We start from the raw sequence: 72,089 nt of genomic DNA, 5'->3' as shown, positions 1-72,089 counted from the left end.
AACTTATGCATTAAATTCCTGATGATTTTTTAAATTTATATAAAAAACATTAAAGCAAGAGTTGCGAAATTCTGCTTAGAATTTTCAGCATATAAAGGTGACGAAAAAGGTGGTGTTCCCTTGAAAGTTTAGGGAAATAAAACACTAATCTTCGTCCCATGAACTGCTAATGTAAATAATTACAACAATAACTAATTAACAAATATTTGAAATAATTATATAAATACTACTTATCTAGCTGTTTTAAGATAAAAATATTTATCAAATCTGTATAATCCAATTGTCGGACTATTTTTTTCTCAATCAACAACATTGCTAGCTCATTTAGTCTATTCTATGACATTGTCAATCGAAGATAATTCTTGATTAATTTCAACTTGGAGAACCTTCTTTTTGATGCAATTGTTGCTAGTATTGTTAACAAAATCTTATAGGCAATGTAAGTATTGGGGAATAAACCATTTAGTTTTGCTAGATATTGTTACATATCAATTGCTCTTTTTTCATTTGTTAAATAGCATCTCACGACTATCAACTCCGAACACAACTCATTACCATTAAAGTTTGAATGTCCATCATGACTCAAAAATTATTGAAGCTCCATACAAGACTTCATCAAGCTAGTTAAAGGCTCACTCTTTAAATGCAAAAATCTCTTGATATTGTTTAAAATTCAACTTGAATAGAAGATCGAGTTTGATCAATTATAAATAGAAAAGATTCTTCACAATTGTGTGTTACATTATCATTGTCAATTTCATCAAATTGTTTCTTTTATCGAATGATGTATTTTTCTCGAAATTTAGGTTTAATCCTGATTTCACTTGTCATTTGTATAACTTCACTCATGGGACTAGCAAACCCCTCTTCTTTAAACTCATCAAGAAATTGATTAAGTCCTTGTAAGAGGTTGATCACAATATCAATATTCATATCTTCAAATTGAATAAACTTACAGTATTTATTGCTCTTAACAAGTTATACCCAATTACCATTCCAAGCAAGAACTCAAAACTCTCAAAATCATATAGTGCTAAGGTCTTAGCATCACTCTTTGTTTTAAAATCTTCAAAAAATTCTGCCAAGTAAAGGATCTCTTATATGTACAATTTGCTCTTTTATGGCTTTTATACTTTCAACATGGCTTTCCTAACGGGTATGTGATAATGACTGAACGGTCAAACCAAACATCTTATCTTTAAAAATGTTCCATCTCTTTGTATGGGAAGAAAACAATGTATAGATGTGTTGCACCTCTCTAAAGGACTTAGTTTAAGGACAAAAGGACAACATTCCACCATATCAACCAAAGCCAAATTAAGACTATGACAACCACATGATGAATAAAAAGCTCTAGGATTTATTTCAAATAATCTTTTTTGTACACCTTTGTATCTTCCACTCATGTTAGATCCGTTGTTATACCCCTGCCCTCTTATGTCATCAATGTCAAGCCCAATTCTAGTTAATACATTTAAAAGTTCACTTGATAACCCAAGACTTGATGTGTCTTCCACCTTCAAAAACTCAACCCAATATTCTTCTACTTTTGGTGTGTTTGTTGAATCATCCAAGCATCATAGCACTAGAGACATTTGTTCTTGATGACTCGCATCTGGAGTACAATCAAGTATTGCTGCAAAATATTTTGCTTGTTTAACTTTTGTAATGATTGCATTTTTCACTTCATTTGGCAAAGTCTCTATCTATTCATTCCAAATTTTGGGACTAAAATATGTATATTGAGATTCCCTTGCTTCACAACATTGAACATGCTCCTCCATCACTAGATCAAACACAACAATCATTTCTATCATTTGAAAAAATAGCTCATTGTTCTCAACATAAAATTTCTTATCATCTTTGATAACATCCATTTTTATAGTTTATTTTGGCCCAATACTTGATGCTTTGATCCTCTCATTGTGTAACTATTGAGTATTAATACATTTTATGAGTAGGGACTTATTTTAGATTATATTGATTATTCCTACAGATTTTTAGGTTAAATTTAACATTCTTAATGTGTCTTTGTAGGATACCTAAAGGGTCATAAAATTGGGCCAAGTTCAAGAGGGTCATGTGGGCAGCTTGGGTACGTGGTGTTGGGGAGAAAAGGGCTTGGCAACGTAGAGGAGGCATTCTCTTCTCTCGGATCTAAGATAGGAGCCGCCACCCTCATCGACCTTCATCCATCTCCATTCTCGCACCATCTTCCACAGCCGTCTGAGTGGGAGAGATTGTCTTCCTTCGACGACATCGCTTGGAGGAGAAGAGGAATTCCTTTCTCCACCCACATTATTTACGGGGATTGTATCGAAGTTGGGGATTCCTTCCTTCGCCGCACCTTCGTTGAGCTTCGCTTCACATTCACCTCCGGCCAAAGACAGAAGGAAATTCACATTATTTTTTATTTCTGAGCATAGATTCAATTTTGTGTGTTAACTGTTTATTTAATTCTCTCTTACAGTATTTTGGATATTGTTTGTCATTAGTTTTCACTTTATTGGTTGTTGATGCATTTAGTTACTTTATTGATGCAATTTGTTCTTAGTACTTTCGTATTAGCAATTCTGTTACAATGCTTAGTGTTCTTTTCATTATTTAGATTCTGAATTTAGTACAACCCCCTCCCCCCGTCCAATCAAAAATCTAAATTATATCCCCAATTACCGTACACCGACTACAATCGTTGAGAGACGACTCGAGTACCTTATACTATTTTAGTTGAGGGGATTCAGTATTAAACTAAGTTGATGTGCTCATTTTAGACAACAAATCTGAGTCAAATCAATCTCCTCGAAAGGCCAAAGTATTTTTGGCAAGTATTTTCACAATGGAGATTATTCTTGTTAATACTTGCCTCAAATGTTATTTTACTTTGTTGATTTGAAGTTGCATATTGTAATCAATTGTTTGATTTTTTTTTTCAATCTTTTTTCTAATTCAATCCAAGCAATCATGCAATCTATATGGTCTCTACTAGCTTCATGATGCTTAAGGCTTTTATGTATATTATGCAGTCTTTGTATCCATCATTATTCAAATTCCCTATTCTACTCATCATTTGTTCTTAAACAACTTGCAACAGAAGCAAAATATTCTATCCAATGAAATAGAATATACAAGTTATCTTCTATCTAATGTTTGTCCATTCGTCATTATCCATATATAATGTGATGAATCAAAGTGTCTATTGTTACTATCCTTAGGAAATAAAAAACCATCCACTCTTGTTGGACCCATTTCTACTATAAGTAATCCTTTAATTTTTGACCGTTGTTATTCTAATTTCAAGATCCTCCAAATTCAGAATTGAATTTAATTTTTCATGTTGAGAGTCTTCTTATAAGTTCTCATTCGACTCAACCAAATTGGCAATCTTAACCAATTCTTCATTTTCACAATAACTTTGTTCCTCAATCACCAAATTATCTCCTAATTTCTCTCTTTCTATTAAGTTACTTCTAATAAAATGTTTGTTAATATCATCAACTTGACTTTAGCTAATGTCTCATCCTTTGTTTCATTTTTCTCTTTTGAGCTCCAAATAGATATTTATGAGGCATTTTAAATGTTCTTTTGTTATACCTACAAGTTATTAGGCGTGAATATATAATTTAATAATTCATAATACAATTAATTTAAATCTTAATTTTTATCTTCAATCCTAATTTTTGAAAATTAGGGTTTTATCTAAATTTAAGGGTTTTCGATTTTATACCTCAAATTCTCAAAATTTCAACTCCTACACAAAATTTATTAACATCTAATTAAAAAATTGAATCATAATCAAACAACAATTAGGTTGGATATTATTTACCTCAAATTTGATCAAATGGACCAATAATTCAAACAACAAAGTGACTGAAATCGAAGCCCAACGAAAGGGCAGTTTCGTCACTGGTCACTGATAGGAGGGGAGTAAATTGACGATGATGATGTGCAAGTAGAATGGCAAGGGCAATGACTTAATTGATTGATGGTGTCGTGGTCACTAGCCAACAGCCTACAAAAATCAACACAAAAATAAACAGAAAGAATAAGATCACAATTTATGAGTGAAACTCCAGAAGAAAAAAAAACAATCAACAAAGAATCGGAAACCTTACCGAGGGGGTTTAAATCCAACCCGTGGCGACTACAGCAGAGGGCGGAAGCGAGGGTGGAGAGATCAAACGATAGAGTTGGGTGTACACTCGTCGAAGACTATGTAGATATGTTTTTATCTCAAACCTGTGTAAGTTTTGACCATCTCTTTCATCATAGGCCACCAACAATATAAGTATAATTTTAAAAAATAGGCCCCTTCCTAGGTCGGGCCTGAGTCGACTGCCTGCCTAGCTGCCTTTCGTCCTCATTCTACTATGGCTTGCTTGACTTGTCGGATATATCCAATTGATCCGTTCGAATCATCTTACCAACTCCATGTTGAGTTTTGGGAGCTTGACCTTTTGTTTCAATTAACAATGACCAAATGACTTGCCTTGGCCATTATTAATTGAAAACAAATCACGCCAAGATTCTTAAGAAGTTTTTTTTAATGCCTAAAGTAACTTATTTTTTAAATTAAGATAGTACTTTTACAAACTTATACTGTTATTTCTACTTTATACTCAAGATAATTTAGGAATATCATGGTGAAAATGATTCTTTTCAACTAAATTAAAACTTGATTTTTTTTTTAATAAATAAGGGCCATCAAGAAAATTGAAAAGGAAATGTAAGAAGGTGTGATGTGGGGAATTGGCGTAGAGTCTGAAGCACAATTGGAAGCTGAATATAAATCTTATAAATAACACTTTGTCAAACAATCTCAAAATAAATAAGGCACAAAATAAAAAAAGGATATATAATACACTTTCTTTCAAAATATATAAAAACAATGCTCAACTCATAATTTAATTCTCAAAATACCTCATTAAACTCTACCTTAGAATAATTTTAATCAAAACTACCTTATAATATGAACTGTCTTAACTAACGTGAAGGATTTACATGGTATCCGCCTCCTTGAGGCGACTAATCCAAGGATCTTCACTCAGCTCACTCTTCTACTATATCTTCTCCTTCTCGGGCAAACCCCGAAGGCGGAGAAACATTCTTACAACAGATTGCAAGTTGTATACAAACAACCAAACAATACAAGGAAGAAGAAGAGTAAAGATGTTACACAAAAGTGATGAGAATACTTCTTCTTCTTTAAGAGGTTGCTCCAAGCTTTGTAGATGAACATCAGCAGGTTTCTTGATCACTAGAGCACAAGCACTTGGAGCATAAACAGTGTTGAGTTATTCCTTCATGAGTAGCTCTTCACCATTTAAACAAGTTCATTTTTTATATCATCAATCGACTAGTTTTACCATGTCAGTCGACTGATTTAGTCAAACCCAGAAAACGGTCACTGAACTGCTGAAATCACGCCTGCTTTTTGTCGGAATTCAAATTTCAATCGACTGGTTTTATTTCAGTCGACTAATGTGAAGATCCAGTTAAGTAGTTTTACCTTCTGTTCGCTCCCAGTCGACTAAAGTATAAACCCAGTCGACTGAAATGTAGAACCAGTCAACTGGATTTTAAAACTACGTGACTGACACCAGGATTAAGTGGCTGAAATGAAATCTTTCCCGTTTCTTTCCTCGCTTGATCAAGAGTTTGGTCGTCGACCTTCTTGATCTTCATTTGCCTTACCATATAAGGACTTTCTCACGCCAAGAGCTCGCCTCTTGGACTTCCCTCGGCTTGATCAAGAATTTGATCGTCGACCTCTTGATCTTCATTTGCCTTACCCTGTAAGGACTTTCTCATGCCAAGAGCTCGCCTCTTGGAGTTCCTCGCTTGATCAAGAGTTTGGTCGTCGACCTTCTTGATCTTCATTTGCCTTACCCTGTAAGAACTTTCTCATGCCAAGAGCTCGCCTCTTGGACTTCCCCTTTGCCTCGCGTTGGTCTTCTTATCCGCAAGGACTTTCCTCCATTTGCCTTACCCTTGTAAGGACTTTTCTGTGCCAAGAGCTCGCTCCTCGACCTTCTTGGACTTCCCTTTTGCCTTACGTCCGGTCTTTTCACCCGCAAGGACTTTCCTCCATTTGCCTTACCCTTGTACGGACTTCCCGTGCCAAGAGCTCGCCTTTTCAACCCTCTTGGACTTCCCTTTTACGTTACATCCGAAGTCTCTCACCCAAGGACTTTTCTCCATTTGCCTTACATTGTAAGGACTTTCGCTCACCAAGTGTTTGGTCAACCTTCATCCACTTGGACTTTCCTTCTTGCCAACTTCCATATTGGACTTTCCATCTCGTGCCAAGTGTCTGGTCCTCCATGACCCACTTGGACTTCTCACCATCAAGTATTCAGTCACTTAGACTTACTTTGACATCTTATGAACATATTGATCAAACATCAAAATCCAACTCGAGTCAAACCGAGCTTGGCCAACTTGGTCAACATTGATTTGAGGTTGATTGCACCAATACTATGAACTGTCTTAGTTTGATGAAGCTTCAGACAATGTCCTCCCTGTCGTGGTCAACTGCAGCTTCTTGATTTACCTTCTCACAAATGATCGTGAGATCGACCCCGTGTATAACCGTTGGGGTGACAGAATCCACCTTTTGCTGAAATGAACTGTCTTAGTTAAAGTTGCTCTACCTTAGAGCATTAGTTGGTTAAAATTATGATTAGGAGGATTCAAATATTTTATTATTATTTTTAATAATTTTTATATTTTTTGATAATTTTTGAATTTTTAATATTTTTTTCTTTTATATTTTAAGATTTTGAGTTTGTTAAGAAAAATTTCTTTTTATTTAGTATTTTTCTTTCTTTGGATTTTAAAATTTTAAGTATGTTTAAATGATTATTTAGTTAATATTTTTAGTTTAATAATATATTCAACAATGTCATTCTTTCAATATTTTTTCAAATAAATATATTTTTAAAAAATTATTTTTGACATTCGTACGTTGAACCAACGAAATTAATACTGTCTACAGGATAATCGTTATCTCATCCGACGTTAAATTATTTTAAAATAGTGTGATGCAATTTCTGATCAAAATGTTTCTAAGGTGGAGTACAACAGGGTATTTCAAATATCAAATTATAAGTGTCATGCTATTTTAATAATTTTTAAAGGATAAGTGTTAGTGTTTTGTTTTTTATGATATATAGATAATTAGGTGTGCCTTTTGATTTTATCTCAATACATATATAACAAATATATAATAGTACTATGAAGAAGCTTCCTCGTAAGTTACCTATGCACCATTATGCCTTCAAAAGAAACGTAAGCCATGATACTAATCTTCTTCTAAACTTTCTTAATTCCTCCTTTGCTAATTTGCTTGTAGCCTGTTGCTCCCGATTTACCCTGATTGGTAGGAAACTTGTAGATCGGACCAACCACCCCAGGGATTGTCCATGAAACTGACTAAAATTTATCATTTTTTTTTATAGCCGGTTGCACACAAATAAGACAACAAATTAACTCAGTATCTTTAGTCCCTTTCATTACATATTAATTAATTATGATATGTAACCTATCGTCGGGCATGGTCGCTTGCTTCTATCCATAAATTAAGTCGATCAGCTTCAGTCTCTTGCTCGTGTGTTATTTTGATCCCCCGCCGAACTGAACGTGCAGGTAGATATCGATGGAGAGCCTCTCCATGTTGTTCATGTTTTGTTGTCTGCAGGGGAAGACAAAGAGACTAAAATAGAGGGATTCCTGTTTCTGAAGCAGCTAACAGATCGACCCACAATTAATCCCCTATTAATGAGGCCTCTCGTATGAAGTATCCGACCGTTTCAATCTATAGAATGATTCTTTTTTATCTTAACAATCGATTGATGCTCTATTGTTAGTAATATTTTCACATATGGAGTATTGGTGCTCGACTATTACTAATATTTTGAGATTTGTCTTTCGAGTTGGTTTAATGTGATGCTCGTTGCCTCTACTAATTAGTGACGGATATTTAAATTTCATCACTAAAATTCTGACGGAACAATGTTTCCGTTTGCCATTTTAGCAACGGAATTAAAATGTCGTTGCTAAATATAGCGCTAAATATATATGTCTATCGCTATAAAATAGCGATGGAATATAATTCCGTCGCTAAAGTGACGTCAACGGAATGACCAAAGACGTCAACGACGACAAAAAATATTCGTCGTTATTTGATCGTTAATCTATATTAGCGATGAAATAGTGGTGGAATATTCCGTCGCTAATGTTAGTTATTTTTGTGGTGTTAGTAAACCTAATTTTAAGTGTGAGCCAAGAGGATATGTAAACAATAGCATCCTGATATCGGATAAAATAGTAATTATTCTGGAGACAACAGATTAAAGGAGAATTATAGACAAAATAAGCACGAGAAGTTGAAAAAACAGCTGCGACGACACCGTCTCTAGAATTTTTGCCAAAAAGAAAAATTTTAAAAGTTAGTCAAAAATAACTAAACATGCGTATAAATAAATTCTAAACCAAATCGTTTACAAAAATATCCTAAAAATCTTTAAAATAAAAATTATTAGAAATAATAAAAAATATATATATTTAAAGTTTATGAAAAAATACTAAACAATGTCTGATGAATCTGAAAGTGGATTGATATGGTTCCATCTAGTATCAAATAAAGATTTCTAAAAAACTTTAATTAAAAACCAACTGCGACTCGGTTTTGAAAATAATTCAGATGACTTTTAATTAATTTTGAAAATAGATGATATTATTTTGGGTCATAACTTTCGACTTGCGTATTTTTTCTCAAGGGGTAGCTTAGTTAGTTATTTCTTAGGCACGGATTTAATTCGCGAGGTTGACAGTCGTATAATGCCTTTTTTTTTAAATTTTTTTGATCTATTGCGTACTTAATTTTTTTATTTGTATTTTATTATTATTATTTAATGAAAATCACTATTTACCAGAAAAATATAAATAAAGGAAAGAAAGCTCAAAAAGTACACCACAAGTCGACCATTTAGCCATGAACTTGAGGAAACACCAAACTGACAAACAAGATTCTCCTCTGTTTCAGTTCTCTGTTTCTTCTTCCTCCTCCTCCTCCTCTCTCATTGACTTTCTTCCACCTCCCACCATTTAAAGAGCCCCCACCCACGCTCATCCTTCCCTCTCTGTTCTCTTTTGCACTCCAACTGCCATGGCCTCTCCTCCAAAGCCAGCCGCCGCCGGCGTCCGGCGCCTATCCGAGCTGCTGGCAGAGCAGCAGGAGCCCTTCTCGTTGGATGCCTACCTGCTGCAGAAAGGCTATCCGGAGCGGAGCCTCCCTGCACCTCTCTGTTGGTCCATCCTCAGCGCCGGCCATGGCCTCCACAGGAGGAGCAGCAGATTCCTGCTCCTCAAGCGCAAGCTGGCCGAGCTTCTCCATCCGAAATCCAAAAAGACCTTCCTTCGCTCTGTTTCAGTTTCAGATTCAGCCAGCAAGAATAACGACCACGACCACCTCTGCTCTCCTCCCTCTCTCCGATGGAAAGGCTGGGAGGTGGATCGCAGCCCTGTCTCTGTCCTCGACCTGCCCTCCTCTGAAGAAGACTCCTCCTGTTCCTGCGCGTTCTTCTCCATGACGGACGAAGATGAGACAAAAGATTTGGACGGCTTCGACTCCAAAGAGTTGCTCGAGTTGGCGTCTTCTCCAGACTGCAACTCGGTCACCAAATCAAGAAAACAACTCGACGATCCAGAGAAGCTCGTCCCGGACTACGAGCAGGATGAGATCGCCTCAGCGATCACCAGCATGACATTCCAATCTCACACGAGAGAGATCGGGACTCATGTAGAAGAAGCCATTTTTGAAGACATCAGAGAAGCTATAATCTTAGAGATGATAAGCTTCTGTTAGGGCATTCAAAAATGTTGTGTTTGTGTGTCTGTCTACACATCATTGAAGTCCCAACCACCATGATCATGTACAGTGCAGTTCAGTGCCACAGCAAAGAGATTGGCATGTTGATGATCGAATAAAGTTCTCTGCCATTAGGAACTCAATGCCTGCAGCTGACTATTCTCTGTGGATTAGATGCGACAGAGAGGCCTCATCAATGCAGAAATGCAATTACAGGTCAATTAGCAATAGAAGCTTTGAGGAAAGAAGAAAAAACAGAACAATGATCTAGGGTTTGAAGTTCTGTCACATCATGAACAGGACATGCATGTTCCAGTGAGCAATTTAAGGATTGTTAATTGATCATGTCTGAGTAGTAGAAGACAAAAGCTTCCTATCGAACTACAAAATATATGTGTTTAAAGAGAGAGATGATAGGTAGGATGATTAGGTAGGTTAATGCAGACAAACTCATCGCCAGGAAAAGCCAAATTGTTTAAACAATTGACCTAGTGTATGTTCCTGAACAAGTGAATCAATCATTTGATTTGATAGGGTTGATAAGAAGAATATGTCATCTCTATGCTCTCAATTTACTATAGGTAAATATTTAAAGATCGTCTTGTCTTATTTTTTATCTCAAAATTGATCTTTTCCTGTTATAGTAAATTTTATCAAAATCAAGGTATATTTCAGCATTTCGACAAAAGATGAAATCCATCGTTCAACGGTCTCACACGATCGATCCTACGATCATCTGTGAAGAAGTAAATCGAAAAGCTGTAGTTGGTCACGACAGAGGAAGACATTGCTTCGACTTCATCGAGATTTAACCCTTGCCTATTTCAGCAACTCTGTTTTGTCATAACCAACTTAACTATACTCCAGGGGCGACGTATAAGTATACGATCATGTCAAATAAAATAGCAATGAAAACTTAAAAAAGAAATATAAAATAATAAGATAAGAGAAATTGATAAACGAAGAGAAATCATCGCCTCTAAATTTTACTAAAAAAATTTAATTCAATAATAAAAGATAATGCCTAAATAAATTTTTAAATATACCAAAACCTCTAAATTTTATTAAAAAAATTTAATTCAATAATAAAAGATAATGCCTAAATAAATTTTTAAATATACCAAAACCCTAACTTACAAAAGATGAAAATACTCTTAAACTTTAAAATCAAAAGTTACCAAAAATAATAAAAAAAGATATTGAGAGTTTTTAAAAAGGTACTAAATGATATTTTTTTAATCAAATTCTACTATGTAACAAATATAGATCAAAGAGTTTCGATTTACCACAAACAATACCTCATTTTAATATTCAAATCACAAATTATGATCTATTAAAATTCGACTGTATTAATATTAATTTTAATTAAAAGGGTAATATCATGTTGCTTTGATTAAAATTATTATAAAAAGATTATTTTAGAATGAAAAATAGGATGTGACCCTCTTTTAATATTTTTTAAACATAGAATATTTTTTTAATGATAAAAGAACAAAAGACATATCCTATATTTGATTTTTGCCCATATAAATTATATGTAAATTAATGAGTAAGCATTTAATATAATATAAAGATATGTTATGTAAACCATAATTTAAAAAATCACATTCATAATTTTAATCAAAGCTACATGATATTACCCCTTTAATTAAAATTAATATATTAATACGGAGGAATTTTAATGGATCATAATTTGTAATTTGGATATTAGAATGAGGTATTGTTTGTGGTAAATCGAAACTCTTTGATCTATATTTGTTACATAGTAGAATTCGAATAAAAAATATTATTTAGTATCTTTTTAAAAACTCTCAATATCTTTTTTTATTATTTTTAGTAACTTTCAATTTTAAAGTTTAAGAGTATTTTCATCTTTTGTAAGTTAGGATTTTGGTATATTTAAAAATTTATTTAGGCATTATCTTTTATTATTGAATTAAATTTTTTTAGTAAAATTTAAAGGTTTTGGTATATTTAAAAATTTATTTAGGCATTATCTTTTATTATTGAATTAAATTTTTTTAGTAAAATTTAGAGGCGATGATTTCTCTTCGTTTATCAAATTTTCTTATCTTATTATTTTATATTTCTTTTTTAAGTTTTCATTGCTATTTTATTTGACATGATCGTATACATATACGTCGCCTTCGAATATAGTTGAATTGGTTATAACAAAACAGAGTTGTTGAAATAGATAAGGGTTGAATCTCGATGAAGTCGAAGCAATGTCTTCCTCTGTCATGGCCAACTACAGTTTTTTGATTTACCTCTTGATAGATGATCGTAGGATCGATCGTGTGAGACCGTTGAATGATTAATTTCATCTTTTGTCGAAATGCTGAAATATACATATACACTGATTTTGATAAAATTTACTATAACAGGAAAAAGATCAATTTTGAGATAAAAAATAAGACAAGACGATCTTTAAATATTTACCTATAGTAAATTGAGAGCATAGAGATGACATATTCTTTTTATGAACCCTATCAAATCAAATGATTGATGCACTTGTTCAGGAACATACAGTAGGTCAATTGTTTAAACAATTTGGCTTTTCCTGGCGATGAGTTTGTCTGCATTAACCTACCTAATCATCCTACCTATCATCTCTCTCTTTAAACACATATATTTTGTAGTTCGATAGGAAGCTTTTGTCTTCTACTACTCAGACATGATCAATTAACAATCCTTAAATTGCTCACTGGAACATGCATGTCCTGTTCATGATGTGACAGAACTTCAAATCCTAAATCATTGTTCTGTTTTTTCTTCTTTCCTCAAACCTTCTATTGCTAATTGACCTGTAATGGCATTTCTGCATTGATGAGCCCTCTCTGTCGCATCTAATTCATAGAGAATAGTCAGCTGCAGGCATTGAGTTCCTAATGGCAGAGAACTTTATTCGATCATCAACATGCCAATCTGTTTGCTGTGGCACTGCACTGCACTGTACATGATCATGGTGGTTGGGACTTCAATGATGTGTAGACAGACACACAGACACAACATTTTTGAATGCCCTAACAGAAGCTTATCATCTCTAAGATTACAGCTTCTCTGATGTCTTCAAAAATGGCTTCTTCTACATGAATCCCGATCTCTCTCGTGTGAGATTGGAATGTCATGCTGGTGATCGCTGAGGCGATCTCATCCTGCTCGTAGTCCGGGACGAGCTTCTCTGGCTCATCGAGTTGTTTTCTTGATTTGGTGACCGAGTTGCAGGCTGGAGAAGAAGCCAACTCGAGCAACTCTTTGAAGTCGAAGCCATCCAAATCTTTTGTCTCGTCTTCGTCCGTCATGGAGAAGAACGCGCAGGAACAGGAGGAGTCTTCTTCAGAGGAGGGCAGGTCGAGGACAGAGACAGGGCTGCGCTCCACCTCCCAGCCTTTCCATCGGAGAGAGGGAGGAGAGCAGAGGTGGTCGTGGTCGTTATTCTTGCTGGCTGAATCTGAAACTGAAACAGAGCGAAGGGAGGTCTTTTTGGCTTTGGGATGGAGAAGCTCGGCCAGCTTGCGCTTGAGGAGCCGGAATCTGCTGCTCCTCCTGTGGAGGCCATGGCCGGCGCTGAGGATGGACCAACAGAGAGGTGCAGGGAGGCTCCGCTCCGGATAGCCTTTCTGCAGCAGGTAGGCATCCAACGAGAAGGGCTCCTGCTGCTCTGCCAGCAGGTCGGATAGGCGCCGGACGCCGGCGGCGGCTGGCTTTGGAGGAGAGGCCATGGCAGTTGGAGTGCAAAAGAGAACAGAGAGGGAAGGATGAGCGTGGGTGGGGGCTCTTTAAATGGTGGGAGGTGGAAGAAAGTCAATGAGAGAGGAGGAGGAGGATGAGGAGGAAGAAGAAGAAGAAACAGAGAACTGAAACAGAGGAGAATCTTGTTTGTCAGTTTGGTGTTTTCTCAGTTCATGGCTAAATGGTCGACTTGTGGTGTACTTTTTGAGCTTTCTTTCCTTTATTTATATTTTTCTGATAAATAGTGACTTTCATTAAAAAAAATAATTTCACTGTCCAGTATAATTAGTCCTATAATAAAATAAATAAATTAAATACGTAATAGATTTTTAAAAAAAGTATTCTACGATTGTCAACCTCACGAATTAAATTCGTGTTTAAGAAAAATCTATAACCAACTAAGCTACAACTTGGAAAAAAAATAGTAACTTTCATAATAAAAGAAGAAAGTGATATATATTCATTTATTTATATAACTTTAATTAGAAATTAACCGCGGCTGATACTCTTAGTCAAATGTTATAACCCAAGAGAATATCATCTATTTTCAAAATTAATTAAAAGTCATCTGAATTATTTTCAAAACCGAGGTGCAGTTGATTTTTAATTAAAGTTCGTTTAGAGATATTTAATTTAGTATTTTTTAGAAACTTCAAATATATTTTTTTTATTATTTATAATAATTTTTTATTTTAAAGATTTTTAGGATATTTTTGTAAAAGATTTGGTTTAGAATTTATTTATATACATGTTTAGCTATTTTTGACTAACTTAAAAAAAAATTGGCAAAAATTCTAAAGACAGTGTCGTCGTGGCTTCTATTTGTTTTTTCAACTTCTCTTGTTTATTTTTTCTATAATTCTCCTTTAATCTTCTGTCTCTAAAATAATTACTATTCTATCCGATATTAGGATGATATTGTTTACATATCCTCTTGGCTCACACTTAAAATTAGGTCTACTAACACTACAAAAATAACTGATATTAACGACGGAATATTCCACCACTATTCCGTCGCTAATATGGATTAACGATTGAATAGCGACAGATATTTTTTATCATCGTTTCTTTGGTCATTGACGTCACTTTAGCGACGGGATTACGATTCCGTAGCAATATAGCGACAGAATATATATTTAGCGATGACATGACATTTTAATTCCGTCTCTAAAATGGCAAACAAAAATACTATTCCGTCAGAATTTTAACGACAAAATTTAAATATCCGTCGCTAATTAATAGAGGCAACGAGCATCACATCAAATCAACTCGATGACAAATCTCAAAATATTACTAATAATAGTCGAGCACCAATACTCCATATGTGAAAATATTACTAACAATAGAGCATCCATCCATCGATTGTTAAGATAAAAAAGAATCATTCTATAGATTGAAATGGTCGGATACTTCATATGAGAGGCCTCATTAATAGGGGATTAATTATGGGTCGATCTGTTAGCTGCTTCAGAAACAGGAATCAGTCTATTTTAGTCTCTTTGTCTTCCCCTGCAGACAACAAAACATGAACAACATGGAGAGGCTCTCCATCGATATCTACCTGCACGTTCAGTTCGGCGGGGGATCAAAATAACACACGAGCAAGAGACTGAAGCTGATCGACTTAATTTATGGATAGAAGCAAGCGACCATGCCCGACGATAGGTTACATATCATAATTAATTAATATGTAATGAAAGGGACTAAAGATACTGAGTTAATTTGTTGTCTTATTTGTGTGCAACCGGTTAAAAAAAAAAGATAAATTTTAGTCAGTCTCATGGACTCAATCCCTGGGGTGGTTGGTCCGATCTCATGGAAGTTTCCTACCGACCATCAGGGTAAATCGGGAGCAACAGGCTACAAGCAAATTAGCAAAGGAGGAATTAAGAAAGTTTAGAAGAAGATTAGTATCATGGCTTACGTTTCTTTTGAAGGCATAATGGTGCATAGTTAACTTACGAGGAAGCTTCTTCATAGTACTATTATATATTTGTTATATATGTATTGAGATAAAATCAAAAGGCACACCTAATTATCTATATATCATAAAAAACAAAACACTAACACTTATCCTTTAAAAATTATTAAAATAGCATGACACTTATAATTTGATATTTGAAATACCCTACTGTACTCCACCTTAGAAAAACTTTGATCAAAATTGCATCACACTATTTTAAAATAATTTAACGTCGGATGAGATAACGATTATCCTGTAGAGAGTATTGATTTCGTTGGTTTGACGTACGAATGTCAAAAATAATCTTTTAAAACTTATTTATTTGAAAGAATACCAATATTAAACTAAAAATATTAACTAAATAATTATTTAAATATACTTTAAATCCTAAAATCCAAAGAAAGAAAAATACTAATAAAAAGAAATTTTTTTTAACAGACTCAAAATCTTAAAATATAAAAGATAAAAATTATTAAAAATACTCTAAATACTAAAAATTTAAAAATTATCAAAAAATAGTAATAAAATATTCAGATCCTCTTATATCATAATTTTAATCAACTGTTGCTCCAAGGTAGAGCATCTTTGACTAAGACAGTTCATTTCAGCAAAAGGTGGATTCTGTCACCCCAACGGTTATACACGGTCGTCGATCTCACGATCATTTGTGAGAAGGTAAATCAAGAAGCTGCAGTTGACCACGACAGGGGAGGACATTGTCTCAGCTTCATCAAACTAAGACAGTTCATAGTATTGGTGCAATCAACCTCAAATCAATGTTGACCAAGTTGGCCAAGCTCGGTTTGACTCGAGTTGGATTTTGATGTTTGATCAATATGTTGATAAGATGTCAAGTAAGTCTAAGTTGACTGAATACTTGATGGTGAGAAGTCCAAGTGGGTCATGGAGGACCAGACACTTGGCACGAGATGGAAAGTCCAATATGGAAGTTGGCAAAGGAAAGTCCAAGTGGATCAAGGTTGACCAAACACTTGGTGAGCGAAAGTCCTTACAATGTAAGGCAAATGGAGAAAAGTCCTTGCGGGTGAGAAGATCGGACGTAACGTAAAAGGGAAGTCCAAGAGGGTTGAAAAGGCGAGCTCTTGGCACGGGAAAGTCCGTACAAGGGTAAGACAAATGGAGGAAAGTCCTTGCGGGTGAAAAGACCGGACGTAAGGCAAAAGGGAAGTCCAAGAAGGTCGAGGAGCGAGCTCTTAGCATGAGAAAGTCCTTACAAGGGTAAGGCAAATGGAGGAAAGTCCTCACAGGTGAGAAGACCGAACGTGAGGCAAAAGGGAAGTCCAAGAGGCGAGCTCTTGGCATGAGAAAGTTCTTACAGGGTAAGACAAATGAAGATCAAGAAGGTCGACGACCAAACTCTTGATCAAGCGAGGAAGTCCAAGAGGCGAGCTCTTGACATGAGAAAGTCCTTACAGGGTAAGGCAAATGAAGATCAAAGAAGGTCGACGATCAAATTCTTGATCAAGCGAGGAAGTCCAAGAGGCGAGCTCTTGGCGTGAGAAAGTCCTTATATGGTAAGGCAAATGAAGATCAAGAAGGTCGACGACCAAACTCTTGATCAAGCGAGGAAAGAACTCGGTAAGATTTCATTTCAGCCACTTAATCCTGGTGTCAGTCAACTGGTTTTAAAATCCAGTTGACTGGTTTTACATTTCAGTCGACTGGGTTTATACTTTAGTCGACTGGGAGCGAACAGAAGGTAAAATGACTCAACTGGATCTTCACATTAGTCGACTGAAATAAAACCAGTCGATTGAAATTTGAATTCCGACAAAAAGCAGGCGTGATTTCAGCAGTTCAGTGACCGTTTTCTGGGTTTGACTAAATCAGTCGACTGACATGGTAAAACTAGTCGATTGATGATATAAAAAATGAACTTGTTTAAATGGTGAAGAGCTACTCATGAAGGAATAACTCAACACTGTTTATGCTCCAAGTGCTTGTGCTCTAGTGATCAAGAAACCTGCTGATGTTCATCTACAAAGCTTGGAGCAACCTCTTGAAGAAGAAGAAGTATTCTCATCACTTTTGTGTAATATCTTTACTCTTCTTCTTCCTTGTATTGTTTGGTTGTTTGTATACAACTTGCAATCTGTTGTAAGAATGTTTCTCCGCCTTCGGGGTTTGCCCGAGAAGGAGAAGATATAGTAGAAGAGTGAGCTGAGTGAAGATCCTTGGATTAGTCGCCTCAAGGAGGCGGATACCATGTAAATCCTTCACGTTAGTATTGTTAAGTTGAGAGGGTGTGTAGCGAGAATTCTTCATCGACGAAAGTTCAAGCTTGATCAAGTGAAGTTATTCAACCCTCCTTCTAGCTCATAAGGTCCTAACACATAGTTCTTCACCAAATCAAAAAGTTGCAGTTGACCATGACATGAGAGGATATTGTCTCGGCTTCACCAAATTAAGACAATTCATAGTTCATTATAAGATAGTTTTGATCAAAATTATTCTAAGGTAGAGTTTAATGAGGTATTTTAAGTATTAAATTATGAGTTGAGCATTGTTTTTATATATTTTGAAAGAAAGTGTCTTATATATCCTTTTTTTTATTTTGTGCCTTATTTATTTTGAGATTGTTTGACAAAGTGTTATTTATAAGATTTATATTCAGCTTCCAATTGTGCTTCAGACTCTACGCCAATTCCCCACATCACACCTTCTTACATTTCCTTTTCAATTTTCTTGATGGCCCTTATTTATTAAAAAAAAAACTTTCAAGTTTTATTTTAGTTGAAGAGAATCATTTTCACCATGATATTCCTAAATTATCTTGAGTATAAAGTAGAAATAATTGTATAATTTTGTAAAAGTACTATCTTAATTAAATAAGTTACTTTAGGCATTAAAAAAAAAACTTCTTAAGAATCTTGGCGTGATTTGTTTTCAATTAATAATGGCCAAGGCAAGTCATTTGGTCATTGTTAATTGAAACAAAAGGTCAAGCTCCCAAAACTCAACATGGGGTTGGTAAGATGATTCGAACGGATCGATTGGATATATCCGACAAGTCAAGCAAGCCATAGTAGAATGAGGACGAAAGGCAGCTAGGCAGGCAGTCGACTCAGGCCCGATCTAGGAAGGGGCCTGTTTTTTAAAATTATACTTATATTGTTGGTGGCCTATGACGAAAGAGATGGTCAAAACTTACACGGGCTTGAGATAAAAACATATCTACATAGTCTTCGACGAGTGTACACCCAACTCTATCGTTTGATCTCTCCACCCTTGCTTTCGCCCTCTGCTGTAGTCGCCACGGGTTGGATTTAAACCCCCTCGATAAGGTTTCCGATTCTTTGTTGGTTGTTTTTTTTTCTTCTGGAGTTTCGCTCATAAATTGTGATCTTATTCTTTCTGTTATTTTTGTGTTGATTTTTGTAGGTTGTTGGCTAGTGACCACGACACCATCAATCAATTAAGTCATTGCCCTTCCCATTCTACTTGCACATCATCATCGCCGGTTTACTCCCCTCCTATCAGTGACCAGTGACGAAACTGCCCTTTTGTTGGGCTTCGATTTTAGTCACTTTGTTGTTTGAATTATTGGTCCGTTTGATCAAATTTGAGGTAAATAATATCCAACCTAATTGATGTTTGATTATGATTCAATTTTTTAATTAGATATTAATAAATTTTGTGTAGGAGTTGAAATTTTGAGAATTTGAGGTATAAAATTAATTGAAAACCCTTAAATTTAGATAAAGCCCTAATTTTCAAAAATTAGGATTGAAGATAAAAATTAAGATTTAAATTAATTGTATTATGAATTATTGAATTATATATTCACTTTTAATAACTTGTTGGCATAATAAAAGAACATTTAAAATGCTTCATCAATATCTATTTGGAGCTCAAAAGAGAAAAATGAAATAAAGGAGGAGACATTAGCTCAAAGTTAAGATGGTGATATTAACAAATATTTTATTAGAAGTAACTTAATAGAAAGAGAGAAATTAGGGGATAATTTGGTGATTGAGGAACAAAGTTTTATGAAAATGAAGAATTGGTTAAGACTGTCAATTTGGTTGAGTCGAATGAGAACTTATAAAAAGACTCTCAACATGAAAAATTAAATTCGATTATGAATTTAGAGGATCTTGAAAATTAGAATAACAACTGTCAAAAACTAAAAGATTACTTATAGTAGAAATGGGTCCAACAAGAGTGGATGGTTTTTTATTTCCTAAGGATAGTAACAATAGACACTTTGATTCATCGCATTATATATTGATAATGACAAATGTACAAACATTAGATAGAAGATAACTTGTATATTCTATTTCATTGGATAGAATATTTTGCTTCTGTTGCAAGTTGTTTAAGAACAAATGATGAGTAGAATGGGGAATTTGGATAATGATGGATACAAAGATGGCATAATATGCATAAAAGTCTTAAGCATCATGAAGCTAGTAGAGACCATATAGATTGCACGATTGCTTGGATTGAATTAGAAAAGAGATTGAAAAAAAAATCAAACAATTGATTACAGTATGCAACTTCAAATCAACAAAGAAAAATAGCATTTGAGGCAAGTGCTAACAAGAATAATTTCCATTGTGAAAACACTTGCCAAAAATACTTTGGCCTTTCGAGGAGATTGATTTGACTTAGATTTGTTGTCTAAAATGAGCACATTAACTTAGTTTAATACTGGATCCCATCAACTAAAATAGTATAGGGTACTCGAGTCGTCTCTCAACGATTGTAGTCGGTGTACGGTAATCCTAGCGGTTATTAGGCAATTGGGGATTTAGATTTTTGATTGGACGGGGGGAGGGGGTTATACTAAATTTGGAATCTAAATAATGAAAAGAACACTAAGCATTGTAACAGAATTGCTAATATGAAAGTACTAAAAATAAATTGCATCAACAAAGTAACCAAATGCATCAACAACCAATAAAGTGAAAATTAATGACAAACAACATCCAAAATACTGTAAGAGAGAATTAAATAAACAGTTAACATGCAAAATTGAATCTATGCTCAGAAATAAAAAATAAAGTGAATCTCCTTCTGTCTTTGGCCGGAGGTGAATGTGAAGCGAAGCGAAGCTCAATGGAAGGTGCGGCGAAGGAAGGAATCCCCAACTTCGATACAATCCCCATAGATAATGTGGGTGGAGAAAGGAATTCCTCTTCTCCTCCAAGGGATGTCGTCGAAGGAAGACAATCTCTCCCACTCAGGCAGCTATGGAAGATGGTGCGAGAATGGAGATGGATGAAGGTCGATGAGGGTGGCGTAGTGCAATCATTGATTGATCCATCAAATTGGGATGTAAGTTTTGATGCTCCTAGCTTAAATCCGAGAGAAGAGAATGCCTCCTCTACGTTGCCAAGCCCTTTTAAGTTAAGTATGTGACTCCCCAACACCACCCAATTTTATGGCCCTTTAGGCATCCTACAAAGACACATTAAGAATGTTAAATTCAACCTAAAAATCTGTAGGAATAATCAATATAATCTAAAATAAGTCCCTACTCATAAAATGTGTTAATACTCTCAATAGTTACACAATGAGAAGATCAAAGCATCAAGTATTGGGCCAAAATAAACTATAAAAATGGATGTTATCAAAGATGATAAGAAATTTTATGTTGAGAACAATGAGCTATTTTTACAAATGATAGAAATGATTGTTGTGTTTGATCTAGTGATGGAGGAGCATGTTCAATGTTGTGAAGCAAGGGAATCTCAATATACATATTTTAGTCCCAAAATTTGGAATGAATAGATAGAGACTTTGCCAAATGAAGTGAAAAATGCAATCATTATAAAAGTTAAACAAGCAAAATATTTTGCAGCAATACTTGATTGTACTCCAGATGCGAGTCATCAAGAACAAATGTCTCTAGTGCTATGATGCTTGGATGATTCAACAAACACACCAAAAGTAGAAGAATATTGGGTTGAGTTTTTGAAGGTGGAAGATACATCAAGTCTTGGGTTATCAAGTGAACTTCTAAATGTATTAACTAGAATTGGGCTTGACATTGATGACATAAGAGGGCAGGGGTACAACAACGGATCTAACATGAGTGGAAGATACAAAGGTGTACAAAAAAGATTATTTGAAATAAATCCTAGAGCTTTTTATTCATCATGTGGTTGTCATAGTCTTAATTTGGCTTTGGTTGATATGGTGGAATGTTGTCCTTTTGTCCTAAAACTAAGTCCTTTAGAGAGGTGCAACACATCTATACATTGTTTTCTTCCCATACAAAGAGATGGAACATTTTTAAAGATAAGATGCTTGGTTTGACCGTTCAGTCATTATCACATACCCATTAGGAAAGCCATGTTGAAAGTATAAAAGCCATAAAAGAGCAAATTGTACATATAAGAGATCCTTTATTTGGCAGAATTTTTTGAAGATTTTAAAACAAAGAGTGATGCTAAGACCTTAGCACTATATGATTTTGAGAGTTTTGAGTTCTTGCTTGGAATGGTAATTGGGTATAACTTGTTAAGAGCAATAAATACTGTAAGTTTATTCAATTTGAAGATATGAATATTGATATTGTGATCAACCTCTTATAAGGACTTAAACAATTTCTTGATGAGTTTAAAGAAGAGGGGTTTGCTAGTCCCATGAGTGAAGTTATACAAATGACAAGTGAAATCAGGATTAAACCTAAATTTCGAGAAAAACACATCATTCGATAAAAGAAACAATTTGATGAAATTGACAATGATAATGTAACACACAATTGTGAAGAATCTTTTCTATTTATAATTGATCAAACTCGATCTTCTATTCAAGTTCAATTTTAAACAATATCAAGAGATTTTTGCATTTAAAGAGTGAGCTTTTAACTAGCTTGATGAAGTCTTGTATGGAGCTTCAACAATTTTTGAGTCATGATGGACATTCAAACTTTAATGGTAATGAGTTGTGTTCGGAGTTGATGGTCGTGAGATGTTATTTAACAAATGAAAACAGAGCAATTGATATGTAACATTAATATCTAGCAAAACTAAATGGTTTATTCCCAAATACTGACATTGCCTATAAGATTTTGTTAACAATACTAGCAAAAAATGCATCGGCAGAAAGAAGGTTCTTGAAGTTAAAATTAATCAAGAATTATCTTCGATTGACAATGCCATTAAATTGACTAAATGAGCTAGCAATGTCGTTGATTGAGAAAGAAATAGTCCGACAATTGGATTATACAGATTTGGTTCCATCGAACACAAGTACAACTCTGGTCATTACGGAACAGTTCATCCTCAATTGCTATACCTCTTAACAATCTCTGCTAATTGATCATCTACAAATTAACAGGGGTCATTTAACTTGTGAAGTCCAACAAGTAGACTGAAATTAGCAGTTCATGGGAAGAAGATTACTGTTTTATTTCCCTAAACTTTCAAGGGAACACCACCTTTTTCGTCACCTTTATATGCTGAAAATTCTAAGCAGAATTTCGTAACTCTTGCTTTAATGTTTTTTATATAAATTTAAAAAATCATCAGGAATTTAATGCATAAGTTTTTTTTAAAAAAAAATTGAAATATGAAACTCCTTAGTATAATTATTATTATTTTTCTTAATTTGATTCAATTCGATTTCGTTTATTCTATTTAAATAAGAAAAATCAATTTTTTAACTATAGCTGATAGGCCGAAAGATATTATGAGAATTAGATGTGTGTTTTTTTTAAGAAATTAAATGTGTCCTTGGGGAAAATGCCGATGAACCAATGATTCAAATAGAACGGCGATGGAGTTTGATTGCTTTTTCGTCTGATGCGCATGAAAACTAGAAAGTCAATAGATGGTCAAATGCTCGTGCCGGCATAGCTGTCGGGGGCGGAGGAGAGGTGTTAGGCTACTGGGCTTTAGCTCGGGAGCCCATTTAATTTTTTATGCATTACTAATTCCTCCAGCGTAGATCTACTTGTTGATAATAAATCGGTAAGAGTATTATTCCGATAAATAACTCGTCTGTAGAGTTCATTAATATCCGAACTGTTAGTTTACCCCCAGCTATCTGAATGATTGTTCTCAATTCGGAAAGAAGAACTGGTAATAAGCACAAAACCATCCATTCTGGTTCTACATTTGTTCGACAGCTAATTTCATGCGTCTAACCAAGAAATCTTTTCTTCTTCTAATTTTTCTATCTTCCAACATTTTCAATTCGTCGATTGATCATGGAAAAAGGAGCACAGTCATCTCTTGAATATTCTTCAACTTTCAATGCAAATGTTCCCCACATTTTCTCCTTAAATTATTGATGCATATGATTTTTTAGACTTTCTTCTTTTGAGGGTGTTCCGACCAATAGACTATAGATGGTTCCAACATTGGTTCAAGGCTCACCAACGTACATGTTCCTGTGATGAGGCTGCGAAAGAAGAAGAAGATGCCTGCAAAGTACTCAAAAAGAGGGTTAGAATGGCACTGGGGATGTATCCCGGTAAGCCACTCCGACGCTCAAGTTAGGGTTTGGCACAAGGAGTTTAATGACTTAGAAAAGTTAGGGTTTATGTGTGTGTACCTGTACTCATGGACATGAGTTACCTTTTTATAGTAATTGATCTCCGAGATATTAGTAACTGTTTTGAGAAATATTCTAACATATTTGTTATGTTTTAAAAAGATTCTGTCCATATATATTTGAGAATATGTTCTTATTTCTTCGGGAGAATTGGCTCTGTGTTTTCTGGCTTAGGCGGAACGGTTATATCACCAGATAAGCTCGTGTGTCGAGACCGAGCCATGAGGTCGGTATGTAACGCAGGAAGCATGCGGAGACCACGTCATGAGGTCGATGTGTAACGCAGCAGGCGTGCGGAGACTAAGTCATGGGGTCAACATGTGACGCAGGAGGCGTGCCGAGCCCAAGTCATGAGGTCGGCATGTGACGCAGGATGCGTGTCGAGATTGAGTCATGAGGTCAACATGTGACGTAGGAGGCGTGCCGAGACCGAGTCATGAGGTTGGCATGTAACGCAGGAGACGTGCTGAGATCGAGTTATGAGGCCGGCATGTGACGCAAAAGGCGTGTCGAGACCAAGTCATGAGGTCTGCATGTGACGCAGGAGGCGTTTCGAGACCGCGTCATAAGGTCGGCATGTGACGCAGGAGGCGTACAGAGATTGAGCCATGAGGTCGGCATATGACGTAGGAGGCGTGCTGAGACCAAGTCATAGGGTCAACATGTGACGCAAGAGGCGTACCGAGACCAAGTTATGAGGTCTGCATGTGACGTAGGAGGCGTGCCAAGACCAAGTCATGAGGTTTGCATGTGACGCAGGAGGTGTGCCGAAACCGAGCCATGAAGTTAGCATGTGACGTAGGGAGTGTGTCAAGACCGAAACAGGAGGTCGGCACATGCTTTAGGAAGCATACCGAGATCGGAGTAGGAGGTCGGTACATGTTTTAGAAAGCATATCGAGGCCGGAGTAGGAGGTCGGGATTTTTTTTGTTCATAAAATAACCTTTAACAATTAATAGATACTTATATTTACGTTATTTTCCTCATACCCCTTTTTACCCGACGGTCACATAATCGATAAATAATCCCACCGAATCAGAGGGAAAAAATATAGAGGTTTATTTGATAAATATAAACTAGGAGCGCAAACGAGTCGAATCGAATCGAATAATATAAAAATATTGATATTCGAATTCGAGCTCGAAACATATATATGATATTCGAATTCGATTCCAAGTTCAAAAATATCAATAATTTTGACTCGAGTTTGATTCGAAATATGATTCCAGCTCAAGTTTGATTCGAATTATTCGAACCTTAATTCGAGCAGAATCAAACTTTAGTTCAAAATATCTTTAATTATTCGAGTTCAATTTGAATTATTCAAACCTAAATTTGGTTAAATAAAAGCTCACGAGCGGCTCATGAATAGTTGAACACAATATTATAGATTCGAATTCGACTCGAAAAATTATTGAACATATTCGAGTTCGGCTCGAATTCGATAATTTCGAATATGAATCAAATATTATTCGAACTGGCTCAAAAAGCTCACGAGCTGGCTCGATTCGTTTGCACCCCTAATATAAATTATGTTATTCGAGTCTGTCAGTTAATTATTTGTGTAATTACTTAAGTTATTTTAATATTATATTAAGAGAGAAAGAGGAAAATAATATTTTATCATTTTTTAAGTCAAAAATTGATAATCTTTCATTATTTGAGAGAATCGAGACTAATATATTCATTCATAATGAGGAGCCTTCAAAATCTCAAAGAGTTGGTTAAAACTTCTCTTGAACGAGATCTTAGATTGTGTATTTCGATGTGGTAATATCCTATTAATCATAATGATAAAATTAGATGAACTTATATCAAAATAGTCATATCAACTTAAATTATTTGAGTACCCACAGTCTAAATGACAAAAGCAACATTATATATATTAAAAAGTTTCCATGGTTAGAGTATCTCATTTAAAGGATGTAGTATTTTATTTTCCGTACTATTTTTTTGAATTAATTGAAAACACAACAATCTACATTTGCAGTTGAAGAGTTTAGAAGTGGAAGCATGTCAATGATAAAGTCAAGTGTGCCTTTTTGTTTTACACAGAAAGTTCTAACTCGGTGCATAATAAATCTACAAAATCTATTATTGATTTGATGAATGTGAGAATTTTTTGAACAGATTCAAAAAAATTGATTAAGGCTTGCAACATAATTGAGAGTGTCTATTGGCTTAGTTTGTAAATATGTGTATTGAAAGATCATGATGAATCTTCATATCCCAAAATTATGGTAATTTCATTGAGCTGCTAGAACTTTTGAAAAAATGGAATGCTAGCATTGACGATGTTATATTAAAGAAAGCTCCAAGAAATGCAAAGTATATCTCACTAGAAGTTTAAAAAGATATCTTGCATATTATTGATAACAGAGTTAGAAATAAAATCGATGATGAAATTGGATTTTCTAAATTTTGTATTTTGGTATCTAACAAAGAAAGCATTTTTTTTTTCAAATTGTGCATGTTAATGGCATCACAATTGCAACACTTAAGAAAGAAATATGTGCCTCCTAGGGCATGATATGGTGGTAAGAGGCATAATACTTTTCCTAAGCAACCAAGGTTCAAAATCTCCTCAACGCATGCATATAGCATTGGAACAACTAGTGACGCTTGGGCGGCACGTCAAGAGTCACCTTGCTTCCTGAATTTATTTGATGGGCGGAATATGAGACTGGACCTCCATCCTAGAATTAATCGGTATAAGTTGGATACTTGGTAAACAAATTATGATGCCCTCACTAAATATAATCTAGAAATTCATAATATGCAAGGTCAAGAGTATGATGGTGCTAGCAGCATGTGTGGTGTTTTTAATAGATTGTAACCAGGGTTCAAAATCTCCTCAACGCATGCATATAGCATTTGAACAACTAGTGATGCTTGGGCGCCACGTCAAGAGTCACCTTACTTCCTGAATTTATTTGATGGGCGGAATATGGGACTGGACCTCCATCCTAGAATTAATCGGTATAAGTTGGATACTTGATAAAAAAATTATGATGCCCTCACTAAATATAATCTAGAAATTCATAATATGCAAGGTCAAGAGTATAATGGTGCTAGCAGCATGTGTGGTGTTTTTAATAGATTGTAAGCTTTATTTCTTAAAGATCGGCTCTATGCATATTATGTGCATTATTTTGCCCACCTACTCTAGATAGTGTTAATTGCAGCTGTTGAAAAGATCTCAATATGGCTTTTCTTTTCAAATATGACGATGACTATTGTTAATCTTATTACATTTTCTTCCAAATGCAATATCGAATTACAATCTACTTAAGTTAATGAAATTGCACGTTCTGTTGTTGTTGGTGAACACAAGACTAGACGAGGAGCTAATCAGATTGGGACTTTGCATCGAGTTGGAACTACTCGTTGGTGCTCATATTTTAATTCTTTTTGTAGTTTATAGATATGTACGATGCAACTATTAATGTGCTTGAAAGCATTATCACTGATGATTCCTCTAGTTCGATGCGTGGATAAACGGGTGGCTCTTTAATAGTGATGAAATCTTTTGATTTTTTTTTATTTTACATTTGATGTATAAAATTATTGGGATCATAAATTTTTTTTATCGTGCTTTGCAACAAAAATCTCTTAATATCATAAATGCATTGGATTTGATCTCTACGATTAAAGTACTTCTCCTGACATTGAGAAATGATAATTTGACATTTTTCTTTCGTGTGTCAAATTATTTTGTACAAGACTGAATGTTGATATACTAGAGATGAGTGCTCGTTATAAGAAAAATAGTCGTTCATGTCGGCAAAAGGATACTATCACAATTGAGCATCACTTTCATTATGAGATATTTAATATTGTAATAGATTTTCATTTAAAAGAATTAAACTCTAGATTCAGTGATGAGATAATAGAACTTTTTATGCTTAGCTATGCTTTAAATCTAAAAAATAATTTTAAATAGTTCAACATTGTACTCTCATGAAAAGTATTATCTTGAGTACTTCAATGGATAGGAAATGCATCATTAATTTGAGGTGTCAACTACAACATTATGAGTTTGATGTAGTTTGTCATGATAATTTTTAAAAAATATCCACTATCTCATAATTATGCCGAGAGTTATTTGACATTAAAAAATTATAATATTATAATTTGATCAATAAGTTGATTCATCTACCTTTAATTTTGTCTGTTTCCACGACAACTATAGAGTGCGCATTTTCAAATATGAAGTATATTAAAATAATTTTTTATAATAGAATGGGAGAGAAATTTTTGATAAATTTTATAATTATATATCTATCGTGAGAGTGAGTTTGCTTTAAATATTAATTAGATTCATGAATATTAAACTTTTACGGCTTTAATATAATATGTGTAAGAAATATTTAATTTGATAATTAATTTTAGAGATATATATGTTATTTAAAGTTTATTAATTTTTTATAGGACGATGAAGGTACAAAAATAATATAATAAACAGTAAAGAAATATCGATTTGAATTATATATATTATTTTATTTTTATTAATTTTTTTTTAAAAAGTCGAATGGATTATAATTCAGGACTCCTTCCGTCGTTAATGGCTGCTGCCGCTGACGACCAAGCGCATATGTCAGCGCTAACGTCTGACCCTCCCTCAAAGTTCCCGACGAGCCTCCGACGGCGACGCGTATAAATAAGCGAGGCGTCCTCTGTTTCTATCCCACACCACTCGATCGCCTCATGACGTACCCCAACGGGAGCGCCTCGAGTGCCGGCCGGCACGACCAAGCCAGACAAGCAGCGCCGCTCCGCATCATCCGCATGCCGGCGTCGAAGCCGTGGAGGCGCCCGGAGCGCCCTCCGGCGCTGGTGTTCCGCGTCGACCAAGCCGGCTTCCGCGAGCTAGTTCAGAAGCTCACCGGCGCGCCGCCGCCGCGCCCCATCACGCGGCCAGTAACTGAGTCGGGTTTCGCGGCGGAGCCGCCTCCGATCAATGTGGCGGAGAATACGTATAGCGACACCACGGAGACGTGTGCTTGCCGCCTGCAGAAGTACGTTGGGAAAGGAAGTGGATTTGGAGAGGATCGTCGATCGGCGTGTATGGGCGTCGCCGGCGGGCCCTGCAGATGGAGATTGGATTGATAGAATTGCTGCTTGGCTGTTGGCGGCGCCGTGTACTACGCGCTCCATTTCTTGATTAATTCTGAACAGAATCAATGATGTGAATTAATCGTAGATGTAGATATGTAGACGTAGATAGCTGGTAAGATATAACTGAGTTGGTTACGATGGAACAGACTTGTAAAAATAGACAAAAGTTTGAATGTTAACGAAGCCGAGATAATGTCCTCCTCCGTCGTGGTCAACTGTAACTTCACTTTTAATTTATCTCCTCACATATGGTCATGGGACTGACTAGGGTCGAACTGGGGGCAGATTTCATCTTTTACAGAAATGATTAATATTATAGAAAGATAAATAAAATAAAATATTTTTTTATTTATATGGTTGAAAGAGTATTTCTTTTTTTTATAGAAGTGGATTACGATAAGACAAATTACTGAAATAACAAGAATTAAATTTCGACGAAATCGAGTTAATACTCTCTCTCATCGTGGCAATTCGTTAAGCACAAAGTGCTAATATATATATGATTAACATATCAAAGTGTAAAATAAACATAACAAAAATAAATAAAAATAATAATTACAATACTAATATTAGAATTTATTATTTGGTTATACTACTAGAATCATTTGCATAATATTCAACAACTCCAAATAATTCACATTATTTAACCAAAAAGTTAATTAAGACACTCTTGTCATGATATATCATGGTCCAACTAAAACGCACATGTGCAAATATTTTAATTATATTAGTTCATTGAATATATTTTGGTTGAAAAGTGCAAGTCAAAATGGACGACTAAATTTGCACCGAAAATGATTCGAGTTCATAATGACATTTGCATATACGTCACCGAAATGAATAATTGACTCACAGCAAAAGAAAAAAAATGAAAACAAATAGTGGAAGTCAAATTTTGAATTAAAAATTATATTTTAAAATATAAATTATAGTATATATATATATGTCATGCTAATACATGTATATCATTATCTCACCTATAACTCATTGTTATCCATCTCTTTCCTGCCTCTTTGGTCTATGAAGCTTTTTAGTATATATCTTGAATGAAACTAGTCGACTCTAGAATTTTCAATCGACTGACGAAATTAGTACTTATTGCTTGTTAAATAAAAAATATTTAATGACTCTAGAGATATATATATAAGATTCATTCCAATTATCATTGTTACACTCTTGGCTTTATCTTGAGTTTTTCTATCTGCTCCTAGGGCATAGTTGAATTGGATACAACGGAGCAAGTTGTTGAAGAGATAAAGGTCGAATCTCAACGAAGCCGAGACAATATCCTCCTCCGTTGTGGCCAACTGTAACTTTTCAATTTACCTACTCATAGATGATCGTGGGATCAACCGTGTGAGACCGTTGGAGTGACAGATTCTACCTTAGAGTTTTTCCATTTTCATTTTTTTTAGCCATGCAAGATCATCACTGTTACACTCTTATGCTAAAAGTGCTTGGTAGACTTCAAAGTCTTGAATTCAATCCAAATCATCACTGTTATACTCTTATGCTTCCCTTGTGTTCTCATGATCTTCATTTTTGCATTGTTGGTTTTTCTAGGTCTATTAAAAAGTTTTTTTTGTAAAATGAGTGCTCCGATTCATTCCAAATGGGCATTGTTGCACTCCAGGCTTCCACTTTCTAGTTCTTGAGGCATTGAATGCCATCAAGAACTTTTGCCAAAAGTATTCGATCATCATGTTTGATGCATAGAGAGCTTGAATTTATTCCAAATTAGCATCATTATACTTCCGCTCTTGAGGCATTCATCTAGTCGCTCGGATAGTCCAAGTGCTCGAGGTTGGTCTAGGCGCCCCGACCAGGAAGAATCGATTTGGATAAAGATCAACGGAACCAGATCGGATTGAATCGATATGGGGCATTTGAAATGGGATCCGGGCATCCGGAAGAGTCTTTATAAGACTCTTTGCATGCAAAATCAAGAACAATTAAGATTCTACTATTTTGTGATTCTGCGATGCTGTTGAACGTGAATGAAGCCCTACTTGTGCAATTGGAGAAGTTCTAGGAAGAATATGATGCACTCAGGACTTCCAAATCGACCGACTCAAGTAATTATTTAGTTATTTTGTCTTACTCCTATATTTCACATTTTATATTATATTGATGGTAAGACGGATTTCTTGCTTCCAGAAAGTGTCCAGAAAGGAGATCATTAGTGGATGAGCGCCTTCTGTACATATGCTTTGGATGTGGTAACTCTGAGGGATTAGGAACCAAGAAAAATCGTGGATCTTATGTGTTATATTTAATTCCATTGCAAGTGTTTTTGATAGAATAAATGAGCGAGATCCACCCACCTCTTGCACACACACCGATTTAACTTGAGATCTCCCTATTTTTCATTGGTGAAGAGAGTACAACACTGTCACCTTGTAGCAAAAGGTGGAATCTGCATCCTAATGGTCCCACACGATCGACCCCCATGATCATGTGCGAAGAAGTAAATTAAAAAGTTATAGTTGATCACTACAGGGAGGGTATTTGTTGGGATCGTCCCGGTGCAATACGCGTGTCTACACGTTTCGTAAACGTGCGCAGCAAAAATATAACAAATAATTACAACTAATTATTAAACAACACACGCATACATAGCAGGTAATAACAAGTACAAGACATGGTAGGAAATTAAAATTTTACAGAATAAAATTATTCTACGCGTACAAATAACATTTTCAGAATAAAAAATTATTCTACACGTACCTCTTTGATGACGTTTGAATGATGTTAGTATCAATCGTGCAGTCCTCGTCGGAGTCCCGCCTCTATTGATGATCCACGCCAAACTCCCGTCTAGACGGCTTCGGAAGCCACGAGTCGCGTCATCGTCCTCCATACTAACCGATGTTCGATGACAATCGAATCAAGAGAAAAGCCTAATTCCGAAAATCACGCAACAACATTTGTCGCGATTGTTCCGGGGCTTTCTGACTATCGCCAAGAATCGTATTATCGATGTAGTTATCGGTGGTCAATCATTGACCATAGATTAAGATAAATAATCGGAACCTTTCCGATATTGATGGAATAATTTCTCCCGAAACTTCGTAAGCTCCCGGGAGGTTGACAGACCGGAAAATATATCCGATAATCGGAGACAATTTCCGATGATCGAACCGCGAATTCCAATGTCAAACCCCTAATTCAATCCCTCTGTCTTCACACGGCCGAAAAACATCTTCCCTTTTCTTACATGGCCGAATAGAACAGTGCTTCTCCTTTCCATACGGCTTCTTCTCCGGCAGGTCAGCGGCCACCAACACCGGGAACAGCAAAAGGAGGCCGGCGATCATCCATGCGAAGATGAAGACCACAGCTGTGGCAGAAGCACAAAACAGAGCATACGGTGCTCTGGTTTCTCTCTCGGTCAGCACATGGAGCAAAGCAACTTGAGAGGAAGAAGAAGATGGCCTGCCGGCTAGGGTTTTCTGCGCCAATGACTCTCCGGCGAGCAGCGAGGAGTGGCGATGATCAGCTCACCACAACGCCACGCATGTGCTCTCCGGCGACTCCCTCGTTGGCACGGGAGAAGTGGGCTGTGGCGCAACCCGAGAGGAAGAGAGGAGACGTGGCCTCGCAATCGGCTCCCTTCTCCTTCGGCCGGCGAACAGAGAAAGAGCATCGCGGGATTTTCGGCGCCCTTTTCCTCTCCGGCAGCAGCTAGCAGAGCTCCCTTCCCGTCGATCAGGTAAAGCCCGCGATCCGAACCATGCGTGAGGAAGAAAGAGGGTGGCTGGAAGCTAGGGTTCCGGCGGCTTCACTTTCTCCCATGCTCCCGGCTGAACCGATCGGGGCGGCGTTGCGAGGTTTGGATGAGGAAGAGCGGCGCCGTCGGTCTTCAGGAAGGAGATGATGAACAGGATCCACCCAAAAACCTTAATCGCGATCCCATATAAAGAAGCTACAGTTGCTGCCGAACCGGGTTTAGGAGTAAACCAAAACCCAAAAAAACTGGAAGAAACAAAACCCTAAATCGGGCTGAACCGGTTCAGACCTGTGCTGTAGCAAATCAGATTTACTTTGGTTCGTTTGATTCACTAATCAAACGAATTTTGATTTGACCCAAACTAGTTTTGTTCGTTTCGTCTTCGCAAGACGAACCTCTTCATTGCATCCACTCTGCCAAAATCTCTTCCATCGCGAACTAAATCAAGTTGGTTCAATTCGGTTCAAAATCAAATCATTTGGTTCACTAACCAAACGAGCTCTGATTTGAACGAAATCAGTTTTGTTCATTTCGTCTTTGTAAGACGAGTTCCATCATTTTGTCCATTGTCTGGTCCAACCAGATTTTATCTCTCTCATTCTGGTAATCCAAATCTCAAATTCGTTTTAAGTCCTTTGGAGAACTTGTAGTGCGTGTGACCCAATAGGTTCCCGGTTATGTTGGCTGTCCGTAATTAACCATTAATTACGGAACGATAATGAGTGACACCTAGTAGTACATCATGATCCCCAATTGACCGAAAAATCAACGATTGATTCCAGAACATCTTCTAAACCCTTCAGCAGCTTCGTTTCGTTCCTTTCACCGTCTTATACCCGCTTGGTCCTTTGGACCGTTCCCGAATTAACCATTAATTATGGAACGATAATGAGTGACACCTAGAATCGTGTTCCCCAATTGACCGAAAAATCAATGATTGATTCCAGAACATCTTCTAAACCCTTCAGCAGCTACTTACCGTCTTATATCCGCTTGGTTCAGGACATGGTCTATGTGTCGATCCCCACTAGGCTGACTACGTCACATGCACCTAGCCTAAGCTGCTTTCTTGTCATGTGGATTCAAGTTAATTGTACATGTGTCCAAGAGTACCGTACTCTTACATGTGATGCTTTAGCCAAAGACTTTTAATAACAATTCTGACAAGCGGCCACAGGGTATACGTCTCTTTTTTCAAAGAGTGGTGAATCCTTTATGGGCTATTCAAACACTTTCGGACACTTCGACTTATACCTAATCATCTCAGGTCCACACCTCCTCGGAGATGCTTGCTTAAGATGTCAAAGTATATAAGCCTCCATGACCAAGATGACTTGAATACCACAAGTCAAAGGAAACTCGCACTTAAGCTGCACTGAGATCTTCATTGACACACACACATATATATATATATCGAACCATATGAAGTCTCAAAGCAGGCCACTCCAATGAACTGGTTATCTTTAACCAGCATCCACGTTTAACTCTCAACATCTAATGTCGACAGCAATGAGATCAGCTGCTTGACTGACCAAGGAGTTCAAAACGTGCTAGTCTCGACAGAATCGATGACATACGTGCTCATCAATTTCTCGACTAGGGATAATTCTAATACATTCATAATTACATGTGTAGAGATGCTCACTAGTTGTGATCCAATCACAAATTATCTCACGCTATGAATCGTATTGCGGACATTCAGTACTCGAGTTTAAGATCCACTCAAACACTTGAATATGCACTCAAATAGTGAATTGCTATTTATCGAATAAATAGTATAACCGTAAAGCGATTGCCTTAAGACACTCCTCAAATTAACAATATTGCCTCGGCTTCATCGAATGCAGCAAGTCTATTCCGTAAAAATCAATTCAATCATGCTTTGAGGGCTACAACGCTGTCATTCTAATCCTTAAGGAAAATCGTCTATTATTTTCTTCCCAAGATAATCGAATTACATGAACGACGCTGAGACAACAAATGTTCAACATTCAAGTTCATCATCTTGATTTGATTTGATTTGATTTAATTTAATTTAATTTAATTTGATGATGCTATTAGATCCTGCGTTCATATGGTTAGAATTTCGATATTAAAATTCATGATTAAGAAAACCTCGATCAGCTGGTTGTGAGTCGCTCGTGGTAGCTTGCTACAAGTCATTCGTAGTTGGTGCAACATTTTATACTTTGCTGATAGCCCTGATCTCCATCCCAACTGTTGCTTCTGACTCTGATGTGATGGCAAGACATTGAGCTGTATCCCTCAGTGCATCAACGTGGCGTCACTGCCGTCACATGTTGCTGGCTTACTTTAATCATGTTGAAGCTCGAGTCGCTTGAGCAAGAAAGAAGAAAGAATACCGTGTGGAGCCGCTAAGGTTTGCAGAAGAAAAGAAAGAAGAAAGAAGAAAGAAGAAGATGGCAAGCCCTCTCCTGATTGTCTCACTGATCTTCGTCTGCTTATTTTCCTCTGCTCTCTCATCTTCGGTGGTTACCCATTTGCCTGGATTCCAAGGCCCCCTGCCCTTCTACTTAGAGACAGGGTCCGGATGCGGCTTCCCAAAACCTTAACTTTGCTCTGACCGCCATGAACCTCTGCTTTCGTTGGTGCAGGTACGTGGAGGTGGACGAGGAGAACGGCGGCGAGTTTTTCTACTACTTCATCGAGTCGGAGAACAAGCCGGCGGAGGACCCTCTGCTCCTCTGGCTGACCGGCGGCCCCAGGTGCTCTGCCTTCAGCGGCTTGGTCTTAGAAATAGGTGGGTGAAATTTCCCTGTTTGCTATGATCAACTACTCTCGTTTCATAGTAGAAATCCACTCGCAGGCCCCCTGAAATTTGTGGCAGCCGAGTACAACGGGAGCTTGCCAAGCTTGGTCTACCATCCTTATTCCTGGACCAAGGTAACTTCTACTCGCCCTATTTGTTGAGTAATCGAGGAGGAAATATGATACGGGCTTCTGGTCCTGTCTACACGAAAACACACATGCAGGTATCCAACGTGATCTTTTTAGATTCCCCGTTGGGTTCTGGATTCTCATATTCAAGAAAAGATGAAGGGTATGATGCCAACGACGCGTCTTGGTCTGAACAGACTTATAAATTTCTCATACAGGTGGGGAAAGATCATATATTCCTGGTGTACTTACTGTACATGCCTTGAAGATGCAATCTTTCACTTTTACAGTGGCTTGTTGAGCACCCACAGTTCATCTCCAATCCCCTCTACATTGCTGGGGATTCATATGCTGGAAAAATTGTACCTATGGTGGCCAAAAGAGTGATGGATGGTAACTCTACTCTTAATGGAACTATTGTGAAGTGAGATCCCTTTGCTATGTTAGTTTACATGCCATTTTCATTTACTGTAATCCAGGTATTGATGAAGGGAAAGAACCACTACTTAATCTCAAGGTAAATTGCTTGAACTGATGGGCCACTGGCAATGAAGGGAAAGAAACTAATTTGGATCTTGAAATTGTTGTTATATGATACTATATGAAAGAAAAAGTCTTTACTTATTCGATGGCTTTCAGGGTTACATGATTGGCAACCCAGCCACAGGTGAAAAAGTCGATGAGAATTCTCAAATACCTTATGCTCACAGCATGGGGATCATATCAGATGACTTCTTTGAGGTAATCTAAGTCTCATTATTGATCAATTAGGACGAACACAACAAAATGATATCTGATATCACCTTACTTTCTGAACATTCAGATGATACAAAAAAGTTGCAGCGGACAAGACTATCGAACTCCCACCGATTCACAATGCCAGATGTATCTTAACTTATTTAACAATGTGAGTCAACATAAACACTAACACGAATAATAAATAAACAATAACACAAACAATGAAATACATAACTGAAACTCTAACAACACTAAACAAGGACAACAAGGTTGAGGAAACTGAACAAGTCAAGCAATGTAGTGAATGTACATAAGCAATGTAGTCGAGGAAACTGAACAAGTCAAGACCTAATCAAAGGAATCAGTTCATCTTGGTTCACTTCTACAACAAACCACCAATGTGAATTTAGTTTGAGCTCGAATAAATTTTCATTCGACTATGATATATCCAGATCTAACATCCAAATATCTTTTAAAATTGAAATTAAACAATCCTAATAATCTATAATTATATTTTTCATAAATCTTTTAAGTTTTCTAAAATCTAACAAATATGCTTCATGGGCAGTCATTCTTATCAGAAATTAATAATCAACACATTTTAGAAATGTATTGTCCTGAGTGTCGATTGGAACCGCTGCATAGTTTTGCGAGCACAACTTCTGATAAACGAATTTTGAAAGAGAACAAAAACATTCTTCAACCTCCACCATTTCCCGATCTGCGTTGTCGAGTAAGGACTCAACTCCATTTGATGAATGAATTTCTAATTTTATTGTGCCATGTAAATTGATCATGTTTGCTAATCACAGTGTTATGTTTATACTTTGGCTTACTATTGGGCTAACAGTAACATTGTAAGGAAGGCACTCAATGTCAAAAAGGTATGCTTGTCTTGTTATTTCAATCATTTAAAGACCTTATGATATAAAGAACTCGAATACAAATGAATGGAGCTTGAATTGTTAAAAGCCTCATGAGTGATGTAAATATTGTTGAAGGGGACAATTAAAGAATGGATAAGGTGTAATCGTCACTTACCGTATGCAAAAGAACTCAAGAGTAATATCAAGTATCATCTTAGCCTTTTGCAAAGAGGATATCGTGCTTTGGTTTACAGGTGATCAAATTAATGTGAACATCATTCGTTACTTTGTTAGAGAACAATTTTGTCATTGCAAGGTTTCTTTATTTCTAGTGGTGATCATGATCTGATGGTACCCTTCTCGGGGACAAAACAATGGATAAAAGCCTTAAATTTTTCTATTGCGGAAGATTGGAGATCTTGGCATGTTGGTGGTCAAGTTGCTGGGTACGTCTTTTTTCAAGTGCTTACCAAAAAGTTTATTTTGATATTATTCTAATTACTATTCATTAAATCCCAATAGGTATACCATGACATATTCTAATAATTTGACATTTGCAACTGTAAAGGTATGCTGAAAACATATATGATATTTTTCTATCCTTAAACTATTTGAATAAGTTGTTAAATCATGTTCATGGTAAATCAATCATTCTTATTATTTCCATATAGGGTGCTGGACACACAGCTCCAGAGTATAAACCACAAGAATGTCTAGCTATGATCATGAGATGGATATCTAGTGCACTGCTGTGATGCATTTTTCTTCCCTCCATCATGGAGTTTTATTTTAATATGAGACAAGGAAAACATATTTTTTTACTCTATTATCATGGTGATTGTTATTGTATAGAGTTGCTTTGTGACTGAAAGCTGAGTTCAGATTGCTAAAGTTTAGACATTTTATTTGTTCAAATGGTGTAATTACTGAACCTCTAAGTTTGTGCATATCCTGTGATTGTTGATTGCTGAAATGCATTGGCATAAAATGTTGTTTGCATTTTTGGATTTGATGCAACCTATTTAGGAACTTGTGTTGAACTGAAGGTGTTAAAAATCAATTTAGATGATATTTAAATTTATTCTTATTATGATAATAATAAGGCATATATAAATATGTTTGAAATAATTTTTTTTATACATTTCAGATTGATTGTCGTTATATCCTTAAATTGAGATATTTCTAAGGTTGACATTGCTATTATGTATTAGGAAATGTCAGGAATGTCAAGATGACCTATCATTTCATAAGGTGTTTATAGATGATGTCATTAAAATTTTAGTATCACTAAAAGTATACTATAAGGACATTTATGTGTGCCATTAAATAGTATTTATGTGTGTCCTTAGATAACATTATTCTTGTAGTGAGATGATGGGTGATTTCGATAAGGCTTATAGTGATTTTCAATGAATTAAAATTTAGAGACTCAGGTATATACTTGCACTCAAGATTAACGGCGACAATCAATTTCAATGATATGGTTTGAGACCTTTAATGTATTTTAGGATTTCTATGGTTTTATCCAACAATGCTTACTACTAACACAATCTTACATAAAATTTTCTATAGTAGGTGAAAATTTAGTGAGAGAAAGCAATTATATTTATTTACTTTTGGGGTGATTAGGGTCTTATTAGGCATTGAAAGTTTTTTCTTTTTCACCCCAAGACAGTGAGCATATAGTTTTGTCAACACAGTATTGATTCCTGAACTAACTCCTTCATATTAAAATAAAACTCCATGATAGGGGGGAAAAATACATCATAGCGGTGCACCAGAAATGCATTTCATGATCATAGTTAGACATTCTTGTGATTTGTACTCTAGATTTGTGTGTCCAACATCCTATATTAAAATAATAAGAATGATTGATTTGACATGAACATGACCTAACAACTTATTCAAATAGTTTAAGAATAAGAAAATATCATATATGCTTTTAGCTTACCTTAACAGTTGCATATATCAAATTATTGGAATATGTCATGGTATACCTATTGGGAGTTAATAAATAATAATTAGAATAATCTCAAAACAGTTGACTTTCTTGTAAATACTTGAAACAAGACGTACCCAGCAACTTGACCACTAGCATGCCAAGATCTTCGGTAATCCACAATAGAAGAATTCAAGAACTTTATCCATTGTTTTATCCTCGAGAAAGGTACCGCTAGATCATGATCACCATTGATAATAAAGAAGACTAAATGACAAAATTATTTTATGATAAAGAAACCAATGATGTTTTTATAAACTTAATCACATGTAAACCAAAGTGTGGTAGCCTCTTTGCAAAAGACTGAGATGATACTTGATATTACTCTTGGTTTCCTTTGTGTATGGTAAGTGAAAATTACACCATATCCATTATTTAATTGTCCCCTTCAACAAAATTTACATCAGGAGGTTTTTAACAATTCAAGCTCCATTCATTTGTATTTGAGTTCTTTATATCGTAAGGTCTTTAAATGATTGAAACAACAAGACAAGCATACCCGTTTGACGCTGAGTGTCTTCCACACAATGTTACTGATAGTAAGCCAGAGTATAAACATAACATTGTGATTAGCGAACATAAACAATTTACCTGACATAATAAAATTAGAAATTCATCCATCAAATGGAGTTGATTCCTTACTCAACGACTTAAATTGGGAAATGGTGAAGGGTGAAGAATGTTTTGGTTCTCCTTCAAAATTCGTTTACTAGAAGATGTGCTCGCAAAACTATGCAGGTGGTTCAATTGATACTCAGGATAATACTCTTCTATAATGTGTGTCTCATTAATTTGTGTCTGTCCATTAAACATATTTGTTATATTTCAAAAAACTTAAAAAGATTTATGTAAATATAATTATAAGTTATTAGGATTGTTCACTTTCAATTTTAGGAGATATTTGGATGTTAGTGTTGGGAATCCTAGGCGACAAAACCAAAATTACGCAGCGAAAAATAGGATCTCTCGAGCGATCCATGTGAAAAATCCATACGAGTTTAGATCTATAAAATCCTATCTAATAGGATTTACCTTTGATGCGTGTCCTTCGCTTATCTTGCTCGTCTAAAGGTTGTCGAATCTCTAGTACGTTTAAGTGTCCGTGCCTCTATGCGTATCCACACTCACACTCACTTTTTGGAGAAAAATGATTGTGCTAGCAACCCTTGTTGTAGAGCTCGGCCAAGAAGAAGAAGGAGAGAAGAAGATGAACATCCAACACCACTTTAGGGTAGAAAATCTCTTTTTATACCTAAACTCTGAATACCAAAGGTTTTTAGGCTTTTGGTATTCCCTCATCAATGCATGATAACCTCCATACAAGATAACCTCATCTTCTTCAATAACCTCCATGCATGGTAACCTCATCTTCTTCAATAACCTCCATGCATGGTAACCTCATCTTCTTCAATGCATGATAATCCATATTAATCATGCATGATGAATTAAAATCCATTCATCAACTTGGTTTAATTTGAGTCTAACTCAAATTCAACCAACTTGAGTCTAACTCAAGTCCAAGCTATCCAATGAGCTTAATTGTTCGTTTAGTCAAACTAAAATGAACTCATCTCCAAATAGAGTGTTATTTGTATGTGACCTAATAGGTTCTTGTAACGTTGGCAATGCCTCTAAAACCATTTTAGAAATATAAGCAATGAGTGACATCTAGCAATGCATCATTGTTACCCAAGTAACAAGAATATCGAGATCCGACATAACCTCCGTGACTATGATAATGTATGACCATGTCCTTCAATCCTCGATATCTAGATTGATCAATGAGGCATAGACTATGTCGTCCTCTTATCAATCTTTATATTTCTTGATTCCTAAGTAGACTAACTCAAGCAAATGAGCTCAATATCTCATATTAACTCATTTGAGCATGATCATGCATTTCGTGGTCCTACTCTATCAAGAGGCCGCAAGATATCATTCTCGTTATATGAGAGGGATATATCTCATTTACATCACTCACATCCCTCTACATAATTTGTTACATACCCAGTGATCACCTTTATAGTCCACCCTGTTACGGGTGACATTTGACTATACCAAAGTACATAACTCCTTATGTAGGGAACCGTAGTGACTTCAGGTCTAAGGACTATTCATACCAATAGTCACATGAGAAAGTTTATAACACTCATATAACGATCCATAAAACTTTTTCATGACGGATCAATTCAGTATACATTCTCTAATGTATACCTATGTGTCAACTCGATATCCTATATCCATGACTTGTGAGATCAAGTCATCCAGCTGACCCACATGCCAGTCTCAACACATTAACATCATCCCTGAATATTAATGTTTGACTAGGAATGATTAAGTGTAGTGTTCTTTACATCATCTCACTATCGATTCAAACAATCGATTTGATGTAGATTAGAACTAGCTATCCAAGGGCATTATTATACTTAGTTATTTAGCACAAATACAAAGTAAGTATAATAACCAAAAAAATCTTACCTTTATTAATAATATAATATGATACAAAATTCCCTAGTCAATCGTAACATAATTGACTCTAGGGCTATTACTAACAGTTAGATCTGTTAGTAAATATCATAGTCAGGTGGAAATTGATTTGACTTGCAGTAGCTCGAACTAAATTCACATTGGTGGTTTGTAGCTGAACTAGTAGTGAACCAAGATGAATTAATTCCTTTGACTAGGGGTCTGGACTTGTTTAGCTTCCTCGACTACATTGCTTATGTACATTCACTACATTACTTGGTTTGTTCAGTTTCCTCAACCTTGTTGCTCTTGTTTAATTATTAATTTATTATTTGTGTTATTGTTTATATTGACACACATTGTTAAATGAGGTAAGATATATCTGGCATTGTGAATTTGTAGGAATTCGATAGTATTGTCCGTTGTAACTTTTTTGTATCATCTAAATGTCCAAAAAATAAGATGATATCAGAGATCATTTTATTGTGTTCGTCCTAATTGATCAATAATGAGACTTATATTACCTCAAAGAAGTCATTTGATATGATTCTCATGCTGTGAGCATAAGGTATTTTAGAATTCTTATCGACTTTTCCACCTGTGATTGGGTTGGCAATCAAGTAACCCTGAAAATTATATGTTTTGGTAGGGTTATTTAGTGCTTATGCGGACAACGTGTAGAGAGGTGGGTTCATAAAAATGAGGTAAGTATAATTATTGATTAACTTTTCTTTTTGAGATTCCTTTGGGAATTCAAAAAGCCGACCCTCTGCTCCGGTCTTAGCATGCTTCCTACAGCATGTACCGACCTCCTACTTCGATCTCGGCATGCTTTCTGCAGCATGTGCCGACCTCCTGTTCCGGTCTCGACAAGCTCCCTGCAGCATGTGCCGACCTCTTGGTCCGGTCTTGGCATGCTTTCTGCAACATATGTCGACCACCTGTTCCGATCTTAGCATACTTTCTACATCATGTGCCGACCTCCTACTTTGATCTTGGCATGCTTCCTACAACATGTGCTGACCTTGTGTTCCGGTCTTGGCATGCTTCCTACAGCATGTGCCGATCTCCTGCTCCGGTCTCGGCATGCTTTTTGTAGCATGTGCCGACCTCTTGTCTCGGTCTCAGCAAACTCCCTTCAGCATGTGCCAACCTCCTGTCTTGGTCTCGTCAAGCTCCCTGTAGCATGTGCCGACTTCCTACTCTAGTCTTGACAAGCTCCCTACAACATGTGCCGATCTCCTGCTCCGATCTTGACATGCTTCCTGCAGCATGTACCAACCTCCTGTTCCGATCTCGGCATGCTTCCTACAACATGTGCCAACCTCCTGCTCCGGTCTCGGCAAGCTCCTTGCAGCATGTGCCGACCTCCTGTCCTGGTCTTAGCAAGCTTCTTGCAACATGTGCTGACCTCTTATCTTGGTCTTGTCAAGCTCCCTGCAGCATGTGTCGACCTCCTACTCTGGTCTCGACAAGCTCCCTACAACATGTGTCAACCTCCTGCTCCGATCTTGACATGCTTCATGCAGCATGTGCCAACCTTTTGTTCCGATCTCGATATGCTTCTATAACATGTGCCGACCTCTTGTCTTAGTCTTGGCCTGTTTTCGCACATCAGTATTTGGCTGAGGCCGTGATGTTTGATGGACAACAGTAGCGTAAGATTCTTATCCGAGGACTTGGTCATCTTGCCTAATCTGGAAAACCCAAAGCTATTTCTACCAAAGAAATAGGAACATATTCTCAAAATATATATAAACTGACGGAATCTTTCTAAAGAAGAACTTGTATATCAGAATATTTCTCAAACGAATGCTAATATTTTGGAGATCAACTACTATAAAAAGGTAACTCATGCCCATAAATACAGATACACACATATCTATCCTAATTTTCCCAAGTCATTAAACTCCTTCCTTACGTCTAACCCTAACTTGAGTGTCGAAGTGGCTTATCGGGATCCACCTCCAGCACCATTCTAACCCTTTTTTGGAGTACTTTGCAAGTCTTTTCTTTGCTCTCCACAACCTTATTTAGGAGCGTGCACATCGACAATCCTTAAACTGATGTCTGAATCATCCACGATGTATTGACGATGTATTGACCAAAATTAGGTTCTATCCTTTCATTAATTGAACATTATACATAAGTAAAAGACTTTTTCTTTCATATACTATCAGATGACCACAATTTAAAGATCAAAATTAGGTTCTTTCCTTTCATTAATTGCCAGTGGCCCATCAATTCAAACAATTATTACCTGGAGGTTAAGTAGTGGTTCTTTCCCTTCATCAATACCTGGATTACAGTAAATGAAATTGGCATGTAAACTAACGTAGCAAAGGGATTCTCACTTCAAAATAGTTACATTAAAAGTAGATCGAGTTACCATCCAATATTCTTTTGGCCACCATAGGTATAATTTTTCCAGCATATGAATCCCCAGCAATGTAGAGGGGATTGGAGATGATCAGAGAGAGCAGAGGAAGATCAGTGTGACAAGCAGGAGGGGGCTTTCCATCTTCTTCTTGTTCCTTGTTCCTTGTTGTTTGGGCGACTTAGAGTTTCAACATGATTAAATAAGCGGCCAACATGTGAGTACACTGATTGGTACAGCTCGATGTCCTGCGATCACATTAAAATTAACAGAGACGCAACAATAAAGGTTGGAGATAAGGACTATAAGCAAAGTATAAAATGTTGAATGTTTGAAATGCCCAATTAATTTTAATGAATCAGTAGCCACTACAAAAAATTTACCAATTAGCGATGGCCTATTCCGTCGCTAATCGGTCGTTAATGGTTAATTAGCGACCGCTTTGCGACGGAATATAGCCGTCGTTTTTTTTTTGATCGGTGACGTCAGCTTAGCGACGGAATTTTCATTCCATCACTAAATAGCGACGGAATTTTAACATCCGTCGCTACATTTAGCGACGTCAGGTTGCCAGGGGAGAGGTCGCCGGAGGAGAGGTTGCCCGGAGGAGAAGAGTTCACCGTGAGAAACGGAGAAAGGTTGTGGGGGAGGAGAAGAATTCGCTAACTCACAGAAGCGGAGAAGAAAAGGGGTGTCGGGGTAAAAAATCGCGATATTAGCGATGGAAAATTATTTCCGTCGCTAACTCCGTCGCTATTTAGCAACGGAATATTTATTCCGTCGGTCATTCCGTCGCTAATTAGCGACGGAGTTATCTTTCCGTCGCTACTTAACGATGGAAAATTATTTCCGTCGTTATTCCGTCTCTATACTAGGGTTTCGTCGCGTTTACTACGTGCTAGCGACGGAATATTCTGTCCGTCGCTTATTAGCGACGGAAATAAAAAACCGTCTCCATTACATCGCTATATTTGTGCCCCGTCGCAATAGCGACACATTAGCAATGGAATTATAATTTTCGTCGCTAAATATAACCACGGAACAAAATTCCATCGCTAATTCCAGTTTTTTTTAGTGAGTTGATGTGAACGTTTAGATTAAAATGTTGAATTGACTAACTCCGAGATACTTTGACAATTTTTTAAAGCGCTGTTAAAGTTTTATTCTTTCTAAAAGATATATTTAATTTTCATTTTATCCCTCCTATCAATTGTTTATTTTTTCTTTTTCATCTCTTCTCTTTCCTCTCTGATCTGTAATTTTTCTTTTCTTGATATGTAATATATTTCTTCTCTTTATTCCCCAAAGCATAAAGTAGTTGATTCTCAAAAGACAAACATACTTCCTTAGATACAAGTTCAATTTGCGATGCTGACAATCACAGAATGTCCTCTTTGGAAGCCTTCTACATACTTAATTTACTTGTCTGTATCTTACTGTAAGGCCGATGATACTGAGTCGTTTAGATAATTAGTGAAATCATCTTTTTGCTTCCCTTCCTCTTTCCTTTATCCTCTATTCTCTTAGATTAAAATTTAATTTTAATAAATAATCCTTTAAATTTGTTTAATTTTAAATTTTTAATAAAAAATAAAATATAAAAAGAATATTAATAAAAAATTTAAAAATATTTTTTTCTATTTTTTAATATCTAATCAGAATAAAATAAAATAAAATAAATAATAAAAAATAATTTTATTAATAAAAAATAAAATAAAAATTACTTTGGTACTTATTTTTAAAAATCAGCACCACAACTTAAATATTAATATATATCACTGTGGTGTTTTAAAAATCAACAACACATTGATGCTAATTTTTAAAAATCAACATCATTACCTTAAACACTAAAATTGTTGTGGTATTGATTTTTAAAAAATATTGTTGGACTCTGGGCCATTGTAGAAACTTACAAGAGTTGGGATTGATCCAATCAGAGCTCTTTAGGTTCATCAATGAGTTTTGATTGAAACCATTGATGGACATAGCAGGGGATTGAATTTTTGAAAAGTTGATAATAGTAGAAGAAGATAGTGAAATGAAGGTATTTATATTGTCCATGTTTAATTTTGACATCCCTACGATAAGTTATGTGTATGTGTCAATTGCATTGAAGTCATAAACTTTGAAAACCTTCTAATCACTATTGTTAATGTCTTCAAGCTGATATGTCTTCAAAAACTTGTAACACTTGATGTGGATCAAATTAGAGCTCTTTAGGTCTATTAATGGGTTTTGGTTGAAACTCATTGATAGACCTCAGAGATCTGGATTTTTGAAAAGTTCACATATAATGGAAAAGGGTAATGCGGTCAAGGTATTTATGGTATCTATGCCTAATCCTGACATCCCTACGATATATAAGTTATGTGTATGTGTCGATTGTCAAAACAATGATAAAATTATTTGGAATTAATGTCCGAAAAGACTTTAAATAATATTTGTGGACTCAAAATTGGATTGTTATGGGTTCCACCCTTGTGCAATTCATACGTCTCTCTTGGGGTCCCGTCTAGTTAACACTAGTGCATGTACAAAAGCTCCCTCTAGCGAAGACTCTTTTGTCGAGCTGGTTCTCTTCAACCTCAACCTCCGACAATTTCTGACAATTGCAACCATCATACTCTACTGCAAAACCCACCCATGGCTTGACAGTTGAAACCGAGGGTGACATCTAATGGCCCGACCATGCCAGATGTACGACTCCACCGTTGTCCCCACCCCGACCAGCTGATTCTCGACTCTTCGCTCGTGTGGTGGACTATGTGGAGTGTACGGCAGCTTATGTGGCTAACGCGTCAAACCACATGGATATTCCATTCCTCCAGTTATATAAGGCCTGATGATGGTAGCTAAAGGTATGATTTTTTCTAGTGTGTGGGAGGTCACTCTTCTTTCTTGACCTTCTTGCCTTTTTCTTTCTCACGCACCCACAAATCTTGTCTTTCAACTCAACGTTGACTTGAGTGTCGACCATGCTGATGCCCATGGATGAGTGTTGACTTGTAGGACTTCGAGTTCTGACCTGTCAGATGACGAACACAACCTCAACTCAGAGAACAGAAGGGAGAGGAGGGGTCGAGTATGCTAAAGAGGATACCATCATAACATTTTCACTGGCTAGCTACTATACATTGATGACTAGAGAGATTAATCATCATGCATGCCCAATTGTTGATCTGTCCTTGGCCCACTGGCCAACTTCACCATGATTATCTAAGGAAACATTTGAGATTTTAATACCAAAGAAATAGGAAAAATGTGCCCTCCGGTGCAGCGGTGAATGAAATTAAAATGTTATAATACAAAATTAAAATTTCTTTTAAAACTTCTAATTTATATTTAGGTTATAAAGCTAAATAAATTTTAAGAATATGAAAAAAATATTTTTTCCATTTCGTGTTTATTACTAATATATAAAAAGATAAAAATTCATTGGTACTATGTTCATTTAAAACTAATATTACACTAAAAAATTCACTAAAATTAAATGAGAAGTAAAATAATAAAAATTAAAAAATATTCAGTTACATCATTAAATGCTTTTAAAATTTTACAAATGTATTATAAATATTCCATCGGTGTGAAAATAAATATATATTAGTATTATTAATATTTTATACAAAAATGATATAATAATTCTTTATATTTAAATGAATCTTGTAACAATTGATAAGTTTATTCCAACATATTGATACATCAAATAGAAATTTTTTAGATCTCATTCTGTTATTTTTACCAAATCTACTCAATTATTTCATTATAGATCGATGAGACCATAAATAAGAAATAATAATTCTAATTGGTTTAATATAATTTTCTAAAATTCTTAATCCATCTTGAACACATAATTTTAAAATATGACATACGCAATGATTATGGAAAAATAAACTATCAATAATAAATTGATATATAAATTTTAGTTTATCAATACTAGTGGTATTAGAACCAATATTATTAAATGATATTAAAAATATTTTATGAGATAATCCATATTCTTCTAAAATTAAAATAATAATTATGAGATGTTATGAGCAGTATATAATGCATCAAAAACTCTATAAGCCGACAATCTTTTTTGAATATTGTAAGAGTTATCGATCCAATGTCAAGTCACACTCATATATATATAAATATGTTTGTCAATGATCACTCCAAATATCAAAATATAATTTTTTTTATTATCTAATTTATTAAATTCTTCAATTAATTTTATTTTTTCTTATTTTATTAATTTTTTAATTGTATGAATAAGTGTAGTTCTAGGAACATGTTTAGCAGATGGATTAAGAGATTCTTTATCAAAATTTTTAAAAGTGCATTTAGATCCAAAATTAAATAAAAGATGTTCTATGAAAATAAATCTAGCTAATAATTCTTCTAATTTATTATCAAAATATAAAAATAAATCAGAATATATTTTGCACGTAGTTCTTCTGACGGAAGAGTGACATTCTCAAAATATTTAGTAAAAATAGAAGATTTTAAAAGAGAAACTTTCCGAAGCTTAGAAGTAATTGCATCGGTACTTCTTTTGTGCTTTGAGTGCCAGAAGTTGCTCGGTTTCATCATCGGTGGATTAAATATTGAGCTTCTCATTCGGATTCACTATTTTTTATCCCTCTGAGATCGAGATTATGAACCTCATCGACCTCCTTCCATGGTAGTAAGAAGTAGAAGTTAGCCAGGCAATACCCTCCTGCGTCATGACCAATTGTAGTTTCTCGATTTACCTCCTCACAAATGGTCGTGGGGTCGATCGTGTGGAGCCGCTAAGGTGGCGGATTCCACCTTTTTGCAGAAGAAAAGAAGTAGAAGTTAAAAGTGTGTAGAATTGGAGTCCAATGTGTGTAGAATTAGAGTCCAAAGCATATAGAATTATGAAATTGAGAATGAGAGTAGATAAAATAGATGTTGAAACAATGAAATAAACTATCTATTTATAGGATTTGGAGAATATCAAATACTATATCGTAGTCTATCATAAATAGTCAAATGATTTTAATCGTTGAAAAAATATATAAAAAAATCCCCCTTCCAATGGCTAAAACCACTAGTCTCCAACGTTCAAAAAAAATTGAGTCGGTAGTTAACCGTCAATTTGATAGTTAACTGCCAGCTCGGTGGTTTTTATTGGGTTGAAACCGTAATTTCCCCACACCCTACAGGGTCGGTTACAGTTCCGACCTAGAAACCAAGTCAATGGGAACCTGACCTATTGACTCATTTACAAGATCGGGGTCTAATCTAGTTTGGATCCGGCTCGAGATATGGTCTAGTAATAATTAGTATAAAGAAAAATAATCTAGAAAACATCATGAAATTAGGAAGAAAGTCAATATTATTCATGTATCAATAATTAACATAGATAAACACACAAAATACATCAATACTTTAGAAGAATATTAAAAACTTTTATATTTTATGTTTTTTAAGGGCAACCATTTACATAGAAAATAAGAAAAATCTTATTAATTTTTATCAATTGACTAAAACATAATTATATAATATTCAAATTTAAAATTATAAATTAAACTTTGGTAGTAGTTAATAATTGATAAAGAAAATAATTAAGAAGAGGCTGTGAGATTATGAAGAAATGAGATTTGAAGACAGCGATATTCGTGTATTAATAAATAATATAAATAAAAATATAAAAGACTTCAATAATTTTGAAAAAAATATTATTTATAAAATAAAAACTTTTTATATATTATATTTTTTAAGGGCGACAAGTGTTGTTGTGCATTTCTGTTATTAAAAGTTTTTCTCTCGTATCGACCGTTGTCGATTGTCGGTTAGTACCGATGATGATGATGTGACTCGCGTTACTTAGGAAGCTGTCTAGACGAGAGCATGATGTGGATCACCGATAGAGGTGGTGCTTTGACGGAGCGATTGATGCCAATCACATTCCCACTCAACGTCATCTGTAAGGTATGTCTAGAATAATTGTTATTCTGAAATATTTTAATTTTTAATTACGTCTTGTATCTGTTGTATCTTGCATGCATGTGTTGAAAGTGTTGTAATAATTAAATTTAATTATTATATTTTTTCGCTATGGACAATTGCGAAACGTATAAACACGTGCAACACACTAGGCCGAACAACTAGCTGCACCAACTAAAGAGGGCAACCCCCACTCGGCCTGCGCCAATGGATGATGATGCCCTGGGCCCATTGACGAAAACCTACGACAGCTCATCTCAGGATAGAATTGAGGAATTGGGATCAAAGGGTTATGGGTGTAAACTTGGCCCTATGGTTGGTGGCTGAGAACATAGCTCAGTACTTTGGGACCTTAGCTTGAGGGGTTGGGAACTCAACTCAGTGAGTTGCGAAGTTGGGAGCCCGGTAGGCTACAAAAGCCGTCTTGCGGTGGGCTCTTGAGGTCAGCGCCTCTTCCTTTTTCTGAGTTGCTCCCCTGAGTCGTCTGATGAGATGGACTTGGCCCTCATCGAAGGGCGAGGGTTACATCTCCTGCATATTAGTGGTTGCGTTGGTCGATGTGCCCTCAGGAAGAGCTCCAGTTTCACCTCAGCCAACTTCAGAAATTTGTTGCATGACACCTTCAACACAGTCTCAGTTGCATTTAAAAGAAAAGTATTCAGTTAGTTATCACAGAAGTAAAAGAAAGTAAAACCCTTTTCCAAAGGAAGTCGTAACTCGACATCAATCAGGCTCAACTCGAAGCGAAAGAGAAGGCCCTCCTCATGTAGCAAGTTGACATCAAAGTGGAGGTATGCCAACTGGTCTATGGCCTCCAAGTAAGTAGGGTCTAGCTTAAATTGGCTCAAGGTCGGATGCGGGGGCAAATCCATTTGCCAAGAGGGAGGCCAGGAGAAGGGATTGGGAGGTCGGACAAACCGATAATGGGATTTCCATCTCTTGTGCAAGGTCAGGCATTTCTCTAAGAACTAGGAGGATGGTCTTGCAGTGAAGTAGAAGACCTCGGCCTCTGCTCTTCTGGGATAGAAGAAGTAATAGAAGATTTAGGGACTAAGAGGCACTCAATACAACTGAAAGATTATGGCTACCCCACATAGAAGTCGGAAGGATTAGGGGTTAGTTGCTGCAAAGAGATATGAAAGTACTCGGCTATGTCATAAAAGGATGGAATAGGAAATCAGAAACCCCCTATCATTTAATCTTAGCAGAAGGTGGTGAAACTGATGGGAGGGTAGGCAGATCGGTCTAAGGGACTCGACACTTCAAGTTCATCCTCTTGATGTAATTTGATTTAGAAGTGTCCATCCTCTTGATGTAATTTGATTTACTTTAATTTAATTTGTCGATGCTATTAGATCCTGTGTTCGTATGGTTAGAATTTCGATATTAAAATTCATGATTAAGAAAGCCTCCATCAGCTGGTTGTGAGTCGCTCGTGGTAGCTTGCTACAAGTCATTCGTAGATGGTGCAACATTTTATATTTTGCTGATAGCCCTTAATCCTCAACGGTTGCTTCTTTGACTTCTGCGCTAATTTTGATGCGATCGCAAGACATTGAGCTGTATCCGTCAGTGCATTAACGTGCGGTCAGTTGTGGCTTATTATAATCATTTTGAAGCTCGAGTCGCTTGAACAACGAAGAAGAAGAAAGAAGAAAGAAGAAAGAAGAAAGAAAAAGATGGAAAGCCCTTTCCTGATTGTCTCACTGATCTTCCTCTGCTTCTTTTCGTCTGCTCTATCATCTTCGGTGGTCACCCATTTGCCTGGATTCCAAGGTCCCCTGCCGTTCTACTTAGAGACAGGGTCCGGATGCTGCTTCCCTCAACCTTAACATTGCTCTGACCTCCATGAACCTCTGCTTTCGTTGGTGCAGGTACGTGGAGGTGGACGAGGAGCACGGTGGCGAGTTTTTCTACTACTTCATCGAGTCAGAGAACAAGCCGGCGGAGGACCCTCTGCTCCTCTGGCTGACCGGCGGCCCTAGGTGCTCTGCCTTCAGCGGCTTGGTCTTAGAAATAGGTGGGTGAAATTTCCCTGTTTGCTATGATCAACTACTCTCGTTTCATAGTAGAAATCCACTCGCAGGCCCCCTGAAATTTGTGGCAGCTGAGTACAACGGGAGCTTGCCAAGCTTGATCTACCATCCTTATTCCTGGACCAAGGTAACTCCTTCTTCTTGTTGTTGATGATCGAGGAGGAAATAGGATGCATGCTTTTGATCATGTCTGCATGAAAGCATACATGCAGGTTGCCAACGTGATCTTTTTAGATTCCCCATTGGGTTCTGGATTCTCATATTCAAGAAAATATGAAGGGTATGATGCCAACGATACGATTTGGTCTGAACAGACTTATAAGTTTCTCATACAGGTGGGAAAAAAATCATATATTCCTGGTGTAATTACTGTACATGCCTTGAATATGCAATCTTTCACTTTTACAGTGGCTTGTTGAGCACCCACAGTTCATCTCTAATCCCCTCTACATTGCTGGGGATTCATATGCTGGAAAAATTGTACCTATGGTGGCCAAAAGAATATTGGATGGTAACTCGATCTACTTTTAATGTAACTATTGTGAAGTGAGAATCCCTTTGCTATGTTAGTTTACATGCCATTTTCATTTACTGTAATCCAGGTATTGATGAAGGGAAAGAACCACTACTTAACCTCCAGGTAAATTGCTTGAATTGATGGGCCATTGGCAATGGAGGGGGAAAAAAAAATCTAATTTGGATCTTTCAGGGTTACTTGATTGGCAATCCAGTCACAGGAGGAAAAGTCGATAAGAATTCTCAAATACCTTATGCTCACAACATGGGGATCATATCTGATAACTTATTTGAGGTAATCTAAGTCTCATTATTGATCAATTAGGACGGACACAACAAAATGATCTCTGATATCACCTTGTGTTCTGAACTTTCAGATGATACAAAAAAGTTGCAGCGGACAAGACTATCGAACTCCCACCAATTCACAATGCCAGATGTATCTTAACTCATTCACCAATGTGAGTCAAAATATAAACAACAACACAAACAATTAAATACATAAATGAAGCACTAACTGCTGTAAACAAGGGCAAAAGGGTTAAGGCAACTGATCAAATCTAGCAATTAATGTAGTGAATGTACATAAGGTAAGACCTAGTCAAGCAATGTAGTGAAAGTACATAAACAATGTAGTCGAGGGAATGGAACAAGTCAAGACCTAGTCAAAGGAACTGATTCACCTTGGTTTAGCTACAAAACCACCAATCTAATTTAAGTTCGAGCCTGACTTGAACCTATTGTGGGTAAAATTAATTTCCACTATAATATCTACCAGTAGATCTAACATCCAAACACCCTAAAACTAAAGTAAATAATCCTAATAATCCATAATTATATTTAAATAAATATTTTCATTTTTTTTGAAATATAACAAGCATGCTTCATGGACAGTTGTTCTTGTCAGAAATTAATGAGGCACACATTTTAGAAGCATATTGTCCTGAGTCTCGATTAAACCACTTGCATAGTCTTGCGAGCAGAACTTCTAGTAAACGAATTTTGAAGGAGAACCAAAATATTCTTCACCCTCCACCATTTCCTGATCTGAGTTGTCGAGTAAGGACTCAACTTCATTTGATGGATGAAACTTTGGTTTCTTTGTGTCAAATAAATTGATCACGTTTGCTAATCACAGTGTTATGCACAAACTCTGGCTTACTATTGGGTTAACAACAACTTTGTGAGGAAGGCACTCAATGTCAGAAAGGTATCCTTTTCCTATTGTTTCAATCATGCACAAACCTTGCAATGTAGCTTGAAGTTAAAAGCCTCATGAGTGATGTAAATATTATTGAAGGGGACAATTAAAGAATGGATAAGGTGTAATCGTCACTTTCCATATGCAAAAGAAAACAAGAGTAATATCAAGTGTCATCTCAGCCTTTTGCAAAGAGGATACCGTGCTTTGGTTTACAGGTGATTCAGTTAATATGAACATCATTTGCCGCTTTGTTAGAGGTTAGTCATGTTATTTGTAAGACTTTTTCATTCCTAGTGGTGATCATGATCTGGTGATACCCTTCTTGGGGACAAAACAATGGATAAAGTCTTTGAATTCTTCTATCATGGAAGATTGGAGATCTTGGCATGTTGGTGGCCAAGTTGCAGGGTATGTCTTGTTTCAAGTGCTTACAAGAAAGGCAACTGTTTTGAGATTATGCTAATTATTATTCATCAAATACCAATAGGTATACCATGACATATTCCAATAATTTGACATTTGCAACGGTGAAGGTAAACTCAAAACATATATGATATTTTCTTATCCTTAAATTATTTGAATAAGTTGTTAGGTCATGTTCAAGCCAAATCAGTCATTTTTATTATTTTCATATAGGGTGCTGGTCACACAGCTCCAGAATACAAACCACAAGAATGTCTAGCTATGTTATCGAGGTGGATTTCTGGTGCAGCACTATGATGTATCTTTCTTCCCTCCATCATGGAGCTTCATTTTAATATGAAGAAGATCAACAAAAACATTATTAATCTTGCATTAAATAAAGATTATTCTATTATCATGGTGATTGTTATTGTATATTAGTTCCCCTTGTATGGAGCTCTAAGCTGCTCTCCAGATTGTTATAATCTAGATATTGTGTTTGTTCAGATGGTGCAAGAACTGAATTCTAAGGTTCTGCATAGTCTGAGATTGTGATTGCTAAGATGCATTGACACAAAAATATTGTTTGTATTTCTGGTTGTAATCCAGGCTATTTAGAAACTCTTGAGTTGAACTGAAGGATTCAGTTCAGGAATTAGTACGGTGTTGCCAAAACTATGCTCACTGTCTTGTGGTGAAAAAGAAAAAAGTTTCAATGGCTAATAAGACCCCAATGACCCGACCTCTATTTCATATATCTGCTAATTTAATTAACTGAGCTTTGAGTGATTCAAAGTAGTTATCTTTTCTTGTCTATGCTTGCAAAGACTATTTTATGCACAAAATGTTCTCTAACACACCCAGGCCTCCAATCCTCCTCCACAATAAGAGAATTCAAAGACTTTATCCACTGTTTTTGTATGCTAAAAGGGTATCACCAAGTCATGATCACCACCAAAAATGAAGAAGCCTTACGAATGATAAAATGATAGCCTCTTCGCAAAAGGTTAAGATGATAATCAATGTTACTGCTACTCTCGTTTCTGTATATGGCAAAATAGATAAATGACTGAACTAATGGAAGATCTTGCTACCTATTTGATGTTGAGTGCTTTCCTCTCAATATTGCTATTAGTCCAATAGTATGTCAATAATACAGGTTGCAGTATGCTTATGACAAGGTCACGTTCATACTGACTTGGTTTGTCAATGTGTTAAGGTGCATACGACACTGTAAATTGGTTGGTCTTCTGTAATCGATCTTGTCCTCTACAACTTCTTTGTGTCGTCTAAAAGCTTATAGAGTAATTGGTATTCTCCTAATTAATCGATAATGGGATTAAGATCACCTCAAAGAAGTCATTTGATATGATTCCCATTGTGTGGGTGTCTGGGTTGCCAATCAAGTAACCCTGAAAGCCATGGCCATGGCTAAGCAAAGACGACTTCCTTTCAATTTATCAGATAACAAAACAGTATTAAAGATCAAAATTAGATCCTTTTCCTTTACCAAACTAAAATACCTGGAGGATAAGCAGTGGTTCTTTCCCCTCATGATCAGTACCTGGATTACAATAAATGAGAATGACATGTAAATTAACATAACTATGTGTAAACAATAGAGTTTTTACCATCCAATACTCTTTTAGCCACCGTAGGAACAACCTTTCCAGCATTTGAAGATGAACTTTGGGTGCTCAACCAATCACCGTAGAAGTGAAAGGTGTTGAAAAACTGAATGAAAAATTGGATGAAATTGACTTCGATATGATTGGAAGAATAGTCCCACATTGGAAGGGAAAATGGATAGAAATTATAGCTTCAATATCAATGGGAATTTCATGGCAACACAAGTGATTTATGGTTAATCACAGTTTAAAAATATTCTGAATTTATATAAATGAGAGACTCTTTTCCTTGAATCATCCAATCGTTCATTAGCAAGCAACTTCTCTCTACTATTTTTACTCACCTGTATTCCTTCTTGATGATGGTATTTGGGTACTATGTTTAGTTCGTCATGAACAATTATGCTTGGTCATTAACGTGGTCGAACTATTATATCTTGAGAAATAAATATTCATTCGAACCTCTAAGCACCCTTAGTTGTGTTCTGTCTAATTTCTTGATTTGGTCTCTCGATCTCCTAATTTAACCTCTCGGCTCAGTAGTTCTACCACATGACCACCTGACTCGACGTCTTGATTCTTTTGACTCAACTTCTCAAGTCACCCGTCCGCCTCCTAAGTCAATTTTCAACTTGACCCTTGAGTTCTCGAGCAAGCCAACTCAACTCTCTTGAGCATCTGACTTAGCCTTAGCTCTTGAGCACCTGACTCAGTTCTGTCTTTTGAACACCTAGAATTAATTGAGTGCCCGTATAACTCAACTCCCCGAGCTCTTTAATCTAAGCCCGTATTCTTAAGACTTCGAATGTCTAGGTAGACTAGATAGATTGATAATTTTATACTTGTCCCGTCTAACAAACTTGTTTCAATTTTTATTTATTTATTTTACATTGCATGTGACAATGGATATAAAGAATGTTAATTCTTTTTCTTTTAGTCAAATACTTAGGTTAGGTGAGGCGGATAATAAGTAAAATTTGAAATATAAACCATTTATATTCAACACAAATAAAGTTATTATTTTTAATTAAGAATATTAATACTTAAAAAAGTGAATGAGATTTTTTTATATAATTAACTAATAATTTTAAAATTTATATGTATACAAGTAAAGTTTAATCGAATAAATAATCTCTTTGTGCTTTACAGTTCGTTTGGGAGGAGGTGAGGGAAAGGCAGAGAAGGGTAAAGAAGGAGAAAGAGAATTTGGACCCTTGTTTGGGATGGAGTGAGTTAAAGAAGGAAAGGGGAGAGACGGGTAAGCTTTCCCTTTGCATGCCCATGAATCGATATAATTCCTTACACCCCAAATCGGGGTGTAAGGAAGGGAAAGGAAAACTTAAAAAATATTTATTCTAATTTTATCTTTATATTAAAATATTAATTATTAAATAACTCATCTATTATGTTTTTGCAGCATATATCGCTCCTCATCACATAACGCAGCCATCACATGATCTCATCACTCGCACTGCTCAACGTTGACTTTTGTCATAAATTTCTTCAAAGATTCTGTATAAAAATATATGTAAAAATGTTAATTTATCCTTTGTCATACCAAAGTGTACATATTTTATATTTCGCATATTTATTATATGTCCACTCATTATTTTTTAAATTTTTTTTATTTATTTAAGTCATAAATATTAATTTTTGTTGTTCTCATGAGTTATATATATTTTTTCACATAAAGATTTATTTTAAAAAGTAAGGGTATTTTTATAATTTTATATATTTAACCTTCATTCCCTTTCTTTTCCTCCCAAACAAGGTAACACATGTTATGTTAATGAACATTCCTTTTTTCCCAAATAAGGAGAATATAAATATTTCTCTTCCCCTCCCTTTCCTTCCCTTCCCCTTCCGTTAATGAACCTTCTCTCACCCCATCCAAACAGGCCATTAATGTTTTAGCCCCATTGTTGGCTTATTTAATTAAGTTACAATCCTGCAGTCACGCATTGCACCAGGAAGAAGAGGAAGATGGAAAGGCCTCGCCTGTTCTCCGCAGCAATCTTCCTTCTCTGTTTCTTCTTGTCCGTCTCCGGATCAATCTGTAGCCACTCATTGGCCCGAACTCTGAGGCCCGAACTCAGAGACAGACACGCATGCTTCATTTTGCTATGATCCCTATAGAGCTTAAGTTTGATGAATGCAAATGTTATATTATTAAAAATTTTTAAGTACTCATTTATAATTTTTATAGAGATAAGGACCTTTTTACAAAAGCATAATTTATTAACCTAGCTTTTTTTATATATCTATATATATATGGTTATTGTAAACGTCACCGTCTCATCTCATCTAAACCCTAATCTTCTCTCTTCTCATCATCACCATCATTGCATGCTAAAGATGTTGTCTCGTCTTTATTATTATTACAAAATCTAAATTTCATCTTATTGCTTCCCACACATGATATCTCTCTCATGTGTGATCTTAATCTTTGTCGTAGCTACTTGATCATTGACTCGTCACCCTCCATTATTGTTCTTCATGGTCGTCATTGATTGTCGCCGTTGTCATCGCCTAGTAACCATGTGATTGTATTTGTGCTTGCTACATGCGTATAAAGCAAAAAGGGCAATCTTCTCTTTGTCTTTCCGACAAATTAAATTCAAAATTTCTCCTTATACTATTTGGTGTGCTATGTTAGTTCTTAAGGGGCAAGTTAGGAGAGATGGAATTGATAAAGCTTAAAGAAAATTTTATTTCATCTTCGAGTCTTGGATACCCTTACTAAATCTTATCACTTGTTGGTATGAAACTCTAACGATATTGGATTTTTTTCCCTCATTTTTCCTTTGGTTTCATATAATGTAGGGTGAGTTATAAGCTTAAAGGTGCATGTGGGATTAAATAAGCATTCGTCATGATAAATTTTATGAAAATAAATATTATAGAAAATAGAGTTAATTTTAATCCTTATCACGTTATGGTTGCCTTTTCATTTCTAATTGATACCTATCTATCTTGTTTGTTTTTTATTTGAGATTTATAACAAATTAGATTACCTAATTATGTTAATAAATAAAGTAAGAAACTAATTATATCAATAGTTTAACTTTGCACTTTAGGAGTTACTTTAGCACTGTTATTAATTAACAAAATAATAGATGTAATAATTATACTTAGAATTTTGAACTCTATGTTTTGAAAGAGACGCATTATCATTGATATTAAATTGTCAAGATAATAAATGTAGTACTTACATTATAGAGCTTCGACTCCAAATTGTGTGATTACTTGTAGTCTTGAGCTTCAATTTTACTTTTTAAGAGTTTACATGATTACTTGTAATATAGAATGGTTAACTCCATGTACAAAGAAGACTTTTGAGTTTTTTTTTCACGTGTTCATGGGCTTTAGTTAAATTGAGATGATTTTTTCTCACAGGGTGAATTGTAAGTAGTTCATCTTATTTTTAGATGAGGCACCTCACGGGATGAATTGCAAGTCATTTATCTTATTTTTATGTGAGACATTTTTTGGTGGATTACGGATCGTTCACTCTATATATGTATGTTTGTATATGTGCATTCACATGATGTATCTCGTATTGGGTGGATTATGAGTCATTCATCCCATGAACGTACGATACATCTTTTTCGAGTGGATTACAGGTTATTCACCCGATCTATGTATGTATATATGCATACATAAAATGCATTTCGTTACGAGTGAATTGTAGGTCGTTCACTCTCATATACGATGCATCCTTCTCGGGTGGGTTGCAGGTCACTCACTTTGAGATTATTATTTATACATGATGTGTTTGTATTAGGTAGAGTGCAAGTCATTCACCTTTACTTATACAACACATCCTTATTGAAGATATTACATATTGTTCACTCATTCAATATGTTATGTTGAGTATTGGATAAAATAAGACTATAATGTGAGTAATGTTGCAAAATAAAAAATTAAGAAAAACTGATGAATATAATTAAGAAGACAATAAAAGACAAATGTTAAGGAAATATAAATTGTAAATTATGTTGTTGTCTTTTTTATTATATTTTCATGCACATCTCGTTTATCTCTACTTTGCACTTCGTGCTCACTTTTCTTTTTCTTTGACTCTCAAGTTAATTGTTGAGATATATATAACACTAATGGAGTTATTTCAGAGATATGCATGTAGTCAGGTTATTTAGTTTTACTCTATATTTTGCTCTGATATTGTCACAATTCATGCATGGTGAGCAAAACTAACGTCGCGGCAAACCTAGTTCGTACGGGGTGTGATAACAAGTATGTGGTGGTGGACGAGGAGAACTACGATGAGTTTTTCTACTACTTCATCGAGTCGGAGAGCAAGCCGACAGAGGATCCTCTGCTCCTACTCACCAGCGACCCTAGGTGCTCTACCTTCAGTGGCTTGGTCTTTGAAATTGATGGGTGAAATTCTCCTATTTGCTATGATTAACTTCGATGGTTTCATAATAGAAATCCACTTGCAGCTACAACGAGAGCTTGCCAAGCTGGTCTACCATCCTTATTCCTGGACCAGATTTCTCCTTCTCTTTGAGTAAATTCTTTATAGACTATATTCCACTCCACCGGTCAAATGCTTTCAGCTAAATTTCAAATTTGCTGCCGTTGTACTCAGCTACCACAAATTTCAAGGGACCTGCGAGTGGATTTCTGCTATAAAACGTGAGTAGTTGATCACCTGTAAACCAAATCACGGTAGCCTCTTTGCAAAAGACTGAGATGATACTTGATATTACTCTTGGTTTCCTTTGTGTATGGTAAGTGACAATTACACCTTACCCATTCTTTAATTGTCCCCTTCAACAATATTTACATCACTCATAAGGCTTTTAACAATTCAAGCTCCATTCATTTGTATTCGAGTTCTTTATATCGTAAGTTCTTTAAATGATTGAAACAACAAGAAAAGCATACCTTTTTGACGTTGAGTGCCTTCCACACAATATTACTATTAGCCCAATAGTATGCTAGAATATAAATATAACATTGTGATTAGCAAACATAATCAATTTGCAATTCATCCAGCAAATGGAGTTGATTCCTTACTTGACGACTCAAATTGGGAAATGGTAGAGGGTGAAGAATGTTTTGGTTCTCCTTCAAAATTCGTTTATTAGAAGTTGTACTCACAAAACTATGCAGGTGGTTCAATTGATACTAAGGATAATACTCTTCTAAAATGTGTGTCTCATTAATTTTTGATAAGAATGACTGTCCATGAAATATGTTTGTTATATTTCAAAAAACTTAAAAAGATTCATGTAAATATAATTATAAGTTATTAGAATTGTTCAGTTTCAATTTTAGGGGATATTTAGATGTTAGATCTGTTGGTAAATATCATAGTCAAGTGGAAATTGATTTGACTTGCAGTAGCTCGAACTAAATTCACATTGATGGTTTGTAGTTGAACTAGTAGTGAACCAAGATGAATTGATTCCTTTGACTAGGTCTTGACTTGTTCAATTTCCTCGACTACATTGCTTATGTACATTCACTAGCTACATTGCTTGGCTTGTTTAGTTTCCTCAACCTTGTTGCTCTTGTTTAATGTTTTAGAGCTTCAGTTATCTATTTCATTGTTTGTTTTATTGTTTATTTATTGTTCATGTTATTGTTTATATTGACACACATTATTAAATGAGGTAAGATACATCTGGCATTGTGAATTTGTAGGAGTTCGATAGTATTGTCCGCTGTAACTTTTTTGTATCATCTGAATGTATAGAAAATAAGGTGATATCATAGATCAGTTTGTTGTGTTCGTCCTAATTGATCAATAATGAGACTTATATTACCTCAAAGAAGTCATATGATATGATCCTCATGCTGTGAGCATAAGGAATTTTAGAATTCTTATTGACTTTTCCACCTGTGATTGGGTTGCCAATCAAGTAACCCTGAAAGTCATACATAAGTAAAGACTTTTTCTTTCATATACTATCAGATGACCACAATTTAAAGTTACATTAAAAGTAGATGGAGTTATTACCATCTAACACTATTCTTTTGGCCACCATATTCTTTTGGCCACCATACAATTTTTCCAGCATATGAATCCCCAACAATGTAGAGGGGATTGGAGATGATCAGAGAGGGCAGAGGAAGATCAGTGAGACAAGCAGGAGAGGGTTGTCCATCTTCCATGTTCCTTGTTCCTTGTTCCTTGTTGTTTGGGCAACTTAGAGGTTCAACATGATTAAATAAGCGACCAACATGTGAGTACATTCACTACAAAAATAAGGGTAATTAACAACAAACTTTTGCGACGAATAAAATTCGTCGCTAAATTGGGACAACTTTAGCGACAAAAGAGAAATTTGTTGCTAATTTGGAACGACATTTGCAACAAAAATAATTTTGTTGCAATAATTGTGATGACCTATATTTGTCGCTAAATTAGTCGCAAATTTGCGACGAATGTAATTATTCGTCGCAAATTTCCGACGAAATAACATGTTCGTCGCTAAATTTGGCGATTCTGCCCAAATAAAATACCCGAACCCATTTGATTTGGCGACGAATTAGTGATTCGTCGCCAATTTGGTGACGAACTCATGAGTTCGTCGCAGATTTTGCGACGAATCACTTATTCGTCGCAACTTTAGCGACAATTATCCTATTTTGTCGCCAAATTTGGCGACTCCGCCAAAACTTACCTAGCCGGGACCCACTTAATTTGGCGATGAATTCATGATTCGTCGCCAATTTGGCGACAAAATCATGATTCGTCGCCAAATTGGCGACGAATAGACATATTCGTCGCCAAATTAGCGACGAATCACCATATTCGTCGCCAAATTGGCGACGAAATCGGCGACGAATAAATATTCGTCGCAAAAGCCCTAACTTAAGTTTTCCGCCGATCCCCTTCTCCCCCCTCGCGATTTTTCTCCCCGAAGCTTATCCACTACTAGAAAAATGTTAATAGACAACGCGGAAAACGCGTTGTCTTTGTGGGTTAAAAAGCGTTGTAAGAGGCCCTGTTGTAAAAGGGGTCCCTCAACGACAACGCTTTTTAAGCGTTGTCTTTGTTAACATCGACAACACCTTCGCAACGCAGAAAAAGCGTTGTAAATATTACAACATTTTTTGCGACGCTTTAAAAACGTTGTTTTTAATAGGTATGACAACACATTTTGCAACGGTTAAAAAGCGTTGTAATTTTGTTACAAATTGTTTGGGTTTTGCAACGTTTTTAAAAGCGTTGTCTTTTGATTTTTTTAGCAGTAAATAAGAAATAATATATTTTGTAAATACAAAATCATTGGCTACAAAATTTACTAGATCACATACAAAACATACAACTTATATTTACACAATAATCATTCTTACAGCAGGTTCATAACACAAATTCATAACATACAGCAGGTCCATAACATACAACTTATACAAGTTCATAACACAAATGTAAGTTACAACTTCCAACATAGAAGCTCCATAACAGCAGCAGGTCCATAACAAAGGTTTCAACGCAACAGAATATCCTCCAACAGCAGCAGAAATAGAACAGGTGCAATGACAGTGAGAATCCAATGACAACTGCACATAAACAAATAATTAGCTCATCAATTAAATAAGTTATCAAAATACATAACAAAAGAATCAATAGATCTACTTCACAACCAGGAAATAGTAAAAAAGATGTAAGAAGAGAGGAAAGTAATTGTGGTAGTAAAATCAAAATATTCAACATAAGATTCTTACAAGAAAAGAAATATTACAAAGCATGACTATAATCAAATATTCAAGTGTGTATTACAACCTGAATTCTAGTTACCAAAATCAGAAAGACATGTCATCGAGACCACCTTAATAAGCATATTATCGAGAATACCATGTTACAGATATATGTAGAATATGTCAATAAGCAACTTGCAGGATTCAAAGTGCACAGATGGTTGCATAAGAACAAGACCAACAGAAAAATAATAAAAATAAAACTTGAGATTTAAAGTACACAGTGTAAACACATCTAGTGCACTATGCATAACAAAGAAGAACAATGCAGTACCAATGCTGTGTTAAGATTTAATGGTGAAAGAGAATAGAAAAACAATTAAGTAATATGCTAGCAGAAACGTCACCTTAACATCTCCATTATCTGCCACGCTTACGTCTAGTTGCATCAGTACTCTGCTTTTCAATTGGCAACGTCACCTTAACATCTCCATTATCTGTTCCAGAAGACAAAAGAAAAGGAAAAAGGTCAAGCAGGTCAACAATAAAAGGCACAAAACCAGCATCATAATTACACCATCATCCATGTTACCTAATGCATCCTTGTCACTTAAAATAACCCTGTCCGATTGATCACTAGGTGGAGAAAGTCGAGAAGGTTCAGACATCTGCTTTATTAATACTGCACAGTCAAAATCTACAAATATGTGAAAAGGGCCAATGTGGATCAAGTGCAAATAAACCACAAGAAAGAAATAATGATTAACAAAGAACAACAAAAGGTACATACTTGAACTGATGCCGAAGATTAGATTGGATAACAAGTAAATCCAAAAGTTTATTGTTAAAGTTCTCCAATCTTAGACCAATATTCTGTATTCCAGAAGGAAGTTATACATCTCCAAGGTTTTAATGTTTTGTTTGACCAAACAACCAATCTCAAACATAAACATCCTTCCACCACATTAACATAACAAAGAACGAGCATTAGATGAACTAGTATATATTTTTCTCATGAGCATTGAGCAACATTAAACAAAAATTAAAGAAAATTTATTAACAAACAATAAGTTTCTAGGTTTTCCATCAAGATATCCAAAAAACGCATCTAGCAACGACCTTCAAATATTAAAATCTTGAGGAGGCCTGTGATTCAGCAGAAAGTCAGGAAGCACATAATCTGGTGGAATCTGTCAAATATTAAAACTGATATATGTTTGATTAAGAATTTAGGAAGCAGCTCTTAACAATCTCAAACACAGTTTTCATAGTTCATCTCATAGTATCAGTTACAATAAAAGGTCCTCAAGAATACAAGACTCAGTAAGCAAAGCATCTCTATACTAGTAATATCTTAGAGGAGAAAAGAGAGTTTTCTCCAGAAAGATCGCATTTTTAAACTTAAGCAAATTTAAGTAGAACAAAAAAAAAGAACATTGAAGTTTAAAATTCATTAGAAATGAACAAGAGGATTATTCTGATGAAACTTGCAAAATTGAAGTAGCGTCTTACCATTGTCAGCAACCAAATTGTTTCCATTTGACTTCCAATTTTTATTTGTATTTACATCTGCAACTTCTCCAGAACCAATGGCATGATCCTTAAGGAAATCACAATCAGCAGAAATTAGATATTTGGCTGCTGCCTCTCTTGGTTGAATGATAGCCACACAAGCAAAGCTCAAAATTCCACATGTTACACATGACAACAATCCTTGATCCAGCAAACCATTAGCTTGTATTGTTCCTTCTTTTTCACCTTCCAAATTTTGTAAAACAAAGGTTGAGGAGAGGACACAAGGACTAGCATGTTCATCAGATGTGCTAGATGAAATCATTTTATCGCTTTCTACAGATGAAAACCAATTCATAAGTTATAAATTAAACTTACAAATAAAATTTAATTCAGCATTTGGAGTATTTAACAACCCTTTTACGATATAGATACCCTCTGCTAGTCCACTATCCAAAGGAAAATTACCTCATTTGATTCACCCAACAAATCCCTTCGTTCAGAATGTCCAAGAATGACCCAAGGAATGTCAAGATTCAAAGCATCTCAGCACTGCACAAGGAAATCCAAACAAATAGAAATAGAAATCAAAAAGGACTTGTCTCACAAAATAAGGAACCTTGTTTTATTTTTTCCAATCATAGATCATAAATAACAAACAACAGTTTATCTCTTCCTTCAAACAGTGAGATTAACAACAGGTCTCCTCGATGGCCGTCACCACGAGGCTGATCCACCACCATGTGGAGAGGTAGAGGTAGAGGAGTGCGGCGAGGACCGCCACCGCCCCGGCAACGACCTCCACCACGGCGTTGAGGGCGAGCACGAGGGCAGCGAGGGTGAGGGAGGTGAGGAGCGCGAGGCCGAGGATGAGGATGAGGACGTAGAGGCGGGTGATTAGAGTCTGGTACCAACGGCGGGCGATCCGGCGGAGGAGCTGGGAGGGGGAGATGCCGCTAGGGGAGGAGTAGGTGATGGCGAAGGCGTAGAGGATGGCGAGAGTGAGGAGGAGGGAACCGAGGAAGAAGAGGAGGGCGGAGGGGGCGGAGACGCGGGCGATGGCGCGGAGGTCGGCGAGAAGGGCACGGTGGAGATCGAGGAAGGCGGGCGAAGGGGGTCGCCGCGGAGGAGCGGGGAGAGGCGAGAGAGGAGGTCGAGCAAGGAAGGGGAAATCGAGTAGGCGGAGAGGAAGAGGAGGGAGGTGGAAAGGAGGAGGAGTAGGGGGAGGAGGAGGGAGGGAGCCACCGCAACCGGGAGGAGGAAGGCTCGCCCATAGGAGAAACGCTAGGTCACGATGGACGAAGGAAATGGCTCGCCCATAGGAGAAACGCGAGCGGCGGGAGAAGAGAAGAGGAGGCGTACGAAGGAAATCGTGGACTCATCCGATAAAAAATTTAATATAAACCTTCTAAACCCTCAACGACAACGGTCAACGACAATACTTTTTAAAAGCGTTGTCTTTGACAAAAAAAACCTGCTAAAAGACAACGTTTTCGACAACGGTTTTTTAAAAGTGTTGTGGTTGACCCAAAATCAACACTAATAGACAACGCTTTCTGAACAAACGTTGTCTTTTAGTTTTCAAAGACAACGATTTTGACTAAAAACGTTGTAAATTGAAAAACCACAACGCTTTTGCTAAAAACCGTTGTCTTTGGGGCGTTGTCTATTAACATTTTTCTAGTAGTGGAGGCTTTAAGTAAACTATAAAATAGAGTATTTGAATATATATGTATAATAGTTTTAAAATTTTTATAATTCAAAAGGTGCAAATTAATTATAAATTAACTTATATTTCATAAATTGAGACTAATGAGACATATTAATTTATAAAATCAGCTTGCGATCAATTTTGTTCACCACAATAAAGCTATATATATGATAATCTAAGTATCTAAAACTTGAGTTCAACAATGGCGGACAACCTTCCCTTTTGGTTTGGGAATAGAATATATGTCCCCGGGGCAATGGTGCAACGGTAGGACATCCGGATTGTGACCTAGGGACCCGCAGTTCGATCCTCAGCTATGACGTATTTGCAGAAATTTTCCTCCAAATGGGGAACGCAAGTAAAGGATGCTGGGCATCTGGATTGGCCGCCATATGCGCTTCCCGATTTACCCTGGTAGTCGGTGAGAAACTTCCGTAGGACCTGGCCGGCCACCCCCAGAGATTGAGTCCATGAGACTGACTGGGATTTATCATCAATATCTCATATTTTTAATTTCATTGAAAGAAAATATCATGCAATTAATTAAGATATCTTCAAGTTTAGAATTATGATGTGTCTCAAGTCATTTATTAATCGACAATGTCCCAAACCGCATAGGTGATTTTAAGATTGTCCAAATCGCGTATCTTGACGTGAGATCATTTTTTATTTACCATATTGATCCCGTTGGCATGATAATATCACCTGTTTGAAGCAAAGACCACTCCGAATTGTGTTCCAAAATATTTCTGGGAGAAAACGACCTTCATCTGAACTAAAGTTGACGCTAACGAACGGTGCAACTTATTTTTCAATGAATGGTGATTTTTTGCTACGCAGAAAAGCCAAATAGAGAGAAGCTAACAAACTTTGGGCTAGTGCCTAATATTTTTCGATGAATGGTGCAGCTTATTATCAAAGAAAATGGGTAAGAGAGCATAGGTTAAAATTGTGGCTTTGTTAGAGTTTCATATCCGAGAACCTTTTCAAGTTATTGTACGCGCGTGGAAAAGACAATCGGAGAAAACCTAACAAACGTAGCTCTGGTGCAGCTTCTTCTTTGACAAACAGTGAAGTTTATGTCACCGATGGTCTTCAAGAGGTAGCTACTCCTGATGACACACCTCCCTCCTGAACATGAAGTTGAAACTGACAAAACCTTGCTCTAGGCAGTGGCTTTATCAGCCCTCTGTTATTATATTAGAGTAGGGTTCAAATGAGGTGTTGGCCATTGGATGTAAGCTACTGTAATGGTAGCTTGAAAATCTTCAAGTACTCATAAATTCTATCTGTAGGATCGGTGCGTGTGCGAGAAAGGGGGGTGAATCTCGCTCGTTCATTTGTTTGACTTTACTATCACACAAAATCTAACAACTAAATTAGTAATAAAACATAAGATCCGCAGATTTTACTTAGTTCATAACTCCCCAAAGTTAGTGTTGGTGCAGTGAGCACTAGATGATCGAACCTTAGTTTTGATAATGGTAAGAGATTCAAGTTAAGTGCGTGATGTTTATTAATGAGTTGATCTAAGTGTGCAATTAGTACAAGAAAGTACTCCTAGTTGAGGTTAGACATAGGAAGTCTTAGTGGAAACTAGGCAATAAAAGTTCTAGTAGAGACTAGGCAGTGAAAGTCCAAGCTGGAGGCTAGGCAGAGCTAACTTGAAGGGTTAGGTGGGAAGTCCTGATCTGGAGGACTAGACAGGAAGACTTGGCGTATCAAGTGCACTAGGTGGACCAGATGTCTAGCAGCGGAAGTCTAGACAGGTCAGATGGACCAATGTACAGTAATTACACCAGGAATATATGATTTTTTTCCCACCTGTATGAGAAACTTATAAGTCTGTTCAGACCAAATCGTATCATTGGCATCATACCCTTCATATTTTCTTGAATATGAGAATCCAGAACCCAATGGGGAATCTAAAAAGATCACGTTGGCCACCTGCATGTACGCTTTCATGTAGACCAAGCTTGGCAAGCTCCCGTTGTACTCGGCTGCCACAAATTTCAGGGGGCCTGCGAGTGGATTTCTACTATGAAACAAGAGTAGTTGATCATAGCAAACAGGGAAATTTCACCCACCTATTTCTAAGACCAAGCCACTGAAGGCAGAGCACCTGGGGCCGCCAGTCAGCCAGAGGAGCAGAGGGTCCTCCGCCGGCTTGTTCTCCGACTCGATGAAGTAGTAGAAAAACTCGCCGCTGTGCTCCTCGTCCACCTGCACGTACCTGCACCAATGAAAGCAGAGGTTCATGGAGGTCAGAGCAACGTTAAGGTTGAGGGAAGCAGCATCCGGACCCTGTCTCTAAGTAGAAGGGCAGGGGGCCTTGGAATCCAGGCAAATGGGTGACCACCGAAGATGAGAGAGCAGAGGAAAAGAAGCAGAAGAAGATCAGCAAGACAATCAGGAGATGGCTTTCCATCTCCTGCTTCCTTCCTTCTTCTTCCTTCTTCTTTCTTCTTTCTTCTTTCTTCTTTCTTCGTTGTCCGACAGATCAACGTGCTGTCCGACAGATCATTTATCACATTTAAATTATAATAGAAATGTCGAAATAATTTTTTTTAAAAAAAAGTTAGAAAAGAATTTCCTCCTCGATCTTTTGTATGCCAATTTAATTTTTTTATAAATATTATACATAAAATACTTTTTTTATTAATTTAGTTAAAATTATTTCTTTAAACTTTATTAAATTTATTTTTAAAATATTAAAATAATTATAGCGGACAATAATATAGCAATCGTTAAATTTTTATGGGAGATTATGATTGCTACGGTAATTTTAAGAGTTACTAAGTTATTAAACAACAATTATATTAGATATTAATTTATTAATAAGCTATTATAATAATCACTTAATAGTGGTATAATAATTTTAAGATGATTTTAATCTTTTTTAAATATTTTAAATTAATTTTAATCATTTTTGATCAAATTGATAATTTTTTATATTAAAGTAGTTTATGATATTTTAATCAAGATGAATAAAAAGAGAAATAATTTATTTTAATATAACTAGTATTAGTAATTATTATAACAACATTGAAATAAATATATTTTTAATAAATAAAAAATGAATGTAAATGGGTGATACATGAAAATGTATAATAAAAAGAAATTTTCTAATGTTGTTGAGGACTTCAAGTTATATATTCTTGATTAAGGATGAATGAACCATCAGTGAGTTATCTTCGAGATTGATGAGTTTCTAATGATCTGGGGAAGGATGGACTCTGTGGATCTATGCAAAACTCAATGAGAGTTAGAAGAATATATGGAGGCCAAGGTGAACTTGGACTCAACTACTTTAACATTTAAGTTAGGTCTTTGGGGGCAGAGAGGAAAAAACGAGCAGAAAGTAGACTTGCACGCATACCTCTATCCATGAAAGTGTGTTTTCTTTTATACATTACCCTCGTCCGAGAAATAGTGCCCATGTTCTCTATGTTCTAATCGATGGGATGCCACGCCCAAGTAGAGACGGTGTCACATCACCTCATGCTCCCCACATTCTACAGATCACAGCATCTCACGTTCCATTAACTATGTCATCCCATGTTTGTCACGTTCGAGTGGAGGAGTCACATCACCTCATGTTCTCCATGATCTGTTGACCATGCTATCCATGTTTGCCAGGTTCTTGGTATCGGAGACATTCCTCGAGCATATCAAATTCTAGACTTTAGAGTCAAATATCAAGTGTCGAGTCATAGGGATCCTAGAGTTAGGAATTGGGCGTAGCCGAGTTGAGTTGTAGGGATCGGGCATGACCGAGCTGAGATGGTTGAGTTGTAGGGATCAAGCATGATCGACCTGAGGTGGTTGAGTTGACAGAGTAGGGCATAGCCAAGCTAAAGTGTTTGAGCTAAAGAAGTCGGGCATGACTAAGCTGAGGTTAATGGATCGGCTCGGGTTCTACCTTAGACCAGACTTAATCTAACTTTGACCATCTTCGCTCCCTTTGAATTGACTGACAATTCAGCTTGACTTCTGATTAAGCCGGAGGTGCCATGCGTAGGCTATATATCCCGCCACATCACAACCCTCCCCTGAGTCTAGTCGAAGGAGCATACGATCCCAACTAACTAGACTGAAGTAGTCTAGGCTCCTCCATCAGTAGGGGCTTAAGGCTAATGTGGTTGAATAGTGTAATTGCCTTACCACATGACGTCTCGATAATCAATAAGTCAGGTGCCATTAAAGCAGGTGATACACAAGATCACATATCATGGTTGTGATTCGAGCGTCGCATCCGCCGATTAATGTTGTCATGCTCTTAGGATGACACGTGTTCAAGCCATTATGGGGGGATTGACTCAATATGATTGTCGAGATTCTGCAAATCCAGGCATCTGATCCAACAGCGGAGTCATTTAGCCTTCTTTTTCGCCTTCGACATCGAACGATTGATTTTGATAAGCGAGGCTTTATTAGGGCTCATGGCAAAGAACGCCGCCTCTGTCATTGCATTCTTCCACTTCAGTCCGTCTTTCTGCTCTCCATTGACCAACTTTGTAAGTCTCTCGATTTTTGTCTCTCTCTTCCTTCTCCTTGCCTTTCATCTTCTTTTCTATTTCTTTCATCTTTCTCCTTCCTCCCTATAGCCAGAATGGCCACTACAAGACCATCCTCTTTCTAGTATGAGTCCACTGTGTCAACCTATACTAGGGATGACCGGAGACGCTGCGAATGTAGTTTAAAATACCTGTTGACCATCGCATTGAATTGTTAAGTCCCTTAGACCAACCAACCTACTCTCCCATCAGTTTCACCACCTTCTTCTAAGATTAGATGATAGGGGGTCTCTTATTCCTTGTCCCGTCCTTTTATAACATAGTCGAGTACTTTCATATCTCTTTGCAGCAACTACCCCTAACCCTTCCAACTCCTACGTGGGGTAGTGGGGTAGTTATAGTCTTTTGGTTGTATCGAGTGCCCCTTAGTCCCTGAATCTTCTATTACTTCTTCTATCCCAAAAGAGAGGAGGTAGAGGTCTTCTACTTCACTGTAAGACCATCCTACTAGTTCTTAGAGAAATACCTGACCTCACACAAGAGATGGAAATCCCATTATCTATTTGTCCGACCTCCCAATCCCTTCTCCTGGCCTCCCTTTCGGCAAATAGATTTGCCCTTGCATCCGACCTTGAGCCAATTTAAGCTAG

At 36.3% G+C, this 72,089-nt stretch overlaps 2 protein-coding genes and 1 pseudogene across 3 annotated transcripts; 2 read left to right on the top strand and 1 right to left on the bottom strand.

The window, feature by feature from the left end:
- The first annotated feature begins 35,163 nt into the window (after nt 1-35,163).
- Nucleotides 35,164-38,415, top strand: LOC141829032 (serine carboxypeptidase-like 18). Of its 2 annotated transcripts, XM_074716446.1 has the most exons (14): nt 35,164-35,485; nt 35,556-35,701; nt 35,768-35,844; nt 35,934-36,056; nt 36,129-36,231; nt 36,318-36,355; nt 36,478-36,579; nt 36,662-36,745; nt 37,145-37,309; nt 37,389-37,460; nt 37,578-37,696; nt 37,775-37,888; nt 37,965-38,010; nt 38,114-38,415. In XM_074716446.1, the coding sequence occupies exons 1-14, from the start codon at nt 35,361-35,363 to the stop codon at nt 38,195-38,197; spliced, it is 1,398 nt and encodes a 465-aa protein (XP_074572547.1). In that variant the 5' UTR covers nt 35,164-35,360; the 3' UTR covers nt 38,198-38,415. The 2 variants fall into 2 exon arrangements, with proteins under 2 accessions (XP_074572547.1, XP_074572555.1); XM_074716454.1 differs by having other exon boundaries at nt 35,276-35,363; nt 35,768-36,056.
- Nucleotides 38,416-39,151: 736 nt separating this feature from the next.
- LOC141848622 (serine carboxypeptidase-like 17) lies at nt 39,152-69,404 on the bottom strand (annotated as a pseudogene).
- Nucleotides 51,901-54,712, top strand: LOC141848722 (serine carboxypeptidase-like 18). Its single transcript, XM_074699431.1, has 14 exons — nt 51,901-52,040; nt 52,111-52,256; nt 52,323-52,399; nt 52,485-52,607; nt 52,681-52,783; nt 52,875-52,912; nt 52,982-53,083; nt 53,166-53,249; nt 53,683-53,847; nt 53,927-53,998; nt 54,089-54,207; nt 54,287-54,400; nt 54,480-54,525; nt 54,629-54,712. Exons 1-14 carry the CDS (start codon nt 51,916-51,918, stop codon nt 54,710-54,712), a joined length of 1,398 nt encoding a protein of 465 aa, XP_074555532.1. The 5' UTR covers nt 51,901-51,915.
- Nucleotides 69,405-72,089: the final 2,685 nt, after the last annotated feature.

Source organism: Curcuma longa, chromosome 1 (genome assembly GCF_044706935.1).
Source record: "Curcuma longa cultivar G26 ecotype Majalengka, Jawa Barat chromosome 1, ITB_CL_G26_1.1, whole genome shotgun sequence".
Classification (NCBI taxonomy): domain Eukaryota; kingdom Viridiplantae; phylum Streptophyta; class Magnoliopsida; order Zingiberales; family Zingiberaceae; genus Curcuma; species Curcuma longa.
This window is presented reverse-complemented; position numbering and strand designations above follow the sequence as displayed.

Coding starts and splice junctions, on each gene's coding strand:
- LOC141829032 (XM_074716446.1), top strand. CDS start 35,361: ATGGCAAGCCCTCTCCTGATTGTCTCACTGATCTTCGTCTGCTTATTT. Junction 35,702..35,767: donor CGGCTTGGTCTTAGAAATAG/GTGGGTGAAATT, acceptor ATCCACTCGCAG/GCCCCCTGAAATTTGTGGCA. Junction 37,889..37,964: donor GTTGGTGGTCAAGTTGCTGG/GTACGTCTTTTT, acceptor AAATCCCAATAG/GTATACCATGACATATTCTA.
- LOC141848722 (XM_074699431.1), top strand. CDS start 51,916: ATGGAAAGCCCTTTCCTGATTGTCTCACTGATCTTCCTCTGCTTCTTT. Junction 52,784..52,874: donor GGCCAAAAGAATATTGGATG/GTAACTCGATCT, acceptor ACTGTAATCCAG/GTATTGATGAAGGGAAAGAA. Junction 53,084..53,165: donor TATCTGATAACTTATTTGAG/GTAATCTAAGTC, acceptor CTGAACTTTCAG/ATGATACAAAAAAGTTGCAG.